We start from the raw sequence: 72089 nt of genomic DNA on the forward strand, positions 1-72089 counted from the left end.
CCCAAACCAAGTCTAATTTTGGGCCTAGTTGGCCCCTAACCTGGATATAGGATTATCTTTTAATCCTAATCCTAATTAATGTACTAACTACGAATTTAAAGACATTTCCTAAGCTATTACAAAGTCCGCAAGTCAAGACTTCTTCCGGCGAGCTTCCGGCGAACTTTCGGCGGTCTTCCGATAAACTCTCGAAAACCGTTCTGCGGACTCCCGGCAAGCTCCTAGACTTCATGATTTGATCTTGGCGAGTTCCAATGAGCTTCTTCGGCAAGCTCCGATCTTTCTCGGTGAGCTCCGCGAACTTCCAACAAACTTTCCGACGAGCTTCAGAAAAACCCTTCGGTAAGCTCCCTTACTCATTCTCGACTAGTTCCGATAGCATTCCCGACGAACCTTCGGACTTCCATCGAACTCTCCAACTTGCAACAAATCCTTTGTGCTTGACTTCGACACTTTGTTTCGCTTTATGTTTTTGTCGTTATCGTAGTTAATCCTGTACACACAAGCCAAAACTCTACTCCGATCTAGACAATTATTACAACGCGAATTGACATTATGTTGCCCGGCACGTCATTGGTTGGCGCTTCGTCCAATTCTTCAGTGCATCGTCCTCTCTTACGGCTTGTTGCCCAATCGGCGGTTGACCTCCGCAACCCCGATATCCTTGGTGCAATCTCGCTCTCCTTGGCCCGATGCCCGACGTCCGAAGCCTTCTGCCGTCCAATATCCTGACGTGATCTCCTTCGGCGCAACGTCAATTCCTCCTGTGTTAACTATCTAATCCTGATCGAGTAGACCTGCATCACTCAAAATGCAATTAAACATCTAAACACAATCAATTAGTTTCATCATCAAAATCCGAGATTCAACAATCTCCCCCTTTTTTATGATGACAACTAATTGATGACTAACGGAGTTAACCTTAACTCGCAAGAGTTTAACCAAACTCCCTCTATCAATATGCCATTGATAGAACACTTGGATTATCCCAAATCCAAGTAACATTCAACACATGTTATGAAAAATATTTAAACCATCATGCAAATATATATAAAATATTCAATTAAATGCATGAAGTCATCAATATACTTCTCCCCCTATGTCATCAACAAAAAGGAGAAGTAGCTCTAGCTATTTTAAAAGATATTCAAGTTTTTGTAACATGAAGCTAGATTTTCATCACAACATATAAGCACAAAAGCATAGTAAGATTCTTAAGTTCAATTATGGCAATTCAACACTTGCTTCTTGTGCAAGATTGCACTTTGCTTTTCTTTGCATGTTCTAACTAGCAAAAGCTTTATCCCCTTTGTTTTTGTCGAAAAGAAGGGAAGAGTACAAGCTAGCCAGCATTTGCCTTGAGCTAACAATCTTTCTCCCCCTATGTCATTGCTGAAAAGAAGGAGAGGAACCAATGATTTAGACTTTTACATAAATTATGAATTTGCATCAATCAATATTTCAATCATCACATGATATATACAAGACAGAAATGCAAAGAAATCATATCATGAAAGACATCAATTGTTAAACATGATATGATAATAGTCTCAAAAATTTCAATTTGCGATACATGTGATACATTGCGATACTAAAAAATTTAATGTGATGCATTTAAGGATATCAACCTATTTTTGATACAAAGCATGGCAAGAGCAATTTTGTTGTAAGTTTTCGAAGTTTTGCACTTTTTGCTTCTTTCAATAGGCAAGATCTTTCTTCTCTTTTTGAGAAGCGCAAGTTTGCAAGTTTTACTTCCTTAGCATGCTAGGAAGTTTACTTTCATTTTCAATGCACAAGCTAGCAAAACCTTCTCCCCCTTTATCAAAGTCAAAAAGAAAGGGAGGACTCAATGGCTAAAAATTTCAACCATTCAACAAGCTAAATATGCAAAGAATTCATCAAAATCTCAACATTACTTTCAAGAGATTCAAAATGATATACATAGATTTATCATAAAGCAAATTAATTTTCAATCATCATACAAGGCATTTAAAGAATTTTTGAAACATACGAGAATGATTAATTTAAGCATGCAATGTTTCAATCAAATCCAAGTCATGAATACCAATACTTTCATATTGTAAGTATCAATTCATGAATACCAAAAGATATTATTTGTGATTTCAATTATGCAAGATCAAGATTATGATTTAGATAAAACTCATTCAAATCAATTCGTTAACTTGAAATTCATAATCAAGTCATCAAAATCAATTTCGAGATTCACAAAATATCATGAAATCATTAATCTCGATCAGATGGGAAAAGCATTTTTTAAGTGATTCTTTTTCATCTAAGCATGCTTTAGTCATTATATGCCAAATCAAGATAAGCATGAAAGTTCAAGACGTAAAGGCAAAATCTTATAAAACAACTCATCAAGCAAGATTTTAAACATCTATTTTCAAGCTAGAGTAAGTCAAAGATTCAATTATCTCATGTCATGAATTCTAATAGGCATCTCAAATTATCAACATCACATTAAAAAGATATTTCAAAAAGACATATCGATAAGTGATTCATTTGTATCATTTCATTTTCGGAAGATTCTCCTCTTTGGTAAATAAATCTAGGAGAACAAAATGAATTAAGGGAGATATAATATGATTGAAGCATTGAACATGATTCATATTTAAAATGTGTCTCATGTCATAAGTATGAATCAAGCATTTGTGAAATCCGAAATCATCCTCAAAATCACATTCAATAAATTCATACATGACAAGCATAGATTTATTGGAAAGTCAATAAGATAGAGAATCGTATTTCATTTTTATAAATTTCTATTCATGTGATTTGCTTCTTATAAGCATGCCTTTACCTTTAATAAAACAAGTGTCAACATTTAAGATGGAAAGGTAAATTTCGTAAAACAAATCATCAAGCATGATTCCATGATAACATCCTTTTAATATCTTGATATTCATCATCAAGTATGATTTCAAAAAATATGTTTAAGAGAAATCATTAAGACCAAATACATGATACACTCATTTATTTTTAAAATATTCATCATGTTTATTTTCATGAAATTCACAAGATTGGTAAAATAAATTCATTAATCTCAATAGGATAGAAAATTCATTTCCATTTCATACAATTGATTTCATATGAGGGTATTCAAGTCTTTTGTGAAAACATGTATCATCATTTAAAATCGAAACATAAGTTTCGTCATGAAGCCGTCAAGACCAAACACATCATGATATCACATCTATCATCAAAAGACTATCAAGAAGTTCATACATAGATGTACATGCACTATGTCATCTTAATATGTCATGAGAATGTCTTCTTAATTCGTCATAAAAATGATTAGACCAAAAACATGTTAATCTAAAATGAGAGTTTCAAATCAACATTTACTTCAAAAACTCATGCATGACATAAAATCATCAAGATACACATGCATGGATTAATCCTAAGCATTATCACATATCATATAATTATCATCCCTAATGTTGCATGCATCATTCAACATTTCAAAACATAACATGCATGAAACCTTAGCAATATACTTTTCATGATCAAATTTTTAATTTTTCAAAGATGCTAAAAAGAAAAACAATTTTTTATTTCCTATTCCTACTATCTAAATTAAGCACTAATGAAAAACTTCAAGTAATTTCAAAATAATTCAAGAGAGTTGAGTTACTTACCTTGTAGTCGAAGCCCGTCAAAGCCCAATTCGTCGTTTCACCTTTGGAAGTTCTTGATTCATCCTTGGTTGCCTTCCTCTTCTTTGGTCTCTTCCTCCGTTCGAGTTCATTGTTTATTTTAGATTTTTGTTTAATGAACTTATTAAGATTTAGTGTTCGAAGTTCAAATTCATCATTGTCCTCATCACTTGAGTCATTACTCAAGTGGTATTCATTTGTCTAGAGTTCCAAATCTTTCCTGTTCTTTGGAAGGTGGTTCAAGTGTTCATCGGGTTCAAAATATTCCAAAAGTGTCATTTCATAGGTCATTAATGACCCGATTAATTCTTCTAATGGAAAATCATTTAATTTTTTTGTCTCTTGTATTGTAATTATTTTAGAATTCCAACTTTTTGGAAGGGATCTTAAGATTTTAGTGATTAGTTCAAAATTAGAAAAACTTTTACCAAGAGCTTTGAGTCCATTGATGACATCCGTGAAACGGGTGTACATGTCTCCGATGGACTCGCTTGGCTTCATCCGGAAAAGTTCGTAAGAATGCATAAGAATATTGATTTTGGACTCTTTCACTCGGCTAGTGCCTTCATGAGTGACCTCTAGAGTTCTCCAAATATCAAAAGCCGAGTCACACATCGAAACGCGATTAAATTCATTTTTGTCAAGTGCACAATATAAGACATTCATAGCCTTTGCATTTAGAGAAAACATCTTCTTCTCCAAATCATTCCAATGGTTCATTGGAAGAGAAGACATTTCAAATCAATTTTCGACTATGTGCCACAAATTCAAATCCAAAGAAAGTAAGAAAACTCTCATTCGAGTTTTCCAATAAGTGTAGTCCGTCCCATTGAACAACGGTGGACGAACAACCCGATAAGCCCTCTTGAAAGCCATGAAGAGCCATTTCTCTTGGGTGTAAATCCGAAATGAGAAATACTAGGCTCTGATACCAATTGTTAGGATCGGAGTGACACTAAGAGGGGGGGGTGAATTAGTGCAGTGGATTAAAACGTCGGTTTTGACAAATCTTTCGTACGATAAAAATCGAACTCGGAAGTGCTTAACTTGAAAGCGTATTCGTAAATTTGTGCAGCAAAGGTAATGAGGAAATAAAGCATGTAAGAAGGTTTGCAGTAATGTAAATAGCAATAATGAAATGCAAACCAGAGATCACGCCGATTTTAAAGTAGTTCGGTCAAATGACCTACATCTACTTGCGAGGCCCTCTTCGATGAGGCTCCCACCTTCCACTAGCAAATCTCTTGAAAGGGAAGGGCAAATACCCCTCTTACAACCTTTTACAAGCAGTTCACACTCTTACAAATTTTTAGCAAGAAAGAAGGAGGTGAACACTCTAGCAAATTGAAAACAAGACTTGCTAAGACTTTTCTAAGACCTTTTTCTCAATCTTTGCTACTCAAAAAGTTGTAATCTCAGCTGAAATTTGAGGGGTATTTATAGGCCTCAAGAGGATTCAAATTTGGACTCCAAAATTTAAATTCTCTTTGGTTCCCGATGTTGGCGGTGCCACCGCCTGTCAATGTCTGACAATAACAGTGGACTGGCGGTGCCACCGCCCAACCAAGTGGTGCCACCACCTGGCTCTCGGGTGCTGGGCGGTGCCACCGCTTGGGTCTCGGGTTCACTGGTTGGGCTTTAAATTTAGCCCAAACCAAGTCTAATTTTGGGCCCAGTTGGCCCCTAACCAGGATATAGGATTATCTTTTAATCCTAATCCTAATTAATGTACTAACTACGAATTTAAAGACATTTCCTAATCTATTACAAAGTCCGCAAGTCAAGACTTCTTCCGGTGAGCTTCCAGCGAACTTTCGGCGGTCTTCTGATAAACTCTCGAAAACCGTTCTGCGGACTCCCGGCAAGCTCCTAGACTTCATGATTTGATCTTGGCGAGTTCCAATGAGCTTCTTCGGCAAGCTCCGATCTTTCTCGGTGAGCTCCGCGAACTTCCAATGAACTTTCCGACGAGCTTCCGAAAAACCCTTCGGCAAGCTCCCTTACTCATTCTCGACTAGTTCCGACAGCATTCCCGATGAACCTTCGGACTTCCGTCGAACTCTCGAACTTGCAACAAATCCTTCATGCTTGACTTTGACACTTTGTTTCGCTTTATGTCTTTGTCGTTATCGTAGTTAATCCTGCACACACAAGCCAAAACTCTACTCCTATCTAGACAATTATTACAACGCGAATTGACATTATGTTGCCCGGCACGTCATTGGTTGGCGCTTCATCCGATTCTTCAGTGCATCGTCCTCTCTTGCGGCTTGTTGCCCAATCGGCGGTTGACCTCCGCAAACCCGATATCCTTGGTGCAATCCCGCTCTCCTTGGCCCGATGCCCGAGATCCGAAGCCTTCTACCGTCCAATATCCTAACGTGATCTCCTCCGGCGCAATGTCAATTCCTCTTGCGTTAACTGTCTAATCCTGATCGAGTAGACCTGCATCACTCAAAATGCTGTTAAACATCTAAACACAATCAATTAGTTTCATCATCAAAATCCGAGATTCAACAAAAGGTCTTAGAAAAGTCTTAGCAAGTCTTGTTTCCAATTTGCTAGAGTGTTCACCTCCTTCTTTCTTACTGAAAATTTGTAAGAGTGTGAACTGCTTGTAAAAAGTTGTAAGAGGGGTATTTGCCCTTCCCCTTCAAGAGATTTGCTAGTGGAAGGTGGGAGCCTCATCGAAGAGGGCCTCGCAAGTGGATGTAGGTCATTTGACCGAACCACTTTAAAATCGGCGTGATCTCTGGTTTGTATTTCATTATTGATATTTATATTACTGCAAACCTTCTTACGTGCTTTATTTCCTCGTTACCTTTGCTGCACAACTTTACGAATACGCTTTCAAGTTAAGCACTTCCAAGTTCGATTTTTATCGTACGAAAGATTTGTCAAAACCGACATTTTAATCCGCTGCACTAATTCACCCCCCCCCCCCCCCCTCTTAGTGCCGCTCTGATCCTAACAGTTGGGAGTTCGAGATCTCATAGGAAGTCCGAACGGTCATTGGAGGTTCTATGGGAACAAATCCGAGAAGTCCAGGAGCTTGCCAAAAGAAGCTCGTCAAAACTCGCCAAGTGGATCGTCGCAAGTCCAGGAGTTTGCCGGAAGTCCATCGAAGCATCGCCGGAGGTTCGTCGGATGTTCGTCGGATGTTCGTCGGAAGTTCGTCGGAAGCTCGCCGGAAGAAGCGATTGATGCACCGGAGCAAGCTGTAGTAAATGTCTTAAGAATTGTCGTAGTTAGCATGTAGATTAATTTAGGAATGGGATGTGATCCCATTAACTTAATCTAGGGGCAATTGGGCCCTTGACAAACCCAAATTGGGCCGAATGGATCAACCCATTCGGACCAGAATTCATACTAGGCGATGGCACCGCCAGGGTCGGCGGTGGCATCGCCCAGGAGAGGGTCTGCCAGGAAAGCTGGGTGGTGCAACCGCCCTAGGCTGGCGGTGGCACCGCCTAGGCTCAGTCTCCGAGCGAGACTGGGCGGTGCAACCGCCCCTGACAGGCGGTGGCACCGCCAGGGCTCTGTCTCCGAGCGAGACTGGGCGGTGCAACCGCCCCTGTCAGGCAGTGGCACCACCCAAAGGCTCAGTCTCCGAGCTCTGCCAAGCGGTGCAACCGCCCTTGACAAGCGGTGCAACCGCCCTTGACAAGCGGTGGCACCGCCCAAAGGCTCAGTCTTCGAGCTCTGCCAAGCGGTGCAATTGCCCCAATCAAGCGGTGCAACCACCAGACCCCGAAATTCCAGGAGATGACAGTTTTAAGCTCAAAATTCAAACTGGTTTGGAGCCTATAAATACCCCTCCCATCCCTGGGTAAAAGACACAAGCACAGAGAGCAAAAGAGGAAAGAAACTATGTAGAAATCAGTTGAGAAATCCCTCCTCTAGCTTAAGTGTTAAGATTCTGTTTTAGAGAGGAGAGTGAGTACTTGTAAGGGTTGTCTCCTAAACCCAGTAAAAGGAGAAGAGGGGTGTAAGAAGGAGATTGATCTTCGCCTAGTAAAGGAAGATCGTTAGTGGATGTCGGTGGCCTCGACGGAAGAGGAATTCTCATCTTCTCTGGTTTGCATTTACTTTGAGCATTTTATCTTTACTACAAACCTCCTCAATAGCTTACTGCCTTCTGCTCTTTTACGAACTCACTTTCAAGTTAAGTTTCCGAAAACAGTTTTACGTCGGAAATCGATTTTATCATACGAACATCATATTTCAGTTTGCGCTCCGATTTCTATCTTAACTACAAACTTCCTGCCTTACTTTACTTCAAAAACATTTTTGTACACTTTCAAAGTTATTATCTGCATGAAACAACTTTTACGTCGGAATCAGCTTTCAACGTACGAACGCAGTTTTAATCGTCGAAAGTTTTCCGCTGCACTAGTTCACCCACCCCCCCCCCCCCCACTCCTCTTAGTATTATTGATCCTAACAGCCCATTGAAGAAAGACCATTAGTGGATACTATTGGCCTCGACGGAAGAGGAATCGAGAGTAGATGTAGGTCACGATGATCGAACCACTATAAAATTGGTTTGTTGCCTTCTACTTTGTTGTTTACCTTTGCTGCAAATCATTTTACTTGCTCACTGCTTTACTTCCTCATTATATGCTTACGAAAGTGTTTCTTAAGTTAACATTTTTCCGATCAGTTTTTAATCGAATGAATATTTTCTGAAATCGATGTTTTTATCACTACACTAATTCACCCCGCCCCCCCTCTTAGTGCCGACTCATTCCTAACAGAGTGGATGTAGGACATGACGACTGAACCACTATAAATTTGGTGTGCACTCTCTTTCTGCTCTTCATTACTATTATTCTATGTTTTAATTACTTTTTACACTTACTTCAAGTGAAGCACATTTTGATATTATTTCTGATATAGGCTTTATTGAAATGATTTTTCTAAATCATCGAAGTTTTTCGATAGCAATAATTCAAACCCCCCCCCCCCCCCCCCCCCCCCCCTCTTAGTATCGATTTCAATCCTAACACACTCGAGCAGCATCCTTCGGCCACTTAGGTGTTCAAATAGCATCATTCAGCCAACCTATATTCGAGATGTACAGATCGATCGGCCCCGCCCTTGGGCGACTCGTCCTCAACCTGTTCGGCACCAAGTAGCAAGTCCACGACCAACCAATGACAGAACCACTAATCCCAGCACAATGATCGACCCGGTTAATAAGAGGCATCGCACTATGCATCGAGTCCCTTTCAGAGGAACCCAGCGCATGCCTCTTTGGGGGGGAAGAATGATATGGTACATTTCAGCACTATCCAAGTGACAGCATACGATAACCACTACAACACCAACAAAATGTTCAATCTCGTATTTTGATGATGAAACCACTTGCTATGTGTTTATGATTTAATCTGTGTTTTAAGTGACGCAGGATGCTTCAATCAAGATGAGACAATTAAAGCTAGAAAATCATGTTGTGCCGGAGGAACATGTCAGAAGATTGGACATCGGGCCGGTGGATCGGTCGACGTATCAACAGAAGGCTTCGGGTCGTGGATTCAGGCATCGGGCCAAGAAGAGCGGGTATTGTGCTAAGGATATCAGAGTTATGGAGTCAACTGGCCAATTGGGCAATAGGCCGCAAGAGAGGACGATGCGCCGAAGAATCAAACGAAGCGTCGAGGGACCAATGACATGCCGGACAACTTGATTAATTACTTAGGAGTAATTGTCTAGATCGAACTTTTGTTTTACATGTGTAGGATTAACTACGATAGCTTGAAGACATAAAATAAGTCTACCGGAGTCAAGTTCGATGGGTGCTCGAGAGTCCGAAGATTCATCAGAGATGCTACCGAAACCAATCGAGAAGAAATCGGGGACTTGTCGGAGTTTTCGGAAGTCCGCCGAAGAGATCGTCGGAGGTTTGCGGAGATCATCGAGAAGGCTCGGCTACTCGCTGAACTTGCCATAAGATCATAAGTCTATTGGGAGTCCGCTGGAAGAAATTCGAGGGTGTATCGGAAGTCTGCCAGAAGATCGTCGGAAAGCTCGCCGGAAGGAGACTCGACGTTTGCCGGTTGAAAACTTACTTAGGACTATGTTTTCAGTTGCGTAGTTTGCATGTAATTAGGGTTAGGATTAAAGGAGAATCCTATATCCTAGTTAGGGGCCAATTGGGCCCGATATTACCTAGTTTGGGCTAGATTTGAAGCTCATCTAGTGACCCGTAGGACTGGGCGGTGGCACCGCCCAGAACCTGAGGAATCGGGCGGTGGTACCGCTGGACTGGGCGGTAGCACCACCCAGCACCCGAATGGTCAGGCGGTGGCACCGCCAGTAAACAATCAATGTGATATTGTTAGGCGATGGCACCGCCACCGACAGGCGGTGGCACCGCCAGCTTCAGGAATCCAAGAGAATTCAAATTTGGAGCTCAAATTTGAATCCTCTTGGGGTCTATAAATACCCCCCAATTCTCAGTAGAGAATACAACTTTTTGAGAAGCAATAGATTGAGAAAAAAGCCTTAGCAAAGTCTTTAGCAAGTCTTGTTTTCAATTGCTTGAGTGTTCACCTCCTTCCTTCTCCTTGAAAATTTGTAAGAGTGTGAACCACTTGTAAAAGGTTATAAGAGGGGTATTTGTCCTTCCCCTTTAAAGTGATTTGCTAGTAAAAGTTGGAAGCCTCATCGAAGAAGGCTTCGCAAGTGGATGTAGGTCATTTTGATTGAACCACTTTAAATTGGTGTGTCCCTTGAATGTGTGAGTATTTATCTTTCTGAAACCATTATTACATAGCAACAAAGCTTTTGGTTTTCATCTTCTCACTTTACTCGAGCTACTCATTGTTGAATTGAAATATCTACGCATTTAAGAAATCATTTTCAAACATACAAGTTTTAATTTGCTGCACTAATTCACCCCCCCTCCCTCTTAGTGTCGCTCCGATCCTAACAGTTGGTATCAGAGCCATGGTTTTCGGCTTTGGTTTAACACCCAAATAGAAATGACTCTTTACGACTTTCAAGAGGGTCACTCTCTCATTCGTCCTCCCTTTTTCAATGGGACAGACTACACTTATTGGAAAACTCGAATGAGAGTTTTCTTACTTTCATTAAATCTCAAGCTTTGGAATATTATCGAAAATGGATTTCAAAAATCTTCTCTTCCGATGAGCGAATGGGAGGGATGAATCGGAGAAAAAGGTTTTGCTTTAAACGCAAAGGCTATGAATGTCTTATATTTGCACATGATAAAAATGAATTTAATCGCGTTTCGATTTGTGGTTCGGCTTTTGATATTTGGAGAACTCTTGAGGTCACTCATGAAGGCACTAGTCGAGTGAAAGAGTCCAAAATCAACATTCTTGTGCACTCTTACAAACTTTTCTGAATGAAACCAAGTGAGTCCATCGGAGACATGTACACTCGTTTCGCGGATATCATCGATGGACTCAAAGCTCTTGGTAAAGATTTTTCTAACGTTGAACTTGTAACTAAAATCTTAAGATCCCTTCCTAAAAGTTGAGATCCAAAAGTTATGGTCATTCAAGTGGCCAAGGACCATAAAACATTTCCTCTTGAAGAACTTATTGGGTCTTTAAAGACCTACGAAATGAACAATGTGACAAAAAGAGAACTTAAGAACAACCTTCCAAAGGACATGAAGGATTTGGGACATAGAACACATGAAGACCACTCGAGCATAAGCTCAAGTGATGGTGAACTTAAACTACAAATTAAATAAAAATTAAAAAGCAAAAAGAACGGAACTACTTGCTTTGAACACAAGAAGAATAACACAAATTGGGATGAATCAAGCTCCTCCGAATATGAGGAGAAAATCAAGAAAGGCGAGGTGGCAAACTACGCCTTAACCGCTTTCAATGATGAGGTAATCGAAATCCCCCTAATTTATTTCGAAATTACATAATACTTTTCATGAGTTATTTTTAATTTAGTTTAGGATTAATTTTTTAAAAATTACATATTTAATAATTTAATGTTTAAAAATGAAAATGTAATAAAATGTTAAATATAAATCTTATGTATGTGCTTGAGAAGTAAGAATGTGTATTTTGATGATTTACAATTTTGATTGAAACCATGCTTGATGTCTTAATGAAAATATTGAGAAGTTTAATATCATGCTTAATAATGATGCATGGCTTTTGAATGGAAGGCTTGATGATCTTTTTTTTTTCGAACCTTGTCTTTGGTAGTCAAACATGACGTATGGTTTTGACTTAAGAACAAAATTTGAGCATGCTAATATAAAGTCAATCACATAAATTAAAACTAAAGAAGTTTTAGTTATCTATAAGAATCATTCAAAATTATGTTCAATGAAACCGATGCAAAATGATGGAATGAAAATATTGAAATTTTGATACTATGATTTGATGATTTTATGTATGAGATTGTAAAGTTATACATAATAATTTTTGTAGTTTATTGATCTTGATGGTTTTTATGACAAAATTTATTTTTGATCCTAAATATTGATGCACATATTTATCTAATATAAATGAAATAAATGACATGAATTTAAATAACTAGAAAGCGAAAAGCATTGTTCTTGAAAATTGTTTTTCTCTATCTTATTGATTTATATGAATCTCTTGAAAATGATTTTGATTTGATGATTTGAATTTGAAATGAGTTATATCAAAATCATAATATTGATTTGACAAATTAAATGAGTTAGAAAACGAATGATGATTTTTCTCTTGAATATAACTTGTAATATTTTTTTATAAATTATCATCTTGATTTCTCGATACATGAAATTTTTTCATGAATTAAAATTCTTTCATGATGTGATTCTTCTTGGTATTTACTAAAAATGATTTATTCAAATTAACCTATGCTACTTGACATCTTGATAATTTATGACTTGAATTTTATTATGTAAAATTTCTTGCATTCATGAAATGTATATTTCATCACCAAAATTCTCTTGATATTTTGAATAATGTATGAAATACAAATGAGAAGTTAATGATCATGCACGATAGGATGTAATGAACTTTGACATTTAGATGCCATCATTTGAAAAGCTATGATCATGTTGCCAAAATGATGTATCATGAATGCTTGAATATCATATATAATATGCTCATAATGATGATTGAGTTATTTGTATCATGCATGAAAAATGAAAGATATTGTTTTGAAATTGTGCATGTTCGAATTTGAAAATATGATGATGCATAATGATGAAATTGTGTAATGAAAATATTAAACATTTTGAAACCATGTTTTAGTGTCATGCATAATGATCATGCTTAATAAAATTTGAAATTATGCATGATGAATCTTGTGATTTATGGATTATTAATTTTTACCATAATAAAAGTGCCTTATTGATCTTTGTTGTAATAAATCTTACACTTTCGGTTTTAAACATGATACATGTTTTTATTTGGCATAAATGAAACAAAATCATATGTTTTGAGACAACCAAAAAGAGGAAAACATTCTTTTTTTTTTTTGATAAGTAAAAGTAAATTGATTTTGTGTAAAGTTTCTACAAATAGCTTTGTCTATACAAGTTATAGACGAAGCTAGGTAACTCATAGAGTACTCATGCGGTAGTTATGACTACACATGCTGTAGACTATAACTCTTAACTATGTCCAACAAATAAAATTTAAAGTCCAGATATGCCAAGATTTCCTGTGGATATAGCTTTTGACATCATGCCCAAGATCTTTAGCTAATAGCAAAATTGAATTTGATAAAAATATCTTTTTCTCTCTGTGTAAGGTGCTCCATTTTGAGATCGTTCTCCATACATGATCTGTGAAAATTATTTTGCTCTATCTTATTGATTTTGATGAATCCATTTGTCTTATCTTCGTGAATATCTTAGATTTTGATAATGATTTTGATGATTTAAATTTAAATAATTTTTTATCAAAATTATGATCCTAATCTCTTGAAATTTATAACACGAAATCCTTTATGAATCAAGATTTCTTACTTTTTATTCTCTTATATTTTGAGAAAATTTTTAATATGAATCATAAGAGTTCTTATGTATGAATTGAAATCTTTTTCTCCTACGTTTCCTTTTGTGATTTACTAAAGAGAATATCTTTTTTTTTTAATTCTTGACTTAAAATTTTATTTGAAAATCTCTTATTATTTGATCTTCTAAGAGAATATTTAAAGAGGATCATTTTCTAGATGAATCATGATTTTGATGATTGAATATTTGATATGCATGAATTGAGATCTTGCTCTCCTACTATTTTTTCTATTCACCAAAAAGAAGACTAGTTCTAATAAACCATGATATGCTATATGAATTTTATTGCATTCATGAAGTAATGTCTTATCACCAATTTTTGTTTATATTCCTTCATGTGATGATATGAATGTATGAAACACTTATGATATGATTTTTTATACAATTCCATGTATTCATGAAATATTTATCTCATCACCCAATTAATTCCCCTTGATACTCCTAATATGATGAAATGAAATTATGCATGAAACACAAACGGGGAGAAGTTTTGATCATGCATGGTAGGATGCAATTTGATAAATTAATACCATCATGATTTGAAACATTTATGATTTGAAATTATGTATGCAATTGCTTTTTATTGTGATGATATATGCATATAATGTGTATCATGAATGCTCTAAATGATGAATGCTTGGTATCATGATCAAAATATTGATAAATGTTATGATTTATTACCAAAATGATGTATCATGTATGATATTGCCATAGTGATTAATTTATTTGTATAATGCATGAAATAAGGATACAAATGTAAAGTTTTGAAGTTGTGCATATTTTAATTTGAAAACATAATGATGCACAAATAAGATTGATACTTACCTTTGTCATGATTTAGAAATTGATGTAAAGGGTCTTCCTTTCTTTTTGACAATGACAAAGGGGGAGATAGCTAGCTAGCTTGCACAAGACAAGAGAAGCAAAAATTGCAAATGTACATATTGCAAAAAGGGGCAAAACTTATTAGTTTGCTCAACTCAAAAGCAAAAAATGCTATCTTGTAATCTTAAGCAAAAGTGCTATCTTGCAAATCTTAAAGAAGCAATATGTGCCAAGTTACATATTTTGAAAAGAGGCAAAATAGTCCATCTTGCACATCTTTTTGCTAACTTCTTATGTGTAAAAGTTGATAACTTGCATACTATAAATTTGCATACTAAATGTGCAATCTTGCCTATCTCTAGAAGCAAAACATACTAACTTGCACATCTAGCAAACTTGTGTATTTCAAGAAGCAAGGGATGCTTTCTTGAACATCTCAAAACTGCTAACTTGCATGTTCTAAAAGTGTTGTAAAATTTGCTAGCTTGTATGTTGTAGTAATTGCTATCATACTACCTTGCATATCGATGACAATAGCAAAATTGCATGATGATAAAACTAGGAGATTATATTAATTATACAATGTGTTGAACTTGGATATTTCAAAAACTTGCAACTTGCACATTGCAATAGGAAGCAAGAATCATGAGCTTACACAAGAAAGCTATCTTGCATTTGCTTTCGAAATTTTTTGCTAGCTTGCATGTAGCAAAACTTGCATATCATAAAAATTGCTAGCTTGCCGTCTAAAGAGAAGCAAACAGTTGCTTTATCAAGAAAAGCAAACATGCTAAACTTGTACATCTTTAATTACTCGATTGCATAATGATAAAATTTAACACTATATTTTTTCATGCAATGTATTGAACTTTATATCTCAAACACATAGAAAGTGACACTTCTCCTTTTTGTTGATGACAAAGGGGGAGAAGTATAATCATGTTATGCATGATGATGTGTTGTAAATATTCATGATGAATATTTACAATGACTTGAATTCGGCTTGAATTCAAGGTTCTATTAATATGGTATATTGATAGGGGGAGTTTGTTTAAATACTGGGAATTAAGGTTAACTCCGTCATCAAGTGGTTGTCATCATTAAAAAGGGGGAGATTGTTGAATCTCGTATTTTGATGTTGAAACCACTTGCTATGTGTTTATTATTTAATATATGTTTTGAGTGATGCAAGATACTTCGATCAGGATGAGACAATTAAAGCTGGAAAATCATGTTGTGCCGGAGGAACATGCTAGAAGATTGGATGTCGGGCCGGTGGATCGGTCGACGTATCGAGAGAAGGCGGCTGTGGATTCGGGTATCGGGCCAAGAAGAGCGGGTATTACGCAAATGATATCGGAGTTGCAGAGTCAACTGGCCGATTGGGCAATAGGCCCGCAAGAGAGGACGATGTGCCCAAGAATCGGACGAAGCGTCGAGGGACCAATGACATGCCGGACAACTTGATTAATTGCTTAGGAGTAATTGTCTAGATCGAACTTTTGTTTTACATATGCAGGATTAACTACGATAGCTTGAAGACATAAAGCAAGTCTATTGGAGTCAAGTTCGATGGGTGTTCGAGGGTCCGAAGAATCGTCGAAGATGCTGCCGGAACCAACCGAGAAGAAATCGGGGACTTGTCAGAGTTTTCGAAAGTCCGCCGAAGAGATCGTCGGAGGTTCGCAGAGATCACCGAGAAGGCTTGGCTACTCACTGAACTCGCCACAAGATTGAGAGCCTGCTGGGAGTCTACTGGAAGAAATCTGAGGGTGTATCGGAAGTCCGCCAGAAGATCGCTGGAAAGCTCACCGGAAGGAGACTCGACGTTTTCCGGTTGAAAACTTACTTAGGACTACGTTTTCAATTGCGTAGTTTGCATGTAGTTAGGGTTAGGATTAAGGGATAATCCTATATCCTCTGGTTAGGGGCCAACTGAGCCCAATATTACCTAGTTTGGGCCAGATTTGAAGCCCATCTAGTGACCCGCAGGACCGGGCAGTGAAACCGCCGGACTGGGTGGTGGCACCGCCCAGAACCCAAGGATCGGGTGGTGGTACCCCCTGGACTAGGCGGTAGCATCGCCCAACACCTAAATGGTCGGGCGGTGGCACCGCCACCGATAGGCGATGGCACCGCCAGTAAACGATCAATGTGATATTGACAAGCGGTGGCACCGTCAGCTTCAGGAATCCAAGAGAATTCAAATTTGGAGCTCAAATTTGAATCCTCTTAGGGTTTATAAATACCCCTCAATTCTCAGTAGAGAATATAACTTTTTGAGAAGCAATAGATTGAGAAAAAAAGCCTCAGCAAAGTCTTATTTTCAATTGCTTGAGTGTTCACCTCCTTCCTTCTCCTTGAAAATTTGTAAGAGTGTGAACTATTTGTAAAAGGTTGTAAGAGGGGTATTTGTCCTTCTCCTTCAAAGTGATTTGCTAGTGGAAGTTGGGAGCCTCATCGAAGAAAGCTTCGCAAATGGATGCAGGTCATTTTGACCAAACCACTTTAAATTGGTGTGTCCCTTGAATGTTTGAGTATTTATCTTTCTGAAACCATTATTACATAGCAACAAAGCTTTCAGTTTTCATCTTCTCACTTTACTCGAGCTACTCATTGTTGAATTGAAATATCTACGTATTTAAGAAATCATTTTCAAACATACAAGTTTTAATCCGCTGCACCCCCCCTCCTCTCTTAGTGCCGCTCCGATCCTAACACAAAAGACCTATAAGTTGATACCTTAGACCCGAATGTAGTGATCACATGCCCTCGCACTGTTCGGCGCTATACAAGTCGACGTCCACGGAGCCGTTTCAGAAAGCTCGGGGCGGTGTCGCACGACCATTCCAGAAAGTTTGGAATGACGCCATACCGTATGGGTCCATACCGGTCGGTCAACGCTCATCCGCAAGGTACAAACCATTCTCCCGAGGAATTGACAACTAGTAAAAGACCATATATGACCGACCCTTCTTCACAGGTATAAAAGCTAACCCTTGACCAGCGCTATGGGGATGTCAGACTCACTCTTATTACACTTAACTCTAACTTAATCTTTAGAGGATTTGAGTCGAAAAATTCCCCTCCCGATCTCGACCTGGGTATAGGAGTTGACGACAAAGAGGCGGACAATAAGACCCCCAACTCAACCCGACCTGATGCTCACTTCTGCCACCTTAGTCTCCACATGGATAACCTTGTGCATCCAGGATCGAACCGAGCTATGTTAACACCTCGGCCACGATGTAAAAGTTCACCAATAAGCATTTCAATTACCCTATCTGTTTTCGTACTTAAATCATAGTAAACATGATATCAGAGCAATAACCACTAATAATATATTTTTGTGAGTCTTGATCCATGCATATATAATATTAATTATTGACTGATCACGAGGTATTTGGATGATAGGTATTTAAGTATGGGAGATTGTAATATCCTACAAGAATAAATAAAAATTAAACCAATGCATGATTAATATTTTTTATTTTTATAAAAAAAATTGAATAAAGTTTTAATCTCTTAATCTTTTATAAGTAAATATGATATATCATCACTAAACATATATTCTAAGGGTAACCCTTTATCTAATATATGATGATCAATGTCTTAAGTGTATAAATTATTCATTTGAGATTTTTAATCGTGGACTTAACACACTAACCGTTTAAATTGATGCCGTGATAGTTTTTAGTTGACATAAGATCAACATTATAATTTTTTTAATTAATCAAAATTTGATCGATATTTTCATATTTATTGATCGAATATTTTCAATCAAATAGTTTTATATCAATTAATATTAAATTTATTATTATTATTTATTTTATTTGATAATATAAAAATAGATAAAAAAATTTAAAATTAATATAAACTATAAATAAAAATTTAAATACTTTTGGATGCAATAGCTTTCTTACGTGGCTCAATAAGGATGAGCGATCTATGTACCTCGCTCAAAATAGTCGGACCTGTCGTAGTTATAATACTATTTCGTTGTACGCCTGCATACTACCAGCCGATGTGTCAAGATATCACCCAATAAAAGTTTGCCAAATAAGATAACTTTCAGAGGGCCGACATCATCGTACCCTACAAATATAAATAGATAACAAACTTCTTTCCCAACCCTTCAACATTGCATTCTTGGTCGTCTTCTTCCCGCTCCTGAGCCCGCATGACTGCCGCCTCTCTCACCCTCGACCTCGCGAACCCGGTCTCTCTCCGCCGGGTAAGTTCCCATGGCGGCAGCAGGAGATGGGTTGGCCACCACGGCCCTTCTTTCCTCCGCCTGCCAAAGGGCCTACGGTGCTCGAGGAGGGCCCCCGCCAGGGTCCTGGTGCCGGCCGCGGCCCTGACGGCTGTGGAGGAGGTCGGTGCCGTCGACCGGATCGCGTCTCTCAGCCAGGTCGCGGCGGTGCTCGGCACGCAGTGGGGCGACGAGGGCAAGGGGAAACTCGTGGACATTCTTGCCAGGAACTTCGATGTCGTCGCCCGATGCCAGGTCAACTTTGCCCTCTTTCACTCGATGGGCAAAATGATCCAATCTTTCCTCTTCCGGTCTTTAAATCTTAGGGCTTGAATCATTCGCTCTTTCTAATTTTTCTCTATGAATTATTACGCAATGCTTGATTTTTGAGATTGCAACTTATTTGTTTCTTGATTGAATTCCATTTTTGTGTCCATAGGGTTTCGGTTAAATTAGCTTGTGACTGGCTTTGTGGATGTATTGTGGACGTTTTAAGTTATCTGTACCGACCAAGGTATTCATTCTCAGTAGTTCTTGATGTCGACTATCGGCATATCATATGCGAGTTCAAGTAATCTAGACAAGGAATTTAGGTGATGGCTTGCCTTGCATACTAGAGTCTTCACTGTTCACGGTGTTGAGGTTGTCATTGCCAACCTTTTCTTCATTTTAGTTGCAAGGCATTCTGCAATTAAGATTGGATTTAGAGAAAATAACTCCAACAATCCGCTGAGGAGATGAATATTGGAAAATAAACTTAACTAGCCATTTCTATTGGAATTTGTGAAGTCATCTAGATAATTATAAGGTTAACTTAGATAATTATGATCTAGATTATGAATGAACACCTTGAAAAGAGGGACATCCCTAGGAAATTGCATGTTGTACTAAATATATTTGGTTTGGTATATTGTGGAGAATGTAAGTGTTTAAAGAAATATAGAATAGTGTGTGGACTTTCCTCCGTCGGACTCTCAACCATCTCTCAGTCACCAATATCAATTATTTCTTTTGTCAAATTGGTACTAAAGTCAATTTAACACAATGGCCTCCTCCCACCGCCACCTCTCAACCCCTCCCCTCTCCTCTCTCAGTGAATGTTAATTTTTTCTTTGTTAATGCAGTAGTATATTCCAATTAATCTTCTATACTATTCATATGTTTCTTCACATTTCTCTCATCATTCCATTCCTCTTTTCTTTTGCTGCATTTCTCATGACCTGACTGATGTATCCTTGGTTGATAGAGAAGATACAAGAGCGTTTTAGATCAGATATAAATAATAGAAGGCTGCTTGACATAATTTGACTTATAAAAGAACACATAGATAACTGTTCAATAAGCTTGGAGAATATATGCTCTTGATATTCAAGTAAAGAAAGGGTGAGTCTTTTGATTTGTTTTAATACTTAGAATAATCATTTACAATTTGAAAATGTAATATAGTGAAAGTAGAATTTTTTTTCTCTTTAAGAAAATTTGAATGAAATGAATCTGTTATTGGAATGTCTAAAATATCTTGTCAAATTCTTTTCACGTTTGATTTTAATATCTTTAAAATATAACTATCAAGGAGTTTGACTGATATATTATTTTTGTCTTAATTCAATCATTCAGCACTATCCTTGCTAGGAGCAGTCAGTCCAACTAGTATTATATCCTAACCATTCTATTATCAGGTTGGAACTGAAATTTCTTTCATATTATCTGGATCTACTGTTGAGACATCAAACCCTAACCCCTACCTAGAAAGTTTGTTCATCATGCTTTAACTTTTAATTGCAACAACATTAGGAACGGAGATGGGGCAGGATGGTTTGGGTTTTGTTATCCCAAATCCTTGCCCTGAAGTAAGTGCAGGTGCCTCAAACATGTCCCTTTCAGTTTTGAAGATCCTTGTTTGAGTAGGTTGCGGGATTAGAATGTGGTGCATAGATTAAAATCCAGGTGATGACGATGAGAATGAGTTCTGGACATCTGAAAGGTTGTGTACATTCTTCCATTGTTGCCTCTAGGTTGAATGGTGAGTTGTTGCTGAAAAGACATTGAGGAAGAGAACTGTGTGAAAAAGGAAGGCGAAAGGAAGAGGAAAGGATAAAGGAGGACTGAAAGAAGGGGAGAAGAAAGGAGAAAAAGAAAGCATGTGAATAATTGTAAATTGAGGACATGGATAAATAATAGTTCAGCAAGGACTAATTTTAAACTTATGTGAGGGCTAAAAACCTTAGAAACTAAGGGTTTTAGACTATGTAGTACTAATGTTGAATACATGAAGTGTAACTTCAGCAATGCTGAGAGGAAAACCATACATGTAGTTGAGATTAACAAAAGTAAAAAAATATAAATATCATGGATCTATTATTGAGCAAAAGGAGATTGATGAAGACATTATTTATATTATTAAAATGTGATATTAAGTGGAGAAGGTGTTCAAGAGTTTTATGTTTCTGTCATTTACCATTAGATTAAATGATAAATATAAAACAATTGTAACGACAAACATGCTTTATCGGTCAATATCCTCAGCAATTTGGAAACAACATATGCAAAAAAAATTGGTATTGTTAAGACAAGGTTATTTGTCTAAATGTGTGATTATTAGAAAATATAAAATAAGAAATGTTTACATTCACAAACAACTAGGTATAATTCCTATAGAATATAGGATGGTGGAGAACCATTTAAGATGGTAGGGACATGTCCAAGGAGGCTTTTAGGTTGTCTAGCTAGATAAGGTGAGTCAATTGGGTGCGAGAAAATACGATGAGATTCAAGAAAACTTTTATTAGAAATTTTATAAGAAATATTAATTGTTCTTAGTTTGACTAATGATGTTGCCTACACAAAGTTCAACGGTGGGAAAAGGTTCATGTAGTTGATCTATGTAGTCAGAACATTGTAGCTTTTTGTTGTCGTTAGGCCTTTTTGTTGATTAGGCTAAATTTTCTAAACAAGTTAAGAGAGACTTTCTGTTCAAATTACCACAAGGGATATACTGAAGCCTTTTCACATCACAGATAAGCCCATTCATGCTGCAACTAAAAGAGTGAATGTTTAGAAATGAAAGCTATTACCCAGATACACAATTTACTGAGATGAGTTTATGGGTAGATCTTCCTTGACAAAATCTAGATATCATTTTCAGCTACTTAATCAGTTAGGGTGCTTTCTTGGATAGAGCATACTTTTCTGTGTTTTTCTTGAAATGCTGAATATGATTGGTTGGGTACATGGATACTTATCTGTTCAGAAGTTGGTTGTTCATGCAATTTACATCTGATAGATAATCCTTTAAGGCTAATTTGAAGGATATATGCTTTACTGATATGTCCAGTATGTTTCTCGTTAAAAGATCAGTGACAGGATTTGTATGGCTCACGAAGAGGGTTATGTTGCAACATAAGGTTCCTAGTAGTGTTACTTATACGTCGCTTGTCATCAATCCTTTGGTTGTGGATATGCATCCTTCTATTATTCCTTTCCTTTAGTGTTCCCTTCCTATTATTTCAACTGATATAGTTGCTTTATAAGATCAGCAGCATGTTTTATGTTTGCATGTCTTTGGCAGTTTGACAGATCTTTGACGATCATTATTTCTTGCAAAAAACAAGGTGGAAGTTGTCAATTCTAACATTAGTTATGGTTTGGTTGTCAATTTTCATAAACTATAAACTACAGAAATCGATTACTTTGTGGCACTGGAGCATTCTGACCTCTAGTTTCTTGAAGGTTTCCCTTGAAACTCTTTTCCAACATCTAATTATGTCATGGGTCAAGTGCAACGTGATGATGATGTTTTTTATGTGGAATATGCATTTTGAGATATACTTCGACCAACTGACCCCATGAAAGTGTACACTAAGGCGAAGGCTTTAAATCTCTAATATGTCTAAACTCTCAGCATTGAAGGTGTTTATATTCTTTACGTAACTGTTAGAACCCTTGCGGATTCTAAGCTTGGGATTGATCTCTTTAGGGGATCGGCCTCCTTGGAACTCTATAGGGGTTCCTTCCTCTAGGTTGTTGCTCAAAGGTTGCTAAAAAGATTTATCTATTCCTCATGAAAAAAGGATGAATACATGACTATTTATAGGGCTTCTAAACCCCAACTCCTAATAGGACTCCTACTTCTAATCAACTCCTAATACTTCTCTAAGAAGCAACCTCCAAACTAATCCTAACCTTAGCCGACCTCTTCACCTCTTTAATAGGGGTCGGCTAGGTAGGTTTTATATGAATGCCCCTTTCAATGAAACTTAATTAGGACTCTCCTAGTTAGAGTCCTAACAGACCCGCCCTCTTCAAATTAGTCTTGTCCTCGAGGCTGACGATCCATGAATTCTGAGAATTTGATCTTCAAGTCGTCATAGTTCTCCCAAGTGGCATCTTCTGCTGGTAGGTTTGCCCATTGTATTAGCATATTTCAGTAGTGGGACGTCGTCGTCGAGTCACGATCCGTCGATCAATAATGACACTCAACTGGGTCTGGAGTTCTCCTTGGGTATTCATATTTGATAGATGGCTTTGGGCTGGCCCATTTTATCCCAGTTGAGCTTTAAACATGACACATGAAAGACTGGATGAATTTGGGAGTTGGCGGGTAAGTCCAATCTATATGCTACTACTTTGCTCCAAAATTTGGTAGGGTCCATAGAATCGAGGTGAAAGCTTCATAGATGCTCTGGTCTAGATTGATGTTTGCTTGCATGGCTGGACCCAATCTCCTACTGAAAATTCTCTTTCGCCTTTGTGTTGATCATATTACTGTTTCATCCTTGCTTGAGTTGCAGTAAGATTTTCTTTTAGCAACTTCAGCATTTTGTCTCTGTCATGTAGTTCCCTGTTTACTTGTTCTACTTTAGAGGTGCCTAACACATATTTTGGGATCACAGGAGGAGGTTGGCCATACATAGCCTCATAGGGAGTACATTTTGTGGATGAATGATAAGTTGTATTATACCACCACTCAGCCCAGGGAAGCCACTTTGTCTACTATTTTGGCCGGTCACTAGTGAAGCATCTGAGGTATTTCTCCAAGCACCTGTTCACCACTTCAGTTTGGCCATTGGTTTGTGGGTGATACGCCGTACTCATTTTCAATTTAGTGCCCTGCATCTAGAATAACTCTGTCCAAAATCTGCTTGTGAAGACCCTATCACGATCACTTACAATAGATCTCGGCATCCCATGTAATTTACAATATTCTCCATAAAGATTCGAGCAATACTTTTCCTTGTGATGAGAGAAGCCCTTCGATAAAGTCCATTGATATATTAGTCCATATTGAGTCCGGGACAGGTAAAGGTTGCAGCTTTCCGGGACTTACCATTGTCTCGCCTTTATGTCGTTGACATACATCATATCGTGTCACAAATTTAGCAATAATATTTTTCATCCCTACCCAATAAAAAATTTGCTTAATTCTCTTATAAGTTCTAAGGAACTCGGAGTGCTCGATCGTAGGTGCGGAATGCATCTCTTGAAGGATGGTCTTTATGTAAGTAGAATTTAGCACAAGCATAATGCGTCCCTTATAGCGCAATTTTTTTATGATCTTATTGGTCTCCGGATCTTTCCGCCATTCCCTCTTAATATCCTCAAGGAAGTCACTAGTCGGTACTGAAACAATCGAAAATTTAGCTTGCTCGGGTAGTCGCAAAAGCGCATATGCAATAACATTCTCTTTCCCCTTTTTGTAAGTTATTTCATAATCATATCCAAGAAGCTTTGTTACCTATTTTTGCTACTCGGGGGAAGATATCTTCTGCTCCAAGAAATATTTTAGGCTTTTATGGTCGGTCTTGATTTAAAAGCGTCGCCCGATCAAGTACGGTCTCCATTTGATCATTGGATGCACAATCATGAGCATCTCCTTGTCATAAATAGTCATCTTAAGATGGGAAGGAGATAATGTCTTACTGGTATAAGCTTGGGGGCGGCCATCTTGCATTAGTATAGCACCAATTCCGACTCCGGAGGCATCGACTTCCAGTGATTTAAAAAGCGCTAGGCGCTTGCTCGAGCGAAGCGAGGTGCTAAAATATAAAAATATATAATATAATTAATAAATATAATTATTTAAAATTTTAAATAAAAATATGTTATTAAATTAAGAAAATCTAAGATATAAAATCACAATGTCACATTAACAAAAAGTTTCAAATAAATAAAAATTAACAGTATTAAAATTAAAATAATATATTATTAATCTATTAACAATATTAAAAAATTAATCATTTCAAATAAACTTAATAATATTAACAGTATACAGTATACGTATACTGTTAAAACTTAAAAGGAAGTATAAAGGGGTGCTGAGCCTACTGATTGAGAAAAGAGGAAGCGGCGAGCGGCGACAGCGGCGAGCAGCGGGAGGAGCGAGCGGCGACAGCGGCAGCGTTTGCGAGTAGCGACAGCGAGAGCAAGAGCGGGAGCGACGAGCAACAGGAGGCGCGAGCGACGACAGCGGCAGCGTTTGCGAGCAGCGACGAGCGGCGACAACGACAGCGTTTGCGAGTAACGATAGCGACGAGCAGCGGGATTGGGATCGGCAACGGCGAGGGTTAGGGTTCGGTTATCACTTATATCAATTTTAGTTTGTTTGATTGAACCAACTAACCATCATAGACCGAACCAGACCTAAAATCCTGGTTCGGTCACCTTGGTTAACCCAGGCGCTCGCCCGAAGCGCCCAGCGCCTAGGCTCGGGTGAGCGCCCTGGCGGCGCCTGTTTTGAAGCGCACCGCCTGGGAGATTAGCGACGCGCTCGGGCCTCGCCTCGCCTCGCCCGAGCGTCTAGGCGAGCGCTCGAGCGCCTTTTTCAATCACTGTCGACTTCAATAACAAAAGTCTTAACGAAGTCGGGTAGTGCTAGTACGAGCATTGTCGTCATTGCGGCTTTAAGTTCGTCGAAGGCGGTGGTGGCTTTGTTCGACCACTAGAAAGCATCTTTTTTCAGCAATAAAGTAAGGGGTGCACTAATCTTTCCATAGTTTTTTACGAACTTACGGTAGTAGCCTATTAAATCGAGAAAGCTGCATAGCGATTTTATGTTCCTCGGGGTCGGCCAGTTCTGTATTACTTCAATTTTGGAGGGGTCCACTTCCACACCTTCCTCTGACATGATATGCCCAAGATATTCCACCTTTTGTTGAAGAAAGTTGCACTTCAATTTTTTGACAAAAAGAACATATTCTCGCAAATTCGTCAAAATAAGTTGTAAGTGCTGAAAATGACTTTCAAGAGAAGGGCTATAAATAAGGATATCATCGAAGAAAACCAGCAAAAACTTACGAAGATAATTCCAGAAAATATCATTCATATGGCTTTGGAAGGTGGAGGGAGCATTGGTGAGACTAAAGGGCATTACCAAAAATTCGTAGTGGCCGTTGTGTGTTCGAAAGGCGGTTTTCGGTATGTCTTCTTCACACACTCGTATTTGATGATACCCGAATCGAATGTCTAGCTTTGTGAAGACTCGTGCTTCCTTTAATTCATCAAGCAATTCATCTACTACTGGAATAGGGTATTTATCCTTGACAGTTATGCCGTTGAGAGCTCGGTAATCAACGCACATACGTCATGTTCCGTCCTTCTTTCATACGAGGAGCACCGGTAAAGAGTAGGGGCTGCAACTTGGCCGAATAACTCTTGTTTCGAGCATCTCTTTTACAATCCTTTCTATTTCATCCTTTTGGAGATGTGGATACCGATATGACTGAGTATTTTTTGGAGGTTTGCTCGGAAGAATCGGTATACAATGATCATGCCGACGGGTAGGAGGTAGGTTGCGCGGTTCGTCAAATATATATGAAAATTCAGCAAGCAAAGGAAGTAGGTTTGGATCTTCAAATTATGTTGACTCTCCCTTAGTTTGTTCCTCAAGTTGTACCAAAAAGCCACTGCATGCTTTGTGCAAAACCTTCTCCATTCGCTGTGTGTAAATCGTCGTTACGTCGCCCCCACGTTTCCCGTGCAGTATCACCTGTTTCCCCTTACTGTAAAATTTCATAATTAGTTTCATAAAGTTCTAGGAAACATCACCTAATGTCGTCAGCCATTCGATGCCGAGCACGGCCTCATAATCATCAAGAGGGAGGAGGAAGAAATCCGCAATTATCTCTTGGTCTTGCAGCAACAGTTTCACCCGCGGGCACCTATGATCACACTTCAAAATTCATCCGTCGACGACCTTAACGTCAAACCTACTGCAATTCTCGATACATAAGGCCATCCATATAGAAACCTTGCTGTTTATAAAATTATTAGTGCTCCTGGTGTCAATAAGAACGGTGATAGGTTGTTGCTTCAGAAGTCCTCCCACTTTCATCGTTTGCGGGTTTGTGTAACCGGCAAGGGCATGCATCGTAATATCAATCGGTTGCTTTTCTTCATCCGCGACCTCTTCCTCATTCTCCTGGACCTCCTCCTCTATGTCTTCAAGAGGTTTAATCAGTAGGAGGCGGCCCCTTTTGCAGCGATGATCATGGTTTCATGGCTCGTCGTAATACCAACAAAGACCCTTTGCTGATCGGTCATGTAGTTCTTCTCTTGTCAAATTTTTTAGCAGCAAAGGACGGCTGGGAGCAGAAGGAGGTTTATGTTAGAACCCTTGCAGATTCTAAACTTGGGATTGATCTCTTTAGGGGATCGGCCTCCTCGGAACTCTATAGGGGTTCCTCCCTCCAAGTTGCTGCTCAAAGGCTGCAAAAAAGATTCATCTATTGCTTATCAAAAGAGGAGGAATACATGGTTATTTATAGGGTTTCTAAACCCTAACTCCTAATAGGACTTCTACTCAAGACTCCTATTCCTTTATAACTCTTAATTCATCTCTAAGAAACAACTTGCTAACCCTAGTCGGTCTCTTCACCTCTTTAATAGGGGTCGGCTTAGGTAGGTTTTACATGAATGTCCCTCTCAATTAGGACTCTCCTAGCTAGAGTCCTAACAGACCCGCCCTTTTCAAATCAGCCTTGTCCTCGAGGCTGACGATTCATGAATTTTGGGAATTTGATCTTCAAGTCGTCATAGTTCTCCCAAGTGACATCTTCTGTTGGTAGGTTCACCCATTGTACTAGCACTTTAGTAGTGGGTCGTCGTCGTCGAGTCACGATCCGTCGATCAATAATGGCACTTGGCTGGGTCTGGAGTTCTCCTTGGATAGTTATATTTGGTGGGTGGCTTTGGGTTGTCTCCAAGCATCTATTTACAACTTTTGTCTGGCCGTTGATTTGTGGGTGATATGCTGTACTCCTTTTCAATTTAGTACCCTGCATATGGAATAACTTTGTCCAAAATCTGCTCGTGAAGATGCAAGTAGAATTTATCATAAGCACAATACGTCCCTTATAGTATAATTCTTTTGAGTCCCAATTGTAATGAGCCACGGAGCTTGGTGCTTCCTCCAATTTTTTTATAATCTTACTAGTCTCTGAATCTTCCTGCCATTCCATCTTAATATCCTCAAGGAAGTCGCTGGTTGGAAGTGAAATGGCCGAAACTTCAGCTTGCTCGGGTAGCTGCGAAAGCGCATATGCAAGAACATTCTCTTTCCCCTTTTTGTAAGTTATTTCATAATCAAATCCAAGAAGTTTTGTTACTCATTTTTGCTGCTCAGGGGATGATATCTTTCGCTTCAAAAAGTACTTGAGGCTTTTATGGTCGGTTTTAATTTGAAATCGTCGACCAATCAAGTAGGGTCTCCACCTCGTTGCTGTACGCACAATGACGAGCATCTCCTTATCATATGTTGACTTATTTTGATGGGAGGGAGATAATGCCTTGCTAGTGTATGCGAGTGGTCGACCATCTTGCATGAGAATGGCTCCAATTCCGACTCCAGATGCGTCGGCCTCAATAATGAAGGGTCGGTTGAAATCTGGTAGTGTTAGCACCAGCGTCGTCGTCATGGCTGCCTTAAGTTTGTCGAAGGCAGCGGAGGCTCTGTCTAACCATTGGAAGACATCTTTTTCTAGTAAGAAAGTAAGTGGTGCATTGATCTTTCCATAGTTTTTCACGAACTTACGATAATAGCCTGTTAAACCCAGAAAGCCATGTAGCAATTTTATGTTCCTCGGGGTAGGCCAGTTTTGCATTGCTTCAATTTTGAAGGGGTCCACTGTCACACCTTCCTCTAATATGATATGCCCAAGATATTCCACCTTCTGTTGAAGAAAGCAAAAATTCGTAGTGTGTTCAAAAGGTGGTTTTCGGTATGTCTTCTTCGCACTCATATTTGATGATACCCGGATCAAAGGTCCAGCTTTGTGAAGATTTGTGCTCCCTTTCATCTAGCAATTCATCTGCTATTGGAATAAGGTATTTGTCCTTGATGGTTATGCTATTGAGAGCTCGGTAATCAACGCATATTCGCCATGTTCCGTCCTTCTTGCGTACAAGTAGCACCGGTGAAGAGTAGAGGTTGCAAGTTGGTCGAATAACTCCTGTTTCGAGCATCTCTTTTGCAATCCTTTCTATTTCATCCTTCTGGAGATGTAGATATTGATATGGCCGAGTATTTGCTGGAGGTTTGCCTGAAAGAATCGTTATATAATGATCATGCCGACGGGTAAGAGGTAGGTTGTACGATTCGTCAAATATATCTGAAAATTCAGTAAGCAAAGGAAGTAGGTTTGGATCTTCAAATTCTATTGGCTCTCCCTTAGTTTGCTGCTCAAGTTGTACCAAAAATCTGCTGTATGCTTTATGCAAAACCTTCTCCATTTATTGTATGCAAATCGTCGTTACGTCGCCCCCACGTTTCCCGTTAAGTATCACCTGTTTCTCCTTACTGTAAAATTTCATAATTAGTTGCATAAAATTCCAAGAAATATCACCTAATGTTGTCAACTATTTAATTATGAGCATGGCCTCATGATCATCAAGAGGGAGAAGGAAGAAATATGCAATTATCTCTTGGTAAGGCCTCATGATTAGTAACAGTTTCACTTGCGGGCGCCTACGATCATACTTCAAAATCCATCCATCGGCGACCTTAACGTCAAACCTGTTGCAATTCTCGATAGGTAAGGCCATCTGGATAGTAACCTTACTGTTTAGAAAGTTATTAGTACTGCCCGTGTCGATGAGAACAGTGATCGGTTGTTGTTTGAGAAGGCCTCCAACTTTCATCATTTATAGGTTTGAGTAGCCGGCTAGTGTATGTACCGTAACTTCGGTCGGTTGTGGCTCTTCTTCTGCATCTTCTTCTTTATGTTCAAGGCTCTCTTCTGGATGTTCAATGACCTCTTCTTCTATTGGTTCAATCATAAGAAGTCTCCCTTTACTATAGCGATGCTTACGGCTCCACGGCTCGTCACAATGCCAACATAACCCCTTCGCATATCGCTCCCGAAGCTCTTCTCTTGTTAACCTCTTTGGTGTAGGGACTTAGTCGATAGTAGGGGGGCTGAGGGCTTCAATATTACTGGTTGAGGAGCGACCCTAGTCCTCTGAGCTTCATGGTTCAATTGCTTCTCTTGATGTCGTGCGAAAGAGACGGCTGCCATAAGCGTATATGGTTGTCGCGCTTTAACTTCTCCTCGGATCTCCGGCTTCAAGCCCTCAATGAAGGTCCTCAATAGCTGTTTTTGAGACCAATCACGAGTTTGATTAGATAACCTTTCAAACCTGGTTTGGTACTCCTGAATGGTAGAGGTTTGTCGGATCTTTGCTAGTTGTCCGTCAATATTCTCGTAATCGGTTGGTTTGAAGCGGATCAGCAGTCCTTCTTTGAATTGTAGCCATGAAAGGACTCCATAAGTATGTTCAAACCAGTCAAACCACTGTATAGCATCCCCTTCAAGATGTATAGCTGCAATTTTCACCATAGATGCATCCGCGGTTTTATGGTACCGAAAATATCGCTCCGCACGCGAGATCCAACCAATCGGGTCTCTTTCTTCCCATCTAGGGAAGTCCACTCTCATGCATGGATAGTTGTGGTTGGTCATAGAGCTTCCCCTCTCTTGGAAGTCATATCTTTGGGCTTGGTGCGATTGGGCAAAGCTCTCTTCTTGATGTGATTTCTTTGGGCTTAGTGGTCGGCCCAATCTGAGTTCGGTAAAGAGCGTCCGAATCTTATCCTCCATTCGTGCCTCGAAGGCTTCGAATTTAGCATTGATTACCTCCTCAGATGCCATAGTATATGCCGCAAAATCTGTGATGTTAAGATGTCTCTTTTGTTGTTGGGCTAAAGGCATGTATTGGTTGAGAGAGGTGATGGTCGAAAGGGTTGGTAGATTGGTGGATGTAGGCTACGGTTTAGGCTTGTTTTGTGGCTATTTTGGGTGCAGTTTGAGGGTGTGGTTTGGTGGAGTTTTAGGGCTGTAGATGAAAGTTTTGGATCTGTGGTAGATGGTAGCAAAGGTTTGATAGAAATAAGTGGAAGTTGCAGCAAGTATGTGCTATCTTGTAAGAGTAGAATTGTCGTCGAAGAAACAACGGTTTCTCGACGTAATTTCCACCAAAAACTTGAGAGAATTGAGGAGGGAATTGATAGCAAAATCACAGTTTATATGACAGCAAGGATATCTAATTTAATCAAGAAAATTTCGGCAGTATAACAGCAAGGAAATTGGTGCAAGTTGCGATTGCAGAATTCTCGTCGAGAAATTTCAACGGGTTACGACGAAAATTTGCAGCAACACAAAATCGTTTTTAGAGATGAATTTCTTAATAGATAAATCTTAGATGGAAGCCAAGATGATCTATGAAGTGTATAATAAATTTCATAAAAAAAAATTATAAATAGATGGGTTAAGGCAACAATATGCGGCTGAAATTTTCTGCAGCACAGATTTTTAAGTATAGCAGATTGGACGTAAAAGATCAGTGGTTTATATTGAGAATTTTTTGATGAAACCGAAGAGAATTCCACTGTTAGGAAGGTCAAAGCTATCATAAAAATTTCGTAGAGATTTGGATAGAAACAACGTAGTATCAACTATCAAGATCAAACAAACAGTGCTATGCGGCTGAAATTTTACAGTGCAAATTTTCAAGTATAGCAGATTAGACGTAAAATATCAATGGTTTATATTGAGAATTTTTTGATAAAACCAAAGGAAATCTGTGGTTAGGAAATGTCAAAGATGTCATAAAAATTTCATAAAGATTTGGATAGAAAAAACACAGTAGCAAGATCAAACAGACGGTGCTATACGGTTGGAATTCTGCAATGTATCTTTCGTCGTATAGATGAAAACTTTATGACGAAAAGTTTATGCAGCAATATAGGAATAATTTTTTTTGGGATTTTCAAATAAGGATAACTAAATTGCAGCAGCAATAAGTTAGAAAACCAGAACCTGTTGCAATTCACGGGGAGATCAAAGGATGATCCGCGGTGGTGGAGATGATGGCGGAATTCGGCGACGATCTTTTAAGCAATTGTGGGAATTGCTTTGGGAGATTGTGGAGGGCTGATGGATGGCAATGGAAGGGCAGCGAGATGCCAAGAACGCTGCTCTGATATCAGGTGGTAGAACCCTTGCGGATTCTAAACTTGGGGTTGATCTCTTTAGGGGATCGGCCTCCTTGGAACTCTATAGGGGTTCCTCCCTCCAAGTTGCTGCTCAAAGGCTGCAGAAAAGATTCATCTATTGCTTATCAAAAGAGGAGGAATACATGGCTATTTATAGGGTTTCTAAACCCTAACTCCTAATAGGACTTCTACTCAAGACTCCTATTCCTTTATAACTCCTAATTCATCTCTAAGAAACAACCTCCTAACCCTAGCCGGCCTCTTCACCTCTTTAATAGGGGTCGGCTTAGGTAGGTTTTACATGAATGTCCCTCTCAATTAGGACTCTCCTAGCTAAAGTCCTAACAGTTTATATGCCACGGGCCTAGGAGAGGTTCTTATCCTCCGAGCATCTTGGTTGAGTCGTTCTTCTTGTATTCGGGCGAAAGAAATTGCAGCTATCACGGTACGAGGTTGCCGCGCCTTAACCTCCCTTTTTATCTCTGGCTTGAGTCCTTCGATGAATGTTCCTAACAATTGACGGTTAGTCCAATCACAAGCAAGGTAGGATAGCTTCTCAAACCTAGTTTGATACTCTTGACTCATAGAGGTTTGTCAAATCTTTGCGAGTTGGCCATCGATATTTTCATACTCCGTAGGTCCGAAATGATTCAGCAGTGCATTCTTAAATTTATTCCACGTCGGAGCCCTATGATTGTATTCCAGCCAATTGTACCATTGAATAACATCTCTTTCAAGGTGGATGACAACAATTTCCACCATAGCATCATCCGATGTTTGGTAGTAGCGAAAGTAACATTCGGCGCGTGAAATCCACCCCGCTGGGTCTCCTTTCCATCGCGGGAAGTCCACCCTCAAGCGTGGCTGAAGCATGTCCGAGGGCTGCCCCTCCTTCTCTGGAGGTCTCTATGAGCTCTCTCATCGTTGAAATTTGATTGGACTCGGCGGTTGTCCAATTCTGAATTCTGCAAATAAAGAGCGATTTAATCCGAGATTCCAATGCTTCAAATTTAACATTAATTGGATCTTGAAAAACCATAGCATATGCCTGTAGATCAGAGATGTCCCTGTCTTTTTTCTGTTGACGGGTTAATGGCATGGGGTGGTAGAAGGTTCGAAAAAATTGAGGATCACAGAAAGGTACTACAGTAGGTTTTTACGTCTAAAGTGTAGCAGTTTGGACGTAAAAGGTCATTGGTTTATATTGAGAATTTTTTGACAAAACCAAAGGGAAATCCGCTGATAGGAAGTGTCAAAGCTGTCGTAAAAAAATTATAGAGAATTGGATAGAAAAAACACAGTAGCAAGATCAAACAAACTGTGCTATGCGGTTGGAATTCTGTAGTGCATCTTTCGTCGTAGAGATAAAAACTTTGCAACAAAAAGTTTATGCAGTAATATAGGAATAATTTTTTTTCGGATTTTTGAATAAGGATAACTAAATTGCAGCAATAGTAAGGTAGGAAACCAGAACTTATTGCAATTTACGGGGAGATCAAAGGATGATCCGCGGTGGTGGAGATGACGGCGGAATTCGACGACGATCTTTTAAGCAATTGTGGGAATTGCTTTGGGCGGCTGTGGAGGGCTGATGGATGGCTGTGGAAGGGTAGCGAGATGCCAAGAATGCTGCTTTGATACTAACTGTTAGAACCCTTACAGATTCTAAGCTTGGGGTTGATATCTTTAGGGGATCGATCTCCTTGGAACTCTATAGGGGTTCCTTCCTCCAGGTTGTTGCTCAAAGGCTGTTAAAAAGATTCATCTATTCCTCATGAAAAGAGGATGAATACATAACTATTTATTGGGCTTCTAAACCCCAACTCCTAATAGGACTCCTATTCAAGACTCTTACTTCTAACCAACTCCTAATGCTTTTCTAAGAAGGAACCTCTAAACTAATCCTAACCTTAGCCGGCCTCTTCACCTCTTTAATAGGGGTCGGCTAGGTAGGTTTTACATGAATGCCCCTTTCAATGAAACTCAATTAGGACTCTCCTAGCTAGAGTCCTAACCAAGGTTCGCAATTTCGTACCGTATCAGAGTTTCGACGTTAGCTCGGTACGGTACGATACTGTATACCGCTCGATATATATATATATATATATATATATATATATATATATATATTCGACGGCGTCGTCTCTCTCTTCTCCCAGGCGGGGCGACGTTGCCTTGTTTATATATATATATATATTTAATAAATATATATTTATATATAAAAAGATTATATATATATATATTTATATATATTTTTATAAAAGGCGATGTCGTATCACCTTGGCGACGTCACCTTTTCCTTCTCCCATGCGGGGCCACGTTGCCTCGTTTATATATATATATATACATCGTTCTTGACGGTATTATTCGAAATTGCATACCTTGGTCCTTATAGTAACCAATTGTTATAGCATTCACCTTCAATTTGCAACCACTCGATCATGCAACTTCTTTGCATGAAATGCTAATTAATATCCTGTTTGACAATCTAATTTGGAATGACTTATTTTTTGAAATAATGAAGCTCCAATTAGATTTGTTGTCATGGTCTTATAGATATGTTAGTATATTTAGTCATGTGCTATCTAGGATTCTAGATGACCTACTACATCATCAGATGATGGCCTACTTCCTTGGTGGCCAGGTGGCCTACTACATCACAACAGTAGATTCAAGCATTCAGTCATGGGAATTACTAGACACTAAATTGAGAAGTGTGTATGTGTAAGAGAGAGAGGAGAAGTGTGTATATGTAAGGGTTCTCATGTTAAAGAAAGGTGGCCTAGCTGGCAAGGCTCTCATAGATGCAGGATTTAGGGAGGCCCAATGAAAGTGCTTTCACATGAGTAACTTAATATTTCTTCTTGTTTAGAGGAAGTCCAAGTGATCTGGCAATGCTACTATAACATAATCAGGATAGGAGAAATCAATGCATGATGATGTAAAAAAGCCATAAGCAACTCATCCCAACTGAACCCAATCAATGTTCTCGTTAATATGTGACTCTATATAAATAGCATGACCGATAGTGTAATCACCGATAATTTCTCCCTTAACATAAATTAATTACTGTAAATGATGTATTGTTTTATTATTAACTTCTATGTTTGTGTACTGTAGTTAAGGAAATGATTAAATTTGATTTCCTTAATCATGTGGATAAGTTAGGAATTCTACTAATCAATTAAATTATTAATTGATTTATTTCCTAATGAGTGATTTGATTTTTAGGAAGTAAATAGTTTGTATTCCATTTTCGTATATGAACTATAAGAAATGAATATTATATTTCTCTCTTTGTATGTGAAAGGAAAATAAAAATAAATTAAAAATAAGAATTAAATTATTACTTACATTCTAGGGAGATATCATCTTCTCTTATATAAAGGGGACTACTCCTCCCTTATTCCTCACCGAGCCTAACAATAGGTGGATTGAAGAAAGGACTTTCCAAGGAGATGATATCGAGGAAAGGATAACCGAGGAGAGGTAGGATCCTTTCTTTTTTTAATTAGCTTTGATTTATGTTTTGAAATCTCTATGTTGAGATTGTTATCATTTTATAATGCGTAATGATGTTTTAATTTTAAAATTTCATGATTATTAAATAATAATAATTGATTTGTGATGTTAGAATGATTATTTGATTTATATTGATCTCTTAAGCTTAAGTGAATTTTAATATTGATTTAATTATTAAAATTCTTATTTTTGAATTAGCATAATAATTCTAATTTATTTAATTAGATATATCTATGTTTTAAGAATTATGTGTAAAATTCTATAATGTAATTAGTTTTAAATTTAAAATCATGAATTTAAATTTTCATTTAATGGATTTGAGTTATTCTTTAATAATTTTAAATATTAAAATTTAATTTGATAAGAGGAGTCTAATTGGGGTCTGACTTGAGGCAGGTTGATTTATCAGATCGGATCGACTTAGCCCATGTGGTCATGTACGACCTAGCTCATGTGGTCATGTACGACCTAGCCCATGTGTGACTGGGCATGATGCAGCCTATATGGCAAGGTACAACCTAACCATGTGGCCAAGCATGAGCCAGCTCATGCGACTAGGTACAACCTAATCCATGTTGTCAGATACGACCCCAACTTATGTGTCTAGGTATGACTAACTCGCGAGCCAAGCATGACCTAGTTCAATGGTAAGACTCAACCCAACTTATAAGTGAGGCTTAGCCTAGTCCATGAAGTTAAGCCTGCCCAACTATACGATTGACATTAGACACATCGTTGCTCTTCTATCTAGCCCGTTTTACCTCAACTCAACCTATTACTTGGAACAGGCATGTGCAGTGCATGTGATCCGTCCAAGACTCAGGTGGGTTGGTTCGGTCTGGGTTAGCACTATACGACATAGTTTAATTTCTTTTTTCTTTATTGGTTTGAGCTCATTAATTGACTAAATAATATAGGTTTGATTGGTTAAAGCTGGTTTAGGGTGATTCCAAACTAACTTGACTTAATCGAGATCAATCAAATCTAAATTAGACAAGTCTAGGATGATTCCATATTGGTTCTATAAGGATTTGAAGTTGGTTCTGTTCTATGTTAATCAAATTGAGTTTGGTTTAAGTCAATTGAGCTATTCCAATTAGAGTTTTGGTTGATTGAGGACCATTGAGAAATTGATGTTTCATGTCTTTATGATTTGATGAATTTAAAAGATTTATCTAGAGATATCATTTGAAAATGATTATTGGTTTTCTACTTTTCTCAAGTTTATGATATTGATATGATTGTTATCATGTAATAGATGTGACTATGCTAGTAGTTCACATTAGAAGTGTAACCTGTGAAAGGAGCTACGGGCACATCACAATGCGGAGCCACCAATGAACATAGTATAATAGATTTACGTCAAGTATGGTTGCTCATAATATTTAATTATATTGATTTCTTGATGCATGTGTGAGTGAATGAATGAGTGTAAATGAATGATCATGGATGTTTGTGCATCCCTGCCGAGGGCAGGTATGGCGATTCCCTTCGGGGATTAGCGGGCTGTCAAACGTGATGGTTAGACGGTTCCTCCATCCGCTGTTGGGAGGAACGTATCTTCACTTAGGCGGGTGAGGGATACCACTCCATCTGCTGTTGGGAGTACGATATGGATTATCTCCATCCGCTGTTGGGAGGAATCCATCCCGTGGAATATGCATCTCTATCCGCTGTTGGGAGAGTGCACCATCCGGTTATGTATGCCTTTGTTACTATGTATGTGTTGCGTGTGGCTAATTATTGATTTTGTTTATTATGTAAGAAATTATCATCGTTTTTCTGATTCATAAGTTTTATGATAAATCGATATATTATCATTTCTTATTAAATTATTGATATTTATTTTGATTTCATGAATATTGAAGATTATTGTTATGATTTTTTTTAGGTTCCTACCAGCATGTGTAGTTGTTGATATATTTTTATCTTATATTTATTTTCAGAGTAATCTACTATTTTATAATAGATTTGAAGCTTGGGTGGAAGAGACTTGTGACCCCACTGAGAAGATGTAGTTATTTTTCTAATTAATAAAATATTTACTATTGTAAAGACAAAGATTTGAATTCAAAGACGAAGAAAAAAAAAAGAAAAAGAGGGAGTTTATTATGTAAATTATGAATAATAAATTACTAATTTATTATTCTTTTTATAAATCCGGGTCATGACAGATAGCTTTATAAGCACAACATGCATGCATAGTACATTGCTACAGTGCCTCGGACCGGTAACAGTCGGTCTGCGTACCGAAAACCTATCGGACCGGTATGTACCGCCCGTACCGGGCGGTACGGCTCAGTACGACAGACCCTGGTCATGACTACCTTTTTGTTTGACTACTCTTAGAGATGAGTTTGTGGAGTGAGACCATTCCACCTTTGAAGCGAGGTGCACTCTCCTTGACTGCTCTAAGAGATATCAGGCTTTAGTCTATGGTTTGTGTAGACAAACCTATTTTGTACAAACTTCATACTTAATCAATTTACTTTTACTTACAAAAAAAATAGGGATATTTGAGTTGCTTGATCCAATTATATCTTCTTGCTTCCAAGTCTTCTAAGTTCCAAACTTAATTTGTAAATAATCTTAATCCAATTTATTAATATCCATGTTTATTTGAGTGAAATATTGAAGCTAAAGTTGCTTGCTCATTGCTTCAGCAACCATCTTAAATCTTTTTTCTTGTTGGCATCAGGGCGGAGCAAATGCTGGACATACCATTTACAATGCTGAGGGCAAAAAGTTTGCTCTCCATCTTGTTCCTTCGGGAATCCTGAATGAGGAAACTCTGTGTATAATTGGTAATGGAGCTGTAGTACATCTTCCTGGGCTTTTTCAAGAAATTGATGGTCTGGAATCCAATGGAGTCTCCTGTGAAGGAAGAATATTGGTGTCTGATCGTGCCCATTTGTTATTTGATTTTCATCAAGTTGTTGATGGACTTAGAGAAGCGGAACTTGGGAATTCTCTTATTGGAACAACAAAGCGAGGAATTGGTCCTTGCTATTCAAGCAAGGTTATACGGAATGGAATAAGAGTGTGCGATCTCAGACATATGGATACTTTTGTTCAGAAGCTTGATACTTTAATGAGGGATGCTGCTTCCCGGTTCGAAGGATTTAAATACAATGTCGACATGCTTGACAAGGAAGTTGACAGTTACAAGAAATTTGCAGAGAGGTTGGATCCATTTATTTCAGATACTGTGCATGTCATTAATGAGTCAATCTTGCAAAAGAAGAGCATATTGGTTGAAGGTGGTCAAGCAACAATGTTGGATATTGACTTTGGAACTTACCCATTTGTGACTTCCTCAAGTCCTTCAGCTGGTGGAATATGCACAGGTCTTGGGATAGCTCCCAGATGCCTTGGTGATATTATTGGTGTTGTGAGTAGAATCTTTCTTTTATACTTCCCTGGTGGTTTTTCCCATTCTAAATTTTATATTTAATGTTTGTGCAGGTGAAAGCTTACACCACTCGAGTTGGTTCTGGTCCTTTTCCAACTGAAATTTTAGGTAAAAGTGGTGATGTTCTTAGAGTTGCTGGCATGGAGTTTGGAACAACCACTGGTCGTCCTCGGCGCTGCGGATGGCTCGATATAGTTGCACTAAAGTACTGCTGCCAGATAAATGGTTTTTCATCACTCAATCTCACCAAGCTTGATGTGCTGTCTGAACTTTCAGAAATCAAGCTAGGTATCTCTTACAGACGAAAAAATGATGGTGAAAAGGTCGAGTCATTCCCTGCAGACCTTCATCTTATGGAGCAAACACAGGCATGTTTTTAATAGCTTTACAGTTATCCTCTGTTAAGTTCATTTCGAACCATGAACTTAACTTATAATATCAACTACCTTCGTTGGTAAAGATTTTAATTGTTGATGATAATGTCCAATCTTATATTCACTGCTTACTCATTCTACAAAAAAAGAATTTTAATGCTAACAACAGCTGCTGATTATTGCAAGAGTTTTGGTTCTTACCCTGTCTGAACCTCAATCTTTGTTTCATTTATTTATTTTTTCGGTGTTGGACATGGACGTGATATGTAGGTGGATTTCTTTTCTTTCGGAAGAATTCTTGGAATCTTTATTTTTTTCTTTTGGTGATGTAGGTCGATTATGAAGTGCTACCGGGATGGCAGTGTGATATTTCATCGATCCGGAACTACAAAGACCTTCCCTCAATGGCTCATCGGTATGTTGAACGGATAGAAGAGCTTGTCGGTGTCCCCATTCACTATATCGGTGTTGGACCAGGACGCGATGCCCTTATCTTCAAATAAGTCAGGTTCCTGGTCCACTATCATTATTAGAAGTCTTGTATTTTGATGTGCTTCTAAGGCATACCAAATCAGACTCTCCACTCCTTTCTTGAATATGTTCTCATTCATGCTGAAGAAAAGATATGGATCAATTGGAATTTGAGTTTCAAAATGAAACAGGAAAATTTGATCCATCATTTGGTGTGGCCAATTTTATCTACTAGATTTTTTTGTGCATGTATAACCAAAGTGTAAGTTCTTGTAATGCTCATCTTATGAGGAATCAATGAAAAGTTAATGATAGAAATAAGCTGGATTTTCCAGCAATCATCTATTAATGTTATTATCATCTACTTTACCTTTTTTTTTTTTTTTTGGTGCACCCACTCATCTATTATTGTTGGACCCAATAATCATCTATTAATGTTAATATATTACTGACAGGCTTCGAGGTTTTTAGATGTTTTTTTCTACTCTCTCAATTATCTTATAATAATATACTGAGATTTTTAAATTTATTTTGGATATTTATTATTATTATTATTAACTATTCTGAGTAACTAAACACAACCAACATGAGGAAATTTGAGTTCGTGGTGGTTCACCAACCTTTGCAGGAGACGTACCTTGAACCAACTAGAGCAGTTGACAATTTAAGACCCGAATTTGATCGCACTTGCGACTTCATTACTCATAAAGTAGAGCCAACTGCTTTTCGCTACCCACCGCCGCCCCCATTTGCCAATATGGTGGTGAATTTGTTACTAACAGCCACTTTTCGCTACGAACAGTGTCCAGGCAGGCACTTCTCGACCCGTAGCCGCAGGACAACCCGATCCAAGAAGACCCGATTCGGTGATCTTGACCCTCTTTCTATCAACCAACCGGAAAGCGTTTCTCGTGCTGCGCCGTCGGTCGGCCGGGAGACGGGAACAGCAGAATCCCTCTTCCCTGGTGTTATAAACCTATTCCAACGCCCCCAGTCAAGTTCTTTTGCGCAAATCGTACGGGAAGGTTTAATCCACGGGTCCCTTCGGTCCAACCAATGGGATGGCGTTTTCTCGTGTTGCAACGCTCGGCTGGGACACTGGAGCAGCAGCATCTCCCTTCCATCGCCTCATAAATCTCTTCCAACGTCCCCAATTAAGTCTTTTCCGAATCTTTAGTGTGAAGTCTAAGCGTGGACCCTTACCACGCACCAATCGTAATCCGTTCTCTCGTGTTGCATCGTTCGCCCACGACACTGCAGCAGCAGCGTCCCTCTTCCGTGGTATCATAAATGTCTTCCAGCGCCCCCAATCAATGCGTGCAAATGGGTGCGACTGAGGCCCATGTCCGAGCGGAGATTTCTAGCTGAGATAGGGTAAAGATTCTGCTTTGTCTCGACCATGTCGATCGCCGCGGCGTTGGTTGTGGTTCCCCTCGGCCTTCTTTTCCTCCTCTCGGGGTTAATCGTGAATCTCGTCCAGGTAGCCTCATTTTTCGCCAGTTCTTGTTCTTTTCTTGTCGCAGCTTTTTTCTTTGATAGATTTTTAGTTTTTTGTATAGATTGGTGGAATATGGGTGGAATTTCCAGTTTTTGTTTGAAGAAGTCGGATAATTTTAGCTGCTGTTGTAGTTTAGGTTTGGTTTTTAGTTCGTTATGGCATTTCATGTTCCTTGTCGTCTTGTTATAGACCAGACGGTGATTCACGCATTTTCTTTGTCTTAGATTTGAGCCTTTTGACGTTTTCAATCTACTTATCTCATTTACTTGTGTTCTGTCTTTTTGTTATTTGTCAAAGATTCGATTTTTCTTTCTATATTAGATTTTCTGCAAGCATGGTGGCTATTTATTTTTAATTTCCTTCGCTGCAGGCTATCTTTTTCATCACAATTCGGCCTTTCTCGAAAAGTCTTTACAGGAGGATTAACAGAGTGGTGGCGGAATTACTGTGGCTCCAGGTTATCTGGCTTGTTGACTGGTGGGCTGGTGTCAAGGTAAACTTTCTTAAAGTTCTAAATTTCATCATAATTATTTCCTCTGACCATTTGCTCATCTGGTATGACTGACATATCCTGTTTGGTGTCTGTGGATTACTGTCTATTTTGCATGTTGAGGTGATGCTGATGCATGTTCGCTGCAGCATCTTAAGCAGGGAACTTGCTCTGTATCCGCTGATACAGGTTGAAATTGATCGGAATTTGATTGGTACCGACCTAGATTGAGTCTAGTTTTAACCCCAATGGTGAAATTGACTGTCGGGGCCTCTTTTGGGCTTTAAATCCTCCTCTATCCCCCTCTTTTGGTCACTCTCATGCACTCTATTCTCACTCTTTCTCACACTCTTACTCGTGATTAAAATTCAAATGAAAACCTAAAATAGACCCTTTAAAACCTAATATGCCAAAAGGAACTAGATCAATTTTATAACCTCATAATCGGAGATGATGAGATGAAAGCTCTTAGTTGAACAAATTCTTTTAGCATGGAAGTTGTATAGCAATATAAACAAACTATAATCTTTATTATGATTTTTTTTTCGCATCATGTCATACTTAAAGAGGCCAACTCTAATGCTAAATCCATCCTAGAATGTCTAGTTTTAATCGGATCAATGGGCTTACAAAGAGCATTTATGTCTTGAAGCATACATGAACGAAGAATGTTTCCCAATAAGATTACTAAATTAGACAAAAGAAAAACTTACAAATCTTTACAAACTTTTTCTTCTCAGAAGATGAGGAGTCTAAGAGAGCGTCAACTGGCTTATGAGATCGAGGTGATTCTTTATTGCTTGTCGATGCCCTTACAAGATGTACTAAGGGGTTTTTATAGAGATATAAGAGTGTTGAGAGGATTCTGAAGGATGTTAAAGTTTTTATCTTCTTTTATTTTTTTCTCAAATAAAGCTAACATTCTACTTTCGAAGTGGCTTGCCATATTTGCTCCGGTGGTGATGCTTTTTTGTTATTTTTCATCGGTCGGTTGTTATCCTGTGTCAATTGAAGTGACTTCTTATCATTTAGTATCAGTTGGGTCGCCCCTTGAAGATTCTTTACTTATACCCCATTTTCATCCATGATTTCTTCTTCATCTGCATTGTTTTATATTATTATGCATTATACTTCATTTACAAGTTCATCAGTTCCATTACCTTCCTATGGTCTAATAGTATCAGTTTCATTTACAAATACATCGACCCAGTCTTCAGTGTCGTCCTAAATGGTGGTGCATATATAATTCTTGTTCCATGATAATTTCTTGATTCACCTAATCTGTCATTGGGATATAGATTATATGTGATATAAATTTATTAGAATATACCTCGTATTATGAACCTTAATCTACTAGCCTCATATTGTATTAAACTCTATTGTTTATAGTGTAATGTGCTTTGTACTTCTAATAGATTCTTTAGTTGACCTTTAATGAGATCTAATTAAGTAAAAAATGACTAAGAAATAGTAAGAGGAATGAATCAGAATAGATCTCATCAAAGGTCAAATGAAGACTATAGTATTAGAAGGTATAAGACACATTACATTACAAGGGATATAGTTCAATACAGGATGAGGCTAGTAGCTTAAGGTTCGTGGTACGAGGTGTATTTTGATAAATTTATATCACCTATACATCTTATTCCAAGAACAGATTATCATTGAACAAGAACTATGTATGCATTATTTGGGGGAAGACATTGGAGATTAGAACAAAGTACCAGGGGATAATATCGAACCATGGGAAGATAATGGCAATGTTGAACTTATAAGCAAAGTACAATACATGATAATATAAAATAATATAGATGAAGAAGAAATGATGTTTGAAAATAAGATATAACTGAAGAATCTTGAAATGACCACTCAACCGATACTAGACAATGAGAAGACACTTTAGTCGACACAAGACAACAACAAACAGTTGCAAAATAACAAAAATAGAATGTTAGATTTGTTAGAAGAAAAAAAGAAGATAAAAAGAAGCCACTTTAGTCGACACAAGACAACAACCAACAATTGCAAAAGAACAAAAATAGAATGTTAGATTTGTTAGAGAAAAAAAAAAGAAGATAATAGTTGTAACCAGGGTTTGCCGTACCGAGCCGTACCGCCCGGTACGGGCGGTACGTATCGGTCCGACAAGTTGTCGGTACATGGACCACACTGTACCGGTCCGCACTGTAGCAGTGCTACAGTGCTCGGTACACCTCGGTGTACCGGTCAGTACACCCGTACCGTACCGAGCACGAGTCGAAACGCCAGTACGGTACGGTACGGCGAACCTTGGTTGTAACAAACTTTAGAATACTCTCGACTCTCTTGTATTTCTATAAAAACCATTTAGTTCATCTTGTAAGGGCATTAACAAGCAATTGATGCTCTCTTATACTCCTCATCCTCATAGAAGAAAATGTTTGTAAAACTTTGGAAGTTTTTCTTCTGCCTTGAATAAATTAGTGATTTTTTTTAAAATGTTCTTTCTAGATGTACAACTTAAATACTTGAATGCTTTTTGTAGGTCTGTTGGTTTAACTTATGATACTAGACACCATAGAGTTGGCCTCTTTAAGCATGGCATCATACGAAAAATCTTTATAGTAAAGATTATATAGTTTATTTAAATTGTAATAGAACTTTCAGACTGAAAGGATTTTTTCAACTAGGAACTTCTATCTCATCATCTCTAGTTCAGAGGTTATAAGGTTGAACTAGTTCCTTTTGTGAGGTTTTTTGGGGATCAGGATTTGGGTTCCGGGTTTAAGGTTTAAAGGGTCGATTTTAGGTTTTAGTATTAGATTGATTCAAGATCAATGGAAGCAACTTCACGGAGGCTCATATATCTAAGCAACTTCCTTAGATACACTTTATTATTTTCTAAATATAATTTATATACCAATAAATTAGGACAAAAAACCCTAAGAAATGATTTTCAATTTTTTGGTCATTTTTTTATCTTTTTCCTGAAAAACAAGTATGCCAGTGTCGACCGGTATGTAACAATCTGGCCAGGGACCGATACCACCAGCCGGCATGGCACAGTGGTTCTTGGATTTCAGTTCTATTGAACAGGGACATGTTGGTCAACATGCTCGTATGGCATGGATTGGCATGACATAAATCTGAAATCCATGGTTGGAACAAGTATATCTGTCATCTTTATACCATAGTAATTATTGTTACATCCAAACCACTTAATTATACAAAATACTATACTTTCTGCAAAAGCATTGTCAATGTCATGATGGGATATGATGACTGTAGACATTCAATCCTTTGAAAGATCCGTGTTCTGAAAAGCAGTTGTTTCTATCTATGCTGCACATGTATAAACTTATTTATAACTTTTTCACATGAATTTCAAATGTTAATGTTTGAATCCATTGAGATGGCAACAGACATTTTAATGAGAGCTCTCATCCTGCCTCTTCTTCTACTGCTACAACATAATTTTGTCCTTATTATTGTGATGTGGCATCTCCAAAATTGTTGTCTGTACTACTGATATCTACATTTTATGTTTCTTTGTAACCAAGTGGTTATCCTACTTGACTTGGTGGTTCATGAGATGTATGCTGCTTATGATATATTTTAAGATTTAATAAGTGGATAATGTACATTTCATGGTTGCAGGTCCAGTTATTTGCGGATTCAAAAACTTATGCATTAATGGGTAATTACTCTCTCTCTCTCTCTCTCTCTCTCTCTCTCTCCCTCCCTCCCTCCAGGAAACTAAAGACATTCTCACAAAGTTGAATGGTTGTTTTCTTGGGCCTCATGTAATGTGGAGCAAGGAATGGAATTTCAGGTACCAGTCGATGGTCCCTTCCATGTTGACCCTCCAACAGATGATATGCTGGCATGTACCGCCGGTACCCTTCTGCTGTTGGGGGGTTGGGAGGAAGAGGGAAGGAAGAGGAAGAGGAAGGAAGGAGGAGGAGAACAAGAAGAAGAGAAGCGGGAGAATGAGAATCAATGAAGATGGTGTGGTGGGCTGCAAGTGACAGGTGGATGGTTGGTGGGTTGGACAACAGTGGTAAGGTGACAGCATGGAGGAGAGATGGGCTTGTGAGGAGTCATGAGCCCTAAAACAAAACACTTGATACTTTTAAAGACCAAAAAAGAAAGATAGCCATGCTGCTATAAAGAAAAAAGGCTGAACTGCACTACTTGAAATGGGGCGGTCCGGACCTTGATTCATGCTCATACTAGTAAATACCTGTTAGTTCGGACTGGTTTGAGCAAAATTGAATTTCCTACCATGGAGTCATATTGTTTATTGTTGTTAGCCTTACAACATGCATAAATTGCCTTATGAGTTTCTCTGTTTAACTTTACAGGTAAAGAGCATGCACTTGTCATTTCAAACCATAAAAGTGACATTGATTGGCTTGTTGGATGGATTTTGTCTCAGGTTGATATGTATCTCTATTTGTGCATTATATAGAAATAGCCTAATTAGTGCATGGGTTAACTCCAGCTATGCATGTTCTCCATTTGTCAGTAATGGAATCACATGCTTGAAAAGAAAGCATACTAAGGTAGCTTGTGATTCATTGTTGATTATTTTGTAATCTTTTTTACTAAATTGATTCTTTTATCTCAGCGGTCAGGTTGTCTTGGTAGCACGTTAGCAGTGATGAAGAAATCATCAAAGTTCCTGCCAGTGAGTATATAAGTCATTGGCATTTTTCTTTTTCTTCACATTTAACAGTTTCTTTACACTCTTTTCTAAGATAAAAGGATTGCATCTAATAGTTGTAATATCAAAATAAATAATAATTGGAATATACATCTGTTAGGACAAAAAAGTTTTGTAACAGGTTTCAGCTTATCTATTTTTCCCCTCTTTCCACAAGCAAATCACATGGAAACTTATTCAGTGAAAAAGACATGACTTCCTGTACTTGAGTGTTGAAGATCCTCATGCTTTGGTCATATGGTAAGCAAAAAACTTTGTTTGACAGTCAATCTTGTGCTTCTCTAGGAGTGCAGATAGCAGAGAGGATCTCAACTTCAGGATACATTTAGACTCTTTTTTGTCCATTTGGCCTGTGATCATTAGTTTTCCTTTTTTTCTTGACTTTCCCCTCTAATTGTAGAGACTTCTTTGATTCATACCCATGATGCTACAGTTGTGGAGCATATTTAGTTTTCTTAGAAAAGTTGTTATCTCATTAATAACTTGAGTATATGTTTGTTTAAGATATGTTTGTACTTGGCAAAGTATTCGGTGTATGCTTGGTAATGCCATTCTCAAGGCTTTTAGTTTAATTTCTTATTATGTCAAAGACTGCTTTACTATTAGTTATGTACGACACCTTTGCAGGTTATTGGTTGGTCAATGTGGTTTACTGAATACCTCTTTCTGGAAAGAAGTTGGACCAAGGATGAAAGCACCCTGAAAGTACTATTTACTTGCTTACTGTTGTATAGTGCTGACACTTTTTAAATTTTTATTCTTTCTGATTTCGTTTGGATAACTGTAACATGCAGTCAGGTTTGCAACAATTAAAGGACTTCCCTAGACCATTTTGGTTGGCTCTTTTTGTCGAAGGGACACGTTTTACGCCAGCAAAACTTTTAGCAGCACAAGAGTATGCAGCTTCACAGGGTCTCCCAATCCCTAGAAATGTTCTCATTCCTCGTACCAAGGTTGTTTCTAGTTTTTAACAAGTTACTGTTGTATGGAGAATTTCTTTTCCTGGCTTCCTTTCGTTGGTCTTGTCTTTGAGTTTGATTGTCTTGAAACTATCCTTCACTTGATATCTTAAGTACTAGATGAAGCAATATAAAAGGGTAGAATGACCTTCAATATACATCTTTCTTGTTGTCATGGATTATCTGTGGTTTGATCAGCATAGATTGAAATCTCTAGATATTTATTGACACTTGACATATGATTTTCAGGGTTTCGTTTCAGCTGTAAGTATTATGCGATCTTTTGTTCCTGCTATCTATGACGTAACAGTAGCTATTCCTTCAGATCAACCTCCACCAACAATGTTTAGGATTCTAAAAGGCCAATCTTCAGTGGTACGTATGCTAAATTATGGCGACTTTCATTGTGTGTCTTCTATACATAATTCATTGTTGCATTTAGGCAACATATCTTCAAAGTATTTGAATTTGCTTCAATTCTGACACAAGGACTATGGTTCGCAGATCCTGAGAATTTGGAAATATAGGAATGTATAATTTATGATAGGGCTACATTCAGCAATATGTGCTTGCATATGCACATGTTACTTATATTTTGTGGTCATCAATGGAAGATATGTTTGAAAATGTTCCTATGGTAATTGATAATCAAGTTAATTGTTGAGAGAATCATGACTTGTACATGCAATTGATGATACAATCTCACTGAAAGTACTAAATCATTTCATCTGAAGTGAAGGCCATTTATTTCTAATGCTAGTTCTGATATCTACTTAATACATGATATTTTTTAATGTTAATTTTATAGCCACCTTGTGGATTTGACGTAGCTACAGTTTATTGAAAAGTGCCATATACTTAGAGGATTCAATATTTTGATATCTTTTCTCTGGGTTATACAATCTTATCTAGTATCAAATTATATAAGTTCACATACAAAATGTTGGAATGATAACTGCATTGATATTTTTGAGCTTGAGCAGAATTTCTTTCATTTTGCATCACAAATAGACATAAACTTTGTGAGAGTCAATTTGTAGAGAACGTTTTTAAAGCTGGCCTAAGCTGATGCCATTATTATGCCATGATGCCTAAGCTGAAACTGACCAACAATTCTGTGTTGTTAAACTTATCCCAAACAGAACTCTGGTTGGGTTGCTGTGGAGAACAGGCCAGAGAAAGCGGTCAGGGAGGGAAGGGAATATGCTCATGGGTAGCACCAGAGGTCTATTGTTTAAGGCGTTAATGGATGAGGCTCTGTGAGATTGAAAAGGAAAGAGAGATTAAGCACAAGGGTGAGAAAAAGAATGAGTGCCTTGGGGAAGACATCATTCACTAAATGTGGGACCAATGAGGATTTTCTTTTTATTGATGAGATTCAGTATCAAATGATCAGAGATAAAAAATATGGAGTAGAACAGTCAGTTGGGAAGCATGTACCTCACGAGCACGGATCATGGAGAGACAAAGGGCAACATGAAAGAGATGAGCAATGTTGACAAGAATAGAGGTTGGAAGGATATATGTGGAGTAAAGGCACTATATATCATTTTTGAGTGAAGGAATCAGAGATTTGGAATCTGGAGAGTGAGGATCCATAAGTTTCTAAATGGAACATTAAACTATGTTGACCATGGTGGGGCAGGTCAGGCTGCCCAATGTGTCAGCAACTGTTCAACTTCATTGGTAGTATGAACCCAGGGTTGGCTCGAGAACCAATAGAACTCACTGGCTTCAATCTGGGTTGTTTAGTATGAATTCATGTTGATCAGTGCACGTTACATATTTGTTATATTATCACATGTTAAAACAAGAGTAGTCTTCCATTTCATGGCTGTGATTATTCCCTCTAGGTGTTAATACTGTTCTGTGGAGCTCCTGGCTAAGCATGGTAGCCTGTAGCCGTTCGTAAATTAGCTGTGGCTGATTAATTGGTCATGAACTGTCGAATTCCTGTTAACTAATCAGAGTTGTTTACTTGGCTTCAGAAAAAATATGTCCAATCTTGAGTCAGTTCAGTTGGTGAAAAAATATATGAAGATTTTCCATTTGAGGAGGAATAAAATTTTATTCTGGAAAAGGACAATAGTTTCATCCAGAGTTAATGTAAGTCTTCTGTTTACAGTAAGTTGTACTTTTGTGGAGTGGCCATGGTAGACGGCATTGCTACCTTCACTAGAAAAAGGTCTTGCTGAATTTCAAACTTCCATTAAGTTGGACAACTTTTAGATAGATATCTGATTTGACTACAGCAGCCAAGTGCTGGAAGTCATTTAAATAACTTTTGTAACTTTTTATAGCCAATTGCTAGAAGCTACTCTATCTGCTCTATCTTTACCTGATTTTTAAACCTTCAGTCAATAGCAACCGTAACTTAATTAGATGCAGTATCTTCCTGAGCATCAGAAAGGAAATAAGACTAATTGTCACCTTTTTAAGCATTTGGCTCTGGATTTTGTTCCAAATTATCTTGATGAATTCATATTTCCCTTCGATGTGTTTTGTATGTATTAACAGAGATTCTAAAGAGCCTTTTTGGGATCCTCTCTTTACTGCACTAGCAAACTTCTACAAAGCTGAGACATTGATATGGTCTTATTCTTAGGAGTATAATTGCTGGGTATTTGAGATATTAAAACACCATAGGTGATATGTAGCAATAAACCAAAAAAACCTGCGTAAATCCTAGAAGATATGTGATGTAGGATGAGTAACATAGGGATTTCTTTTTTGAATAAGGAATTAGAAAGAGAAAAAAAAAGGATAATAACTTAAAAGATAATAATAATAAAAAATTAGATAACTATCAGACTCGCTCTGGCTCAAGGAGTATACTCCCAATATGAAAGTCTTGCACCTCCGCAAATCTCACACGTGGACGATAGAATTATTCCATTGGAAAAGCAACTTATGGCCTCACACCACTCACACAAGAGGTGAGAAAGAATTCAATTTATTGATTCATCTTTTGATCGATCCATTACAATGTTCTGGTCCCTTTTTATAGATATAGATACAAGAATAAAGAGGAAAAATACCAAAATAAGGAAAATTACATGATATGATGTATTCCATTTGAAGAAGGTAACAATTCTGACTTGGTTTGAAAAATAATCTTCCTCTCTTGATGGTATTCTCAATTGATAGATTTTTATCTTTGTAAAGATTAATGGTCAGTAAAGATATGTAATCTCTAATAATAAACAAATCTTATTTCTTTCATCTTCACTACATTTGGTTTTTTTTCCTCCTTGTTGGGTAGATATTGACATGTGACTAGTTATTACATATGCAAAACATCCTAAATTTATTAAATTTATTTTATTGATAAATCAACTAAATTGCTCCTACATGAATACGAGCAATATATTACCAGAAGGAACACGGAGAATGATGTCTCATCTGCAAAATTAATGCCAACAAAAGAGTAGTATCCATCAAGAGTCTGGGCTACAAGCATAGATGGAATACAGCATATGTTATGTGTAGCAAAGAACCAGATAAACTTGTATAAATCCTAGAAAATATGAGAAATATGTTGTGAGATGATGAACACCACGAACAATGTCTCATCTGCATCATTATTGCCAACATCAGTGCATTATCCATCAAGATTTCAGGCTACAAGTGGTCTAATTCAGTTGAGAATTTTTTTATTCTCATATTGTACATGTGTATTAAAAAGTTAGAAAATCAAGAAAATTTGTATTATTTTCATGTTAAATTAGGTTATTTCAGCTTCTATTTTGACTTTAATTCTAAAGGTTTATTGTTATATGTAGGATTGTATTTGTACTCTTCTTTGTACACATTTCTGTAGTAGTTATCAACCATAGATGTTATGTTGGCTGTATGGTTTACTCCTGCATACTTGACCAACATTGCCAGCAACCATGTGTGCAATCTTTAGCCAGTATGGATTGGTCTCTGCCCTCTACTGTCAGTGACCAGTGAAGTTTCTTATCAATGATTGATAAAATAATTGCTTAACATTTTAATGTGTTTTGGATCTGTTTTCGACTTTGTTCTCATCTAAGACTATTATGCTTGCAGGTACATGTCCATATTAAGCGGCATGAAATGACTGATCTACCTGAAACAGATGAGGGAGTGTCACAGTGGTGTAAAGACATATTTGTGGCTAAGGCATAGTATTCTTTCTTGCATGCTGTATTAGTCTTCCAAGGATCTTCTGTTTTTGTTGGCTATAAAACATGCAATGTAGTCACATATGTTTAATCTCATTTTCATGCAAAGATGTGATACTACTTTGCCTTAATGACTTCTTAATCCTTTCATAGTATCATCGAACTTGTTTATTCTCTCTGACAGGATGCTTTACTGGATAAACACAAATCGGAGGGCACTTTTGGTGTTGAACCAAGACAACTTGGTCGGCCTATAAAGTCTTTGCTGGTAAGATGTTAATTGTCTTGTCAATATATAAAAACAAATTATATGAAGAAAAAGTTTTTCATTAAACATTAGACTAAAGGTTGCCAACTTGTAATATCATAATGCATCCCGAATTAAGTTTCATACCTGGGTGAAACTCTTCTCAACAAGCCTGTATAAAGCACCTTTCTCATGGTACATTGTATTTCTATATACAATGCCTTTGCTAATAGGAAGCTTACACATTGTGAACATTGACTTTGTCATTATAGATAATTCCAACTGTCTTGTTATGGCATGATTGGAGTTGTCTTTCTTGTCCCAATTTTATTTTGAAGAACAAAGATTTTGTTCATGAGTAGCTAATATAACATGGTTGTTAAATCAAGGCTCTATCCAAGCTTTTTTCTTTTGAATGTGAAACTTCTATCAATGATGCTGGAGTGTAAAGCAGCATTCTCATGGTGTATCAGTCGAGATAGTCGATGACCTAGAAGAAAGTAATGAGGAAGGTGAAGATGCTTTTGCTGATAGGAAGCTTATGATTTGTGAACTTTAGGAATCAAAGAGTCTAGGTGGCTTGCTGTGATATGACTAGAAGTGTTTATCTTCACTATTTGCCTTGGGGTTTCTATCTAATTAAAGAAGTATATATGCTGGTCTTATTTTCATTCATCTGAAACAATTAAAATCATTTTTTTCGCAAATGAAAGAATTATATTATATTGAGGTGATAATTTGTTTCGAGATGGTCATAATTCCTACTGAGACTTCTACACAATCAGCATATCCTGTATCTTTTATCTTTCTTGATCGATAAACTTGGCAACAGGTGGTGGTATTTTGGTCGAGTCTTCTGTCATATGCTACATTCAGATTCTTCAAATGGACAGAACTCTTGTCGACATGGAAAGGAGTTGTGCTCACCATAGCAGCAGTTATACTGGTTACAATAGTTATGCACATTTTTATCCGTTTCTCACAGTCTGAGCGATCAAGCACAGCCAGAGCTGCACGGAACCGAGCAAAGAAAGATTAAGCATTCTTCATAACATTGAAGCATTTAGCCAGTCTATTTCAAATAGCAAATTTGATGTACCTCTTTAATTGAGATTATTAATCTACAATCCTGATATGATCTTTGGCTTTTTTGATATGGAAGATATGATCACATCTATAGCTGCTTGCCACTTGAATGTAGTAAATTGTGAAAGCACTTTCAAGTGTCAATCGTACTGTCACTACCTCATTAGGATGAATACCTTATTAGGATGAATCATGGAAATTGCACTTTACTCCATCCCACATATCCCGAGTAAAATATTATGTGCCGCTCTGATGTAATTCTATTTCGGATACATAATAACAAGGCAGCCATGCTTCAAAAATTATTAAGAACAAGTTAGAAGGCAAGACTGATTTTGTAATTCTACTGTTGTATAATACTTTTGCTCAATTTCTGTGATTGTATGATCCTGACTGCAATTGATTCATGAAGCTTAAGCTTTCCTTTGAAGCTAATGGGAGAGATCAGTCAAGTCTATGTTCTGCGGCTAAAGCTCTATTTATGATCTGATACAGGAGTTTTTTGTTTCCCATTCCATGTCCTCTTTACTATCTTCAAGAAATGGAACCCCATCTCTTCTTTGATGCTCCTTTTTTTAGTCCCACCTCCAGAGTTATATGTCTGAAAATGAGATTATATTGGGAGATATAAGCAAGAAAATAGAAGAAATATGCTGTCACAATGAACCTCTCAAATGTTCTCGCAGATGAGTTTGCCTCACTCTGCCAGATTCAGTTCAAGCATGAAAGAAGCTGTGAAGCAAATTCTCCAAATAAATCAAAATTGGATTAGCTCAAATCAAATAATTAAGGAAAGGCTGTCTTTTGACTAGTAGTCATCTTTTTCTCAACCAAAACGATGTTATAAAATGGTGTGCGATATATGTTCGATACGGATGGTACATGTCGATATCATACTGTATCGTTAGTGTACCGTATATTGATATGTTTGGTATAGCTATATAGTAGGATATTCACAACTTTGTTCACAATCTTTTTTTCACCAAACAATCATACAATTTAGAAACTATCATTTTTTTTTCTCTAAAAACATTTTGAATTCTCCAAAGATCACATACAAGTCTAAATCAAAATTAGTCTTAATAAAAAATCATCATTAAAACAATTACATGATGAAATTATTCCTAGACACGAAACAAGCAATTTATTGATCAAGAAAACATCGTATACCATTCAATACACCCCAATGGGTATAAAAAATTATGGAGGATCAAGCATGCTCACATTACGAATGTACTCATTCCTTATGAACAAGTATTTGCACGTCTTAGATAATTTTACATAAGTCCATATCAATTTGTATCATAGGATTGAATGAAAATCATGTTTGGAGGGGGCATCATAAAGTTTTGTTTTGATCGAAAGTTTCAATTCCTCTTGATCGTACTAATTTTTAGTGGACTATTTGATTCGATATGATGATATTTTGTAATTTATACGTATCATTTTTTTTCATTCCTTGCGTTGTGGTATTGCATTTGCTAGTTAATATTTCAAACTTAAATATATTTCTAAAATGTTAAACTCTCTAAAATATCCTAAAAAATTTTACCACCGCAAGACAACTTTAAAACATATTAGTGACAAACCACAAAGATTAACTAAACAATATTAACTATATATATAAACCTAAATTTAGAGAAATAATTATGATATTATATATATATAATATATATATAATATTATGATATTATATATATAATATCGTAATTATTTCTCTAAATTTAGGTTTATATATATAGTTAATATTTTTTAGTTAATCTTTGTGGTTGACAATTTGTAGTTGTCATTAATATGTTTTAAAGTTTATATATGTTGAATCTCAAATTTTGATGATGAAATCAATTAATGAGTTTATGATCTAATCTATGTTTTGAGAAAAGTGATGCAGGATTAACTTCGATCATGAAAAAGTAAAATAATTGAAGTAGAAGAATCAGATATTGGGCTGGAGTTAGAGATCGAGCATCAAGTTAGAAGAATCGGACATTGTGCTAAAATCGGACGTTGCAAGAGTCAACATGTAGATGGATCGAGTAATACGTCAAAGGAGAACATGATGCATCGAGAGTTCGGATGAACCAATGATATACTGTACAACACAAGATTCTATGTTTTGTAATCGTTTAAGTCATGGTCGTCATAGTTTTAGGTCTTAGTTGAGTTAGATTCAAGTGTAACCATGCCAGCTTAATTAAGGACCCATTGGCACTTAATTGAGGACCCATCAGGGACTTATAGGCATTTTAGTATCTAAAGGTCAAAAATTTTGATCCCTCTTTTGCAACATCCATTGGCTCATTTGAAACAGAAGTTTGGGTAAGTATTAGGTGTCCAAAATTTTCAATATCAGTGTCAAAAGAAAGGTATAAGAGTCTAATTTTAAACAAATAAGGTCCTGCCTAAATCCACATTTAGTGCTAAAAATTATGGCTAAAATAATTTATAGGGGTCAGTTTACCGAAAAATTCCAAATCCATGGTTTTGTGTCTAACAAGAGAAAGAATCGGATTCTAAGCAGAAATCTTTCAGATTATTCAGAATCAATATATGAACAAAGACTAATATTTCTATAAGATGGGGTTAGAAACTTGCTTTTGAGAATTATGAGCCCAATTTAGAAGATTTGAGCAAGAAACCTCAAAGCTCCCAAATTTCTCTTCTTCTTCTTCCCCCTTTTTTTCTTCTTCTTTCTCTCTTTCTTTCTTCTTCTTCCATGCAGCTGCCTTCTCAGGTTTCTTGAGAACGAAAGCAGAGAGGCTTAAGCAGTGGGTTTTGTAATTTTGTATATTTTATAGTTTAATCCTTGTATTATTATATTTACGATTAGGTCCTCAGGGTTTACATATAGGTCCTCGGATTTTTTTTTTCTTTTTGAACAGATCCCCAAATCTTATGAATAAGTTCTCAGATTTATACTTTGGCTCTTTTATTGAATTTAAAATAGATACTTACATTACAACTAGAAACTTATATGAAAATTTAGAAATGAGGGATGTTACACTCTCCCCCCCTTAAAAGAAAATTTTAGTCCTCTAAATTTATCATACCTCTATCGATGAAAAGACGACGATAAACTTTTTTCATTTCCTCCTCTAGCTCCCAGGTTGTTTCCTCTCCAGAATGATGTCTCCAAATTACTTGAACTAGAGGGATGACCCGATTCCTTAGGATCTTTTCTTTCTTATCAACAATCTGAGTGGGCTCTTCCACAAAAGATAAATCTTTATCAATCTCCATCAGCCCATACTTAATGATATGAGAAGGATCAAGTATATACGTCCTAATCATCGAAACATAAAATATATTATGGATATGATACAACGATGGTGGCAAGGCAATCTTGTAAGTGATAGAACCAACCCTCTCAAGAACCTCAAAAGGTCTAATAAATCTTGAGCTTAACTTTCCTTTCTTCCCAAACGCCTTTGGAAGGGGATCTTTAAGAACACAAAATCTCCAATTTCAAACTCAATATCTCATCTTCTATTGTCAGCATAACTCTTTTGACGACTCTGAGTAGTTTTTAACCTTTTCTTTATAACTTGAATTTTCTCGGTAGTTTCTTGTACTTTGTCCGATGCTAACATCTTTCTGTCACCAACTTCCTCCCACCACATAGGTGTTATGCACTTTTGCCCATATAAAGTTTCATAAGGAGCCATTTGAATACTTGAATGATAACTATTATTATAAGTGAACTCAATAAGTGAAATATCTTTATCCCATTCACCTTTGCAATCCATAACATAGGCTCTAAGCAAATCCTCAAGTGCTTGAATTGTTCTTTCTGACTGACCATCACTCTGAGGATGATATGTAGTACTAAACTTGACTTTAGTGCCCATAGATTCCTATAATCTTCTCCAGAATCTAGAGAGAAATCTAGAGTCTCTATTAGAGATGATCTCTTTTGGAATACCATGAAGTCTTACTATTTCATTGACATATAAATCTGCAAGTCTATCAAGAAAATAAGTCATATTAATTGATAGGAAATGTGTATATTTTGTTAACCTATCAATGATAACCCAAATAGCATCATGCTTTCTAGAGGTTCTAGGTAGTCCTGAAACAAAATCCATGGTAACACATTCCCATTTCTATTCAGGAATATCTAAAGGTTGCAACAACCCTCCAGGTCTTTGGTGTTCTACTTTGATTTGCTGTCAAGTCAAACATTTTGAAATATACCTTACAATTTCCTTCTTCATGCCTTCCCACCAATAATGACTTTGGAGATCTCTATACATCTTAGTGCTCCTAGGATGCATGGTGTACTTTGAAGTATGACTTTCCTTTAGGATTTGGTTCTTGATATCTGGTTCATTTGGTATACATACTCTATCCCCAAATCTCAATAGGCCATCCTTTGAAACTTGAAATTTTGGCTTTAATTCTTTTTCTACTTCATTCCTCAAGTAGATTAAATGTAGATCTCGTAATTGTCCTTCCTTAATTTGTTGAATAAGATTATATTGCACTTGAATGGAGGCCATCAATATCATTGAGTCTTACTCTTTCCTCATAGCTTTCAAATCAAAATTTTCTTCTAATAACTTCCATTGCTTCACGACTATACTAGCCATAAAACTTGTAGATTTTCTACTAAGTGCATCAGCTACAATGTTGGCTTTGCCCGGGTGATAACAGATGACACAATCATAATCCTTTAGAAGTTCTATCCATCTTCGCTGCCTTATGTTTAACTCTTTCTGAGTGAAATATATTTTAAACTCTTGTGATCAATAAAGATTTCAAATTGTCGACCATACAAATAATGTCTCCAAATCTTTAGAGCAAAAACAATTGCTGCTAATTCCAAATCATGAGTTGGATAATTCAATTCATAACCTTTTAGTTGTCTAGAAGCATAAGCAATTACTCTCCCTTCCTGCATCAAAGCACATCCAAGGCTCTTTCTTGAAGCATCAGTATAAACTACAAATCCCTCACTTCCACTTGGAATAATGAGAATAGGGGCACTAGTCAATCTTCTTTTTAACTCTTGAAAACTTTGCTCACAATCATCACCCTATACAAATTTCACATTCTTTTTAGTGAGTTTGGTGAGAGGTTGAGCGATTCGAGAAAATCCCTCCATAAATCTTCTATAATAACCTGCCATGCCCAAGAAGCTTCTAACTTCCGTTACATTTGTTAGTACATCCCATTCAACTACAGCTTCTACTTTCTTTGGATCAATAGATATACCCTTCCCTGAAATCACATGGCCTAAGAAAGCAACTTCATTCAACCAAAATCCACATTTGCTGAACTTTGCATACAACTTCTTTTCTCTTAGTATGGACAATACATTTCTCAAGTGTTCCTCATGCTCCTAATTAATCCTTGAATACACCAATATGTTATCAATGAATACAATTACATAGTCATCCAAGAGCGGTTAAAATATCCTATTCATTAGTTCCATAAAAGCTGCAAGGGCATTAGTCAAACCAAAAGGCATCACCAAGAATTCATAGTGACCATATCGAGTTCTAAAAGCTATTTTTGGAATATCCTCCTCCTTGATCTTCAATTGATAATAACCTGACCTCAAGTCAATCTTAGAGAATACTTGTGCACCCTACAGTTGATCAAACAAATCATTAATTCTGGGTATGGAATACTTGTTTTTTATGGTCACTTGATTCAACTGTCTATAATCAATACAAAGCGTCAATGTTCCATCCTTCTTCTTCACTAATAATACCGGAGCACCCCACGGTGAAATGCTGGGTCGTATGAAACCCTTATCTAATAATTCATGTAGTTGCTTCTTTAATTCTTCTAGCTCGAGTGGTGTCATTCTGTAGGGAGGCTTAGATATTGGGGTTGTATTGGGGATCAGATCAATAACAAATTCACCCTCTCTATCTAGAGGTAAACGAGGCAAGTCATCTAGGAATATATCAGGGAACTCTTTGACCACTAAAATTTCATCTAGATGGGTTTCCTGATTTGAATACTCCTTTACACACACCATATAACAAAAACAACCCTTCTGCATAAGACGATAAGCTTGAAGTGTTGATATCAAGCAAGGAGGCAAATCATGCCTAATGCCCTCAATGTAAAATATAGGCTAACCTGGTATACAGAAAGTAATTATTTTTGTGTAGCAATCAATACTAGCATGATAGGAAGATAGCCAATCCATGACAAGTATAATATCAAAACCCTAGATCTCTAGGAGAATCAAATCAGCAAGGAGTTCGTGTTCTCCAATAGAGATCAAACAAGATGAGTAAACCAAGTTTGTTACCAAAGAATCCCCAACAATAGTTGTTACATATAACATATAATCCAGAGGTCTAAGTAGAATATCAAGTGACAAGCAAAGTATTATGAAACAAAAGATAAGTTGGAATCGGGATCAAACAAAACTTTTGCATTTCTTTTAGAAACATAAAGAATACTTTCAACCACTGATTTAGAAGCTTTAGAATCTTATTCAGTGATAGCATACACTCTAGCATGGGTTGTGTCACGACCCGAGTTTGATGAACTAACTGGCCAATAACTCCATTTTGGTCCTTCAACCACGGACCAAAATGCTTAAGCGGGAGTTAACGTAGTATACTCATCAGGCCCTTATAAGCTAATCATACACATTGCCCACTTCCGATGTGGGACTAATGGGATATTATAGGTTGAGGGTCTAGGAGGCAGTGGCTCTTTCTTCCTGTTCAGTGGGTAATCTCTTATTTGATGATCTAACTTTCCACAAGCAAAACAGACTCCAATCATTCGAAAACACTAACTTGTCTCATAATTTAATCCACATTTTGCACATGACTGAGTCCTCCGCAGTGGTTTACCTTTCTTAAATCTAGATGTCTTGATCCTCTTGTTACTAGCTTCATATTCAGTTTCTCTCTTGCTTTCGCTAGTAAATTTGTCCTTTTTGTTCTTGCCCATGATTTCTTAAATTTCCTCCGAGTCTCTTTCAATTTTCAAAGCTCTTTATACCATATCCGCATATGTTTGTAGTTTTAAGGCTGATATTTGACTTCTTATTGCTGCTCATAATCCCCTTTCAAATCTTATTGCTTTTCTAGATTCATCATTAGTCATATGTGTGGCAAACCTAGAGAGCTCAGTGAATTTAGATTTATACTTTGCAACCGTCATAATTCCCTGGATAAGATTCAAGAACTCCAATGCTTTTTGCTCTCTTATACAATCTGGAAAATATTTATCGTTAAACTTTTCTTTGAATACCTTCCATGTCATTGGCTCATGTTTGACTTCAAAAATCCTCTTAATCATTCTCCACTAGTGTTCAGCTTCTCCTTCCAGCATGAAGGTAGCAAGAGAAACTTTCTAATCATCAAGGTAATTTAAGACATCAAATATTTTCTCTATCTGCATCATCCATCATTCTACCGCCATTGGATCAGACTCACCACTAAAACTGGGAGGACTAAGCTTCTTAAACTGTTCAATTCCCAACCCCGTCTAGTTTGATGTCCCTGTTCCATCATTTCTTCCTTGTTGGATATGTTGTTGTTGTTGTTGCATCACTTGTGCCATAGTCTCCAAAGTCCGCATGATACCACTCAATTGATCAGCAGTAGATGCAATAGGAGAACCAGATGGTCTCATCATCCTTGCTTCCTAAAACATCAAAAGAAAATTTTCTTTGATCAATCTATAAATGAAAGTCAATAAACCTCCATTTTTTTTTTCACATCTAGTATATAAAAAAAAAAATTCTTAGTGACTCTCAAATCATGCTCTGATACCACCTCTGTCACGCCCCTCAAAATATCGATAATATTAAAATTTTTTCAACACAAATCCATCCAGGATCCAAACACACATTTGAGGTCACTAAGAAAATATTCAAATCAAAATTTTACCTCTATAATCCACAAATTCATAAACCCTGTGTAGTTTATAAATATACAACACATCGCTCGATGATTCATAAAATCTGAACCCAACTCACTAAAATAATAACCACAACATAAATTCACAAGTGTGGGAGTCTATACAATCACAAAACCAATGTTGACCATAAGTTCATATCATTACACGAATTAAACTTAACATTCCAGAATCCTAAACATGAGAGGTCCTTTAAACTTATACAAAATCCACAAGTTTAGATTCATCGTCAACATTTCATTACATGCAAAGTGTGCTTATATAACAAAAACATATATACTAATAAAGATCTGCCCAAAATCTTCTAGCTTTCCACTGCCTCAGCCTAATTTTAATATTTAAGCAAGCAACAAGCTATCCTAAAAAAATTATACAGCAACGAAGTGAGCATATAAGGCTCAGCAAAAGTGACTAACATATCCATGGCAAAAGAGGACAGTTTCCAAACAAATAAGGTTTCAAGATGCAAGGCAGAATATAAGAATTCATAGACGTAATCTCATTAGGTACAGAATCACAAATTTCATTTCAATCAAACATATTTGGTTCATAATAGATGGAGCATAGAGTAATTGGAGCATATCAATAGCGTATGAAATGTTCCGGAGTATATCAATGGAAAATAGGATATTTTGGAATGTATCAGTTCATCGCAAATGGAGCATAGAGTAATTAGAGTATATCAATAGCGTATAAAATGTTCTGAAGCATATCGATAACATATGGAATATTTCGAAGCGTAACAATAACATATGAAACATTTCGGAGTATATCAATGGAGTATGAAATGTTTCAGAGCATTTCAATAACAAATGAAACATTTCGAAACATATCAATGGTATGTGAAATATTTCAAAGCATATCAATGACATATGAACCATTTCGGAGCATATCCAAGGATAAATACGAAACAGAAGCTCAAACGTCGAATTTAACGTTGCATTCATACCATTCTTATCCAAAGCATGTATAGAAACACATAACCAAAGCTCTGGATATCATATCAAACATACAAAAGGTGAAGTGGGACCATAACATAATATAGTACATCCATTTCTGAATGACCACCAAACATAAGTCTCCCACGTTTGGGAGCTCTATCCATCCACGTCTGAGTGAAATCATAGGGGCTGGCAGAGCATTACAAGCTCTATGCATAACTCCCTTCACCATTTCTGACAAAAGTTCACAATATCCCACAAACACTAGAGTACAAAAGGATAGTATAAACAATAAATAACATATATCAGAAGCACATGCGATACAACAAAACGTATATGTGCTTTTACGAGTCAATACGATGTAAGCAATAATTCTTTCACAAATGTATTCAAATTTGAAAGGAAAGGAAAGCAAGAACACACACGGATTCCAAACAATCACATATAGCTCAATTCAAATAAGAAGGTTAGACAAACTTGATATCCAAAGGAATGAAACGGGAATAGACATATATCGAATGCAAATGCAGAACAATGAGATATACATGTGCCTATATGAGTCAATATGATATAACATAAACGTTATACAATATGTTTCAAGAATGTAAATAATTTATAGATAAGAGCAAACCAAAATTCAAGCATTAATATAAGCCTCAATTGAGTGAAGGAAACTGAATGAAATCTATTTCCAAACAAATGAAAACAGAATATGCGAAATCGACCAAAGCTCAATTTATGATAGAATTCGAGAGGCATATTGAACAAATGATTTATACCATCAATCGTTCTCCTACTCAAAAAATATATCATTAGAAAGATATTTCAATCTAGTTTCTAATGAAATAAGTTTCTTATGAGTCAAGATTTCCAACAAGGAGTTACCATTGATTTAATAACCAAAGATCAAAAACAAAATCACTATTTTGCAGAATTCATAGGGTCAGATTCAACAGATAACAGGATTGGCATTTGAATTCAAAATTTTTCAATCTATATATCAAAAGAAAGCTATACAAGTCTAGTTTCAAATAAGGTCATTTAATACAAATCAGAATTTCTAACAGGGACTTATAGGCATTTTAGTATCGAAAGGTCAGAAATTTTGATCCATGTTTTGCAGCATCCATAGGCTCATTTGAAACAAAAGTTTGGGTAAGTATTCGGTGTCCAAAATTTTCAATATCAGTGTCAAAAGAAAGGTATAAGAGTCTAATTTCAAACAAATAAGGTTCTGCCTAAATCCACATTTGGTGCTAAAAATTATGACTGAAACAATTTATAGGAGTCAGTTTACCAAAAAATTTTAGATCCATGGTTTTATGTCTAACAAGAGAAAGAATCGGGTTCTAAGCAAAAATCTGTCAGATTATTCAGAATCAATATGATAACAGAGACTAATATTTCTATAGGATGGGATTAGAATACTTACCTTTGAGAATTATGAGCCCAATTGGGAAGATTTGAGCAAGAAATCTCAAAGCCCCCAAATTTCTCTTCTTCTTCTTCCCCCTTTTTTTTCTTCTTCTTCTTTCTCTCTTTCTTTCTTCTTCTCCCACGTAGCTGCCTTCTCAGGTTTCTTAAGAACGAAGGCAGAGAGGCTTAAGCGGTGGGTTTTATAATTTTATATATTTTGTAGTTTAGTCCTTGTATTATTATATTTACGATTAGGTCCTCAGGGTTTACATATAGGACCTCAGATTTTTTTTCTTTTTGAACAGATCCCCAAATCTTATGAATAAGTTCTTAGATTTATACTTTGGCTCTTTTATCAAATTTAAAATAGATACTTACATTACAACTAGAAACTTATACGAAAATTTAGAAATGAGGGATGTTACAACAGCAGAAGGCTTAATAGTATCATTTTAGTTGGGTTTGGTAGCCGCTTTAGGCTTGTAAATAAAGGTTGTGTCATATGGACACTTATGAGAGATTTTTGATCTGTAGTGGACCATTTTGACCCTTTGTTGTGCAACTGTTCAAAGCTTGTAAAGTCTGTTTGTAATTTGCATTGTCTATGAAGTGTTTCCTGGAATGTTTGCTTGTGGATCCTGAGTGAGGCATTTTCTCTAATTCATTTTCTCTTTTATAGGTCCTAAAGGACCATGAGAGGCTTCAGGGAAGCTAACCTTTGTGGACGGACACGCAAAGGTGCCACACGACTTAGGCAAAACCAACTAAGTCCTTGAGAAATCGTAGATGGGCTACAAATGCAAACTTGCTCTCGGGTTGGTGGAGCCACTCTAGAGGATCATGGTAGTGAACATGATGAGCGAGAAGTTAGATACTCTTTGTGAGTGGAGGAGGCACAATCTGGAGTACCAACCGGAAAAAAGAGCCGTAATGAGAGACTCATGATGGCAGATACTCTCTACCAAGGCCAAAGAAGGCTTCTTGGGGTAGAGAGCTCGCAAGAAAATTCTTAATCCCAAATCAACAAGGTTGAGGCCCTAGTCGATCGACTAACAGATGGTACTAAAGACTCCGTGTAATATTTGCACAAAGTCATGGCAGAATTTACTTTCAAAGTGATAGATCTCACAAGGGCACTAAATGCGAGAGGGAGCAATACCCGTGTTGTGACACAACAAAACTTGAGAGTACCTAAGCCTTATTGCTATGGAGGTACTAGGGATGCAAAAGAGCTTGAGAATTTCTTGTTTGACATGAAATAGTACTTTCGAGCTACAAGACCTGATTCTGAAGATACTAAAGTTTCAATAGTAACCATGTATCTGAATAAGGATGCAAAACTTTGGTGGCGAACCCATTGGGATAAGATTCAACAAGGTCGATGTCAAGTGGACACATGAGAGGACTTAAAGCAGGAGTTAAGAACTCAATTCCTACCCGAGAACACAGAGTCCGTCGCAAGGAGGAAGATGAGACAACTCCACAAAAGTACTTCCATTTGAGACTATGTGAAGCAATTTTCTGCACTGGTGCTGGACATCCTAGACATGTCCAAGTAGGATAAGTTATTTAGCTTCCTTGATGACTTGAAGCCATTGGCTCAATAGGAAGTACATCGAAGGAATGTCACCGATGTGATTGGGACAATTGCGACTGCAGAAAGGCTCATTAACTTTGTTTCCTAAAATGATTCAGGGAAAAAGAAATAATATTCAGGAAATCGCCCTTCAAAATATTCTCAATGGAAGGAACCCGGGAGCGGACAAACCATCCGAATATCCGTCGAACTCTCGAACCCCCAACGTGATCATGGTCTTGACTCTGGCGCAACTCCTGCTGCATGTCTTACTGCCATCGTAGTTAATCCTGCACACTTATCTCAATATATAGATTAGATAACAAATGACAATTGACTTCATCATCAAAATCTAAGATTCAACAATCTCCCCCTTTTTGATGATGACAATCAATTGATAATGGAGTTAACCTTAACTCCCCCTATCTATATGCCATACTTGATATAAGTCATTCTTGAATTCAAAGCCTTTGAATTCAAAAGACATATTGATAAGTTAAGATCGTTTAACCTTATCAATACTCCCATCATGATTCCTATCATGATGTATTTCTCTGAAAATGATGTCAAGGCTTGACATCCATTTTCAGGTTTTACATTTCAAATGTGAAAGATAGCATTCGTAGCAATTCATCATGTGTTTAGCAATCGTAGCATTTCATCACATGACCAGATATCAATTTGTAGAATTATGATGTAGGCTCTAGATATCTTAACATAGTTCAAATATGGTAATAACATAGTGCAAATATGACAATTATAGCAATTCTGTCACCAATTTATCATATATTTCGATGCAAGCTTTTGATATCTCAACATAATTCAAATTTAAGTATTGCACTCATAGCATCAATTCATATAGCATTAAATTCAAATATGGCACTCATAGCATCAATTTATATATTTCTCATTCAAATATGGCACTCATAGTATCAATTCATATATTTCTCCCTCTTTGTCATCAACAAAAAGGAGAACAATATAAGCAAATTTTAACTTGGTTTATGTCATTTTTCAACAATGAGGGATAGGATACCAATTATACAAATATCTCAAGGAAAACATGACATGGAGATAACTTTCATTACTTCTTCTTCTTTATTTGTTATTATCTTTTTGCATGAAAGAGGAAAGTCATTTGTGAGTTTACCCGAAGTTAAAATTGATAAGATATTAAAGCACGCTTCATTTTTACAAGGATCAAGATATGTGTGTGAATTAAATCCTTGCATGTAAAACTATTTCTCAAAAGATATAAGAAGGAATCATCAAATCCATTTCTCGAAAGATATTTTTCACATTATAAGTCTATGAGAGATGCATTTGCTAGTTGATTCCATATGTCAAAAATCAATAATGTGAATCAAACTCGATATGACATATGTTTATTAAATCCGGAAGAGAATAATGTATCGAGAAAATCCAATTGTTAGGATCAAGAAGATCCGAAAATGAAATTTAACATTTTCATGCATTCAGACAAGGTTTTGCTATAGATTTTCAAATTCATTCATGAAGATAAAACATGCTTATTATCATAAAAATTTTTGTATCCAAAACACATAATTTCCAACATGTAATTAAGGCATGTAATTATGTAAAATCATAATGGCAATTAAGTTATTTGATCATTAAATCAAAAAAGTCTGAAAAATAATCTTAACAAGTTCATGCATTCGGACATAATTTCGTAGTGCTCAAGGATTAAGAATTTGATGTATGAATCTTCTCAAATCACAATGAGAGTATAACATGCTCATCATGGAAATCAAGGCACAAGATTTTCAACTTATAAAGTAAGCATGTTATAGAAGCATTCAATCTCAACGTGAAACTTAAGTGATCAAGAAAATTTTGAAAACGAGTAGCGTAAAGAGATTCAAGGAAAATCCAAAAATGATGTTCAATCTATATTAATATTCCTAACTCTGCATATGCTCACCAAATAATATATTAAGTAAAACATATCAAGGATTAGTAGTTATCAAGGCAAGGGGCATTGTGATCAAGGTGAGTAGCATAAAGAGTTTATAACAACATAATTATTACAACAAGACAAGAAGAAATTGTGACCACATTTACATATACAAGCTCATTCAGGAGGCAAAAAATTAAAATGCCTAAATAAGGAGTCAAATTGTCATTGAATTTGCTACAGCTTAGATAGGATTTGATCTTGTCGATGTTCAAGCCGATCTTGTCTTTGTTCAAATCGGTCCATCCGAATCCCTATGTCTTTGATAGATGATGCAGGAGCTTGCTCAAATGGATGTGTTTCCTCAAAGGGATAGATCGGAGGAGATTGAGTACCCCTAAAGATTGATGTTTCTGGTTCAGGTTCATGTTGAGGGGGATTGGTTCTTCTAGGCATTCTAACCCAATTACCGTTTCTATAAAGACATCTCAATCGATGAATTAGATTTTTATTTATTATGCTAAACCTATCTACTTTTATTATCTCTTCGTCGAGTGGTATAGGAATATCGTAGGGTTTAAGTATTCTAGTGATTATACTAACATATGGAAGCATCATATCTTTCTTAGATATTTCTATCATGTTCTGTTGGATAAGGTAATCAAAACAGATGTTATGTCCTTTAATGATCCAATATATGGTTCCTAATTCCATTTGACTCACTTCATCATGATGGTATTGTTTAAAGAGAATGATGCTAGTTAGAATATGATGAAGTACTTTAGTGTTTAGTGGTAGTAGATGCTCATAGCATTTAAGAACTATCACTAAGTTGGGATTACCGAAAATTGTTCCTAAGGCTTCGACGTAAGTTGTCTCAATTGTTTCATCATCCCACAATCCTCTAAAATAAAGACTTCTATCTTTTATGGGAATGCCTATCATGTCGCAAATGAATCTATCCGTAATGAAAATGTGTTGTCTTAAAAGATAGGTAGACACTCTTTCTTTTTCATCTACTTGTAGATTGTTGTAAAACAACCTAACAAATCTTGAGTAGATGGGTTCACTAATTTGTAGTATTGGGAGTAGATCTAAATTTACAAACCATTGAATTGTCTCTAAATTACTTAGTTCATTTAGATCAACATACTTTCCCTTATGGACATTTCTAAACTCTATGGAAGCAAATTTTTAGGCATGAAGTTTTGAATCGAAAAGGGTGGAATCAAAGTCTTCTTATAATCTCCTCTTCCCTTTGTCCCTAGAGGATCTTCTAGAGCTCATAACTACTGCTATTTAAGAAGATAGTAATGAGCAAGGGTAAATAGAAATCAAAAGCTTCTTAGAGAATACTTTAAGTGAGATCTTCAAGAGAATGAGAGATTGTTGATCTTTGCTTTGAAATGGGCAGTATTTGGGCAGCTAAAGGGAAGAAATGGAGGTGGAGAAGTGTTGGAGCTGCTAGAAGGAGAGGGGAGTGAGTTGGGGTCGGTTCCACCACCAGCCCTAGCTTGGTTTAAAAGGGGGCAAAGTTGCGGGTAGTGGCACCGCTGGCTGGGCGGTGCAATTGCTTGCAACTCGTGACAGCCGGCAGTGCTACCGCCAACTGGGCAGTGCCACTGCCTACAGGCGTTGAGCACTTGTTTTAGGGCTGTATGGGCTAGTTTGGTTGTTTTTGACTTGAGGAGAGTTTTCATTTGTGGAGCAATCAACTTTACTTTCATAATTATGTAAGAGTTTCCATTTCAAGATGAGAAATTTTATACGTTCAAGATAGATCTTGTGATGCACATACTCTACTTTAAATGTCGTACACAATTTTAGACATGTTCATGACTTATTATCTAAGTTGGTAAGCTTCGCAAGTTTATGACAAACTTTGCTTGCAAGACATAAGTTCATGATATAGTTGGATCCGAAGGTAAAGAAGAAATCAATTCGATGAATTCAGAAATCCGGAGGATATGTGAAGGGAGAATTATGAGTTTCGAAATCTGAGGGATCAAACAGGATTGTATCAGTATCACACTGTAATATTAATTTTCTAATCCTCTTTTTACTATTTAGGCTTGAGAGCATAACATGTTCTTTTGGATCTCGAGTCATGAATATCGAGTACCCAAAAAGTAGGATGATTTTTAGGTACCCATTTACTTTTTGGTGTCTCAAAAATTGTTCTACAATAAAGGGTCAATTTTAGGTACCCATTTACTTTTTGGTGCCTCAAAAATTATTCTACATTATTTATTATGTTGCATAGAGTTTATCATGGTTCCTTTAGGAACCCAAATTAGTTTGTTCAGGCTAATTTTCTTGAATGGACAATGATATGTTTTATGTCCATATTTGCGACAAAAGTTGCATTTACTTTGGTACCGAACATGTAAGATATGGCCTTTTATGAAGGTGGTTAGATTTTGGTGAAGACTTCTCACAAATCCAATTCCACTTCTTTTGGGAACATGACCCTTATTTGCAAGGATCATGTTTAAAGACTTGCTACCAACCTCGAATTTCTTCAAGGTGTCCTTAAGTAGCAAGTTCTCTTTTTGGAGAGTTTTTATATCATGACATTTTATGCATGGAGCTAAACTATCATGATATTCAGTTTTTAATTTATTGAAATTACTAATAAGACTATCATGCTTCTTTTTTAACAATTTATATTTTCTACTAATTGTTTTGCATTCATCAAATAAGTCATGGAAGGCATTTAATAATTCATCAAATGATAAATCTGCATCAATTAAATTTGTTACCTCCTCTCCAATGGCCATTAGGGCATAATGAGCAACTTGCTTGGTGTTGGACTCCTTTTCTTCGGACGCACTTGAGTCATCCCACGTTGCTTTGAGCGCCTTCTTCTTTGATGTTCTCTTCTTGGCTTGGGGACAATCACTTTTGTAGTGTCCCGACTTTTTGCACTCGTAGTAAATAACTTGGTCCTTTTTGGGTTCAAATTTATTTTTTTTTGTCATTTTTAAACTTGTTTCTCTTAATGAATTTTTTAAATTTCCTTGTTAGAAGTGCCAAGTCATCGTCACAGTCCTCATCACTTAAGTTTTCTCTGAAGTGATCATCTAAAGTTCTAAGTGTCATATCCTTCCTGTTCTTTGGAAGGATGTCTTCTTGCTCTTCATGGGCTTTGCAAGTCATTTCATAGGTCATTAATGACCCGATTAGTTCTTTAAGAGGGAAGTTATTTAAATCTTTAGCCTCTTGAATAGCAGTGACTTTAGGGTCCCAACTCTTAGGAAGGAATATTAGAATCTTATTTACGAGCTCAAAATCTAAAAAACTTTTGCCGAGTCCTTTTAGACCATTGACGACATCCGTGAAACGGGTGTACATGTCGCCAATAGTCTCACTCGGTTTTATTTGGAAATGTTCAAAAGAATGTATCAAAAGATTGATTTTTTACTCTTTAACTCTACTTGTGCCTTCGTGAGTCACTTCGAGTATATGCCAAATATCAAATGCGGTTTCACAAACCGAAACATGATTGAACTCATTTTTATCAAGCGCATAAAATAAGGCATTCATAGCCTTTGCATTAAGTGCGAAAGTCTTCTTCTCCAATTCATTCCAATCGATCATTGGAAGAGAAGACTTCAAAAATCTATTTTCGACAAGATTTCAAAGTTCAAAATCTATTGAAATAAGGAAGATCCTTATTCGGGTCTTCCAATAGGTGTAGTCCATCCCATTGAACATGGGTGGACGTGTAATAGAGTGGCCCTCTTGGTTTCCGGCGTATGCTATCTCTTTTGGGTTTTAATCCATTTGAGAGTTAATCCCACTCTGATACTAATTATTAGGATCAAGAGCACTAAGAGGAGGGGGTGAATTAGTGCAACAAAAAAACTTTTGACGATTAAAACTACATTCGTACGATGAAATCATTTCCGATGTAAAATCATTTTCGGAAACTTAACTTGAAAGGGAGTTCATAAGGGAGTGCAGCAAAAGTAATAAGGAAGTAAAGCACATATGGAGGTTTGTAGTATGATAAGCAGCAAGAAGAAATGCAAACCAGAGAGTACCACAATTTTAGAGTGGTTCGGTCAATCTTGACCTACATCCACTTTTGGCTTCCACCTCCGATGAGGTCACTGACGTCCACTAGAGGCATTCCTTCAATAGGCGAAGGCCAACCACCCTTTTATAGTTTCACTCCTTTTGACGGGCTTAGGAGACAACCCTTACAGAATTTTCACTCCTCTTTTGAATGATCAAAACTTGGAAGAAAAGAGGGAGGAGAACTTTTAGCTTATATAACACTTTTGAGATCTAAAAATCATAGAGTAAATTGGATTTTCGGTGCCCTTTCATGCAGCAAAGGGTGGGGTTTATATTGGCCCCAAACTGGTTTGAATTTGAAGCTTAAAAATATCATCTCCCGGATTTTCGGGGTCCTGGCAGTACTACCACCAGAACTGGGTGGTACTACCTCTCGGAGACCGAGCTCAGGCGGCACCACTGCCTGACAAGGGCGGTACCACCACCCAGTCTCGCTTGGAGACTGAGCCAAGGTGGTACCACTACCTGATAGGGGCGGTACCACCGCCCAATCGCTCGGAGACTGAACCCAGGCGGTACCACCGCCTGACCTGGGTGATTGCACTGCCCAGCTTTCCTGAGCTCTTAGGCAGTGCCACCGTCGACCCAAGCGGTACCACCGTTGGCCAGGAAATCTGGGTCCAAATGGGCTGATCCATTCGGCCCAATTTGGGTCTATCAAGGGCCCAATTGCCCCTAGATTAAGTTAATGGGATCACCTCTGATTCTTAGCTTAATATACATGCTAACTATGATATTTTTTAAGACATTTACTGTAACTTACTCCGGTGCGTCAATCGCTTCTTCCGGTGAGCTTCCGACGAACTTTCGGCGAACATCTGACGAACCCTCGGCGATGCTTCGGTGGACTTCCGGTAAACTCTTGGACTTGCGATGATCCACATGGCGAGTTCCGACGAGCTTCTTTGGCAAACTCCTGGACTTCTCAGATTTGTTCCCGTAGAACCTCCGACGACCGTCCGGACTTCCGTCGAACTCTCGAACCCCCAACGTGATCATAGTCTTGACTCCGGTGCAACTCCTGCTGTATGTCTTACTGCCATCATAGTTAATCCTGCATACTTATCTCAACATATGGATTAGATAACAAATGAT

General features: G+C 37.3%; 2 protein-coding genes across 3 annotated transcripts; both read left to right on the plus strand.

Moving 5' to 3' along the window:
- Nucleotides 1–18656: 18656 nt before the first annotated feature.
- Nucleotides 18657–40375, plus strand: LOC135597229 (adenylosuccinate synthetase, chloroplastic-like). The gene is made up of 4 exons (XM_065089922.1): nt 18657–19024; nt 38476–39168; nt 39243–39557; nt 39896–40375. The coding sequence occupies exons 1-4, from the start codon at nt 18698–18700 to the stop codon at nt 40064–40066; spliced, it is 1506 nt and encodes a 501-aa protein (XP_064945994.1). The 5' UTR covers nt 18657–18697; the 3' UTR covers nt 40067–40375.
- Nucleotides 40376–41234: 859 nt separating this feature from the next.
- On the plus strand, nt 41235–53258 carry LOC135597230 (1-acyl-sn-glycerol-3-phosphate acyltransferase PLS1-like). 2 transcript variants are annotated; one of them, XM_065089923.1, is made up of 12 exons: nt 41235–41514; nt 41903–42025; nt 42763–42807; nt 45659–45698; nt 46366–46439; nt 46632–46691; nt 47355–47432; nt 47522–47680; nt 47936–48061; nt 51740–51832; nt 52019–52102; nt 52914–53258. In XM_065089923.1, exons 1-12 carry the CDS (start codon nt 41434–41436, stop codon nt 53118–53120), a joined length of 1170 nt encoding a protein of 389 aa, XP_064945995.1. In that variant the 5' UTR covers nt 41235–41433; the 3' UTR covers nt 53121–53258. The 2 variants fall into 2 exon arrangements, with proteins under 2 accessions (XP_064945995.1, XP_064945996.1); XM_065089924.1 differs by lacking the exon at nt 42763–42807 and having other exon boundaries at nt 41246–41514.
- Nucleotides 53259–72089: the final 18831 nt, after the last annotated feature.

The sequence above is a fragment of the Musa acuminata genome, chromosome BXJ1-11 (assembly GCF_036884655.1).
Source record: "Musa acuminata AAA Group cultivar baxijiao chromosome BXJ1-11, Cavendish_Baxijiao_AAA, whole genome shotgun sequence".
In the NCBI taxonomy this organism is placed as follows: Eukaryota; Viridiplantae; Streptophyta; class Magnoliopsida; order Zingiberales; family Musaceae; genus Musa; species Musa acuminata.

Bases quoted from the DNA above. Each gene is read 5' to 3' on its own strand.
- LOC135597230 (XM_065089923.1), top strand. From the start codon at position 41,434: ATGTCGATCGCCGCGGCGTTGGTTGTGGTTCCCCTCGGCCTTCTTTTC. The intron at 42,808-45,658 runs GTGATTCTTTAT...TCATGGTTGCAG, and splicing joins AACTGGCTTATGAGATCGAG to GTCCAGTTATTTGCGGATTC. The intron at 46,440-46,631 runs GTTGATATGTAT...CTTTTATCTCAG, and splicing joins TTGGATGGATTTTGTCTCAG to CGGTCAGGTTGTCTTGGTAG.
- LOC135597229 (XM_065089922.1), top strand. From the start codon at position 18,698: ATGACTGCCGCCTCTCTCACCCTCGACCTCGCGAACCCGGTCTCTCTC. The intron at 39,169-39,242 runs GTGAGTAGAATC...ATGTTTGTGCAG, and splicing joins TTGGTGATATTATTGGTGTT to GTGAAAGCTTACACCACTCG. The intron at 39,558-39,895 runs GCATGTTTTTAA...TTGGTGATGTAG, and splicing joins ATCTTATGGAGCAAACACAG to GTCGATTATGAAGTGCTACC.